Here is a 60,948-nt window from a genome sequence, read left to right as displayed (position 1 = left end):
AACTAGTTATTTATGTTTTACAATTTTATATGTGCATACAGCTTTCTACACTTGTTTACACAAGTTTATTGTGTAAAGTCTACTTTATTACAGTTTTTCATGTTTATGTATAATAAAAACAAGACAAGGAGATATGAGGCAAATGATTATCCAACCTGGAAATCAAGATTTTAATAAGTGAAGTAAAAATTGTCATGTTTAAAAACAAAACTTAAAACAAAGGGCTGAATCTCATTACCTTTATTAGCTTTCCAAGAAAACAATTTTTACAGAACACAATGTCCCTACAGCATGGGATCATGAATCAACAGTCTGGTATTAGTAAAAACCAAGTCAAAAAAAAGAAAAAAGAAATCCATGATCTAATCTTCAAGCTAAGAAGTTAATATCCATCAGACAAGTCAGGCTACAACTCTCGTTATTTTCGATTTTAGCATCTATCTAGGTAGTGTTCCAAAAAACTGTTTTTGTATTTATTTATGATACCAATACATTTCAAAACAAAAAAATAAACCCTATTTGGTCTTTCCATTAGCAGAAACAACGTATATTTTGTATGTATTTACTTGAATTTGAAAACAACATTTGCTCCACTTTTTAAGTTTATCCAAAAAACAAACAATGTATATTGTTGCTTGATTACTGTATCAGGATGGAAAGGATTACTTGAGCAGCTCTATAGGCAGACTGGAGGAGGGGTTTTACCGGTAACCAGGGCCTGGCTGGGTGTAGCCTTGCCCGAAAGTGGGGCGATTGCGTGCATAGGGGTTTGCGCTGCTTGGTGGGGGGGTCACTGTGCTACCTGGAGGTGGTGTGAAGCCTGGTCGGGGCTGGTAACCTCCGCCTGGCTGGTTGGGGGCTATGCCTGTCTGGGAGGCTGGGGGCATGTTGTAGTTAGCAGGCTGAGAGACTTGTGTGGTGTAGTTCTGTGGAGGGAAGGAGCCCGCTGGATACTGCTGTGGAGCTTGGGATGGCAGTTGCTGGGGCTGCCCTGCAAAACCAGGGGCAGGTGCAGCAGCCTGCGATGTTGGCGGGTTGTAGCCTTGGAATTGTTGCTGGGGCGTCTGTTGAGGGCCTGCCTGCTGAGTGTAACCTGCTGGAAAACATAATGAAAAAAAGAACCTGAATGAAATCTACAAGACTTCCAGTAACTATCACATTAAGAGAGATGATACTAAGAGCAGGAGTGGAACTCCCCAACCTAATTACACTGTCAGACAGACTGCCAATCCAAACAGTGAAACATTTCATTATTGGGATTTTTTTGTGTGTATACAAAAATATACATTTAATCAATACATTTATCAATCAGAACACAAGCATACAGTATGCTTTTGCCAAAAAACCATTCTGTACACACTATTTGGTTTTACTGACCAGAGTACTGCAATCCATACTGCTGCTGAGGCTGTGGCTGGGCCTGGGGCTGCTGGGGAGCATAGCCACCCTGCTGCTGGTACTGCTGGTACATCTGACCTGTTACACAGATAGACACCATCAGTTAGTTGTGTCATTGAAGATGTCTAGACAAGACTATTTGAGCTTACATGTTTTTTGTAATAATCCTAAAAATCCTAAAATTGAAAATGATTTATGAGAAGATGCATGCGATATTGGTATTTCTCTAATGCTATATCATCTTGGCCGTGAGTTTTAGTTTAGTCTGGATAAGGAAATTGGTAACACCAATACATAATAATAAAAAAAAAATCTATATGCACCAATAAATATAAATAATGCACAAATAAATGTGTTCTATCTTATACATGATACTGTACAAATATACTTAAGGAAACCTTGCAATTACTATGTAAAAGGATGCAGAGTTTGACACTAAAAATGTGATTAAAACTGTATTTCAAACACTTAAATCTTTTTACTAAATTGTAAAAAACTTTTGATAGCCAGAGCTAATCAACATCTGCATCCAGATTCTAAGTCCTTTAGTCCAATTGCTTGTGATTTTACTACATCTTAAAAACAGAACTTCATTTTCATCTTTTCCATTAAAAATGGCAGTAACCCAATAAAGGGGCCCTCCACTGCATCACAACCAGGATTATGCTGTACAGTAGGGGGCCAGCCACCCATGCCTCCAAAACATTTGGTAAGTCAGCATAAAAAATAATGCAATCATTATTTATAGTTCTTATGGTTTTAACTTTGTTGTGTTGTTATTATTAAATTAATGTGGTAAAAATGTAAATCTGCACTTACAAAACTCATGGAGATATAAGAAATAAATCAAAAAGTTTCACATATAAAAAAATTGGTATTTTATCTACTAAGGGGAGAGTATTACAGGGGAACATAATTCCAGGGTGACTTTTTTTTTATATCCAGAATACAATCAACTAATAAAACAGTTGAAGCCAAATCATCATCATCATCATCATCTAAATTCTACAAATAGATCCTGAAAGCTGAGACACTGGCATGTCCAGTCTGTCAAAATATTAAACACACTTAATCGTATCGTATTCAACATGCAATACAACCACGGTTACCAACATTCAAACTGAAATAACATTTGGTCACAGCGAAGCTATACCATGTAAAACTAAAGTTCCTTCCTATACAAATAAAAAAACTGTCAAATAAATCGTAGAAAACGCAGCATATAAAGTGTACTGCACAGACATTTATAGCATATATTTACAAGTAAAAAATAATATGCACAGAACAAAACATTAAATATATAGTTGAACAGAACTAACTTGCACTTATTATTCTCCTGCTTAAACACTGCTGGACTCACTGGAGGCAAGGCAGACTGGCCCGCTTCGTCCTGCTGCGGAGATCAGTGTATTAAGTGTTTTCCATTTGTATCCCATTTTCAAATCAAACTAGTACCTGTCACCGTATATACCTATAGTATCAAAAGCTTACCTACAACTTAACCCGCTAATTTCAAAGTAAGCACTTTGAATGACAGACGCTGTAGCTGGCAAATGAAAGTGCAGAGTCGGTCTTTGATTGACAGTCATTTCAACGAATTAAAGCATTCTAGCGCTGCTTCAGCCAATTAAATCTGTCAGAACAGGATGAAATGGCTGATGGTAAAACTACATTAGCCAATTAAGGAACCACTGAGTTGACTGACAGCGACCCCTAGCTGGAGACTGGACAGACCGTAAAAACTACACAGACTAGAAATGATTTCTTAAATTATTTTTGGTAAGAAAACAAGTAAAACAAGTTTTACTAATTAAAATCGAAAAGCATCAAGACTACTCATTTATCATGAGAGCAAGAGCAACATGACAAGCAAAGACAAAAAAACAGCATTGTTGGTGTCTGGGGTTTCCAAAACAAATGTACTAGAGTTACACAAATCCTAACCAAAACCAAGACATTTCAGACTGCCTTCTTTTTTTTCTTTGCTTTTAAACAATATATATGTTTTCAAAACCAATGTAAACAAATACATTGCTAGATGCTGTGCAGCGTGCAGAGGCGAATATATATATATATATATATTATATATATCTATATATATATATTATATTATATATATATATATATATATATATATATATATATATATATATAAAAAAAAAGATGAAACACCATTATATTCCGTTGACAGAATACTTATACCCAACTTGGGAAATCATAAAAACAGTATATAAAAACTGTATGAAAAGACGCTCGAACTTGACCTAGAGAACTAAAGGAGGACAGCTGCACAGAGTACACATTCAGAAACTTATGGCAGCCTTATTAGGTCACAAGTCAAAGTGAAGAGCGCTGTTAGATTCTGATTAAGGAACATATGAAATGGTTTATGAGGCATTAGTGGTTCAGGTGGTAGCGGGTCTACCATTAGCTCCCTGGATGGATAAATAATAAAAAAATAGAACATGCATTACTGCAAGCAGGTCCGCTCCCTAATATGAGTTAACGACAAAAAGCAACAGATTTTTATACAGAAAGACTCATTTGAGCTTATAGACCAATTTCAGCAGTTAACATTGTTCTATCAGATGACAAATGAGCTAGCGTACTTTCAAGAACCATATTAGGAAATAAAAAAAATATTTTGCTATTAAATTATCCTGCTGGCCCACATCTCCTCTGCTGCTCAGAAGGTTAAATATGGAACCGCATATCTGTAATGCTCACTTCATGGAAAACCACGTCTCCTTAACTGCTGAAGTACAAAATGGTAGGGGATCTGTCACCGATTAATTGCTCAGACCAATAATGGCAAGCCAGAGAAAAAATAACATGGCTTGTAATAATGGAGCAAACAAGACTGCAATAAAACAAATGGCGCTACTTCAGCTTTGGGGGGAGTAATATTTTATACGTGAAACTGAGAATCTTACCTGGTAGTACTAAATACTAGAATATCACTATTATCTAAACGCCAACAACTGTCCATAATAACATAACAGAAATGCAAACCAGCTGCAGTAAGTTTGATATAATTTAGCTGTTTATTAAAATAGTTTCTGGGAGGAAAATAAGTTTATACCATAAACTTATGTTAGTTGGGCTGCTTCAAAATGCTTGATTCTGATTAATTCTGAAGAATTCATTAAAAAAATAACTAGGAAAAAAAGCATGTGAAGAGAATAAAACAAGCAATAAGAGAGATCAGACAGCTGTTTTTCTTCCACTGTCTTGTTCCCTTCACAGGTATATACTGAAACAGACCCACCAGGTTCCTTTTTGTGCCAAACTGTTATTTTCTTGATGTCCCCTTAACCTCTTTCATTTTGTATATTAAATTATCTTGTTCTATTCTGTATTGTTCTGTATATTTAATACAGAATTAATGCCAAAAACTGCATCTCTCTTCTGTTGTGCAAATGCCAAGGACCTAAAATAATCAGCACCAACAATTATACTTGAGAGTATATTAATAATAGAGACAAAAATGAAAAAATGCAAAGAGAAAATGCATGTCACTAAAATACATATCCCCATCATATTAAAGCAAGTAGAAATACACACTTTGGTCAATATAAAGTGGATCTCTAGTCTCCAATAAAGCTCAGATGAACCTCAAATGTTATGTTTCCAACTGTTTAATCTCTGTTCTATATCAATCTGCTGGAAAATATGCAAATACAGCGCCAATGTTCTAGTATACAGCTTTTTTTTTTTTTTTTAATCTATAAAGTCTTAATTTGTGGACCAGCTTGTTAACCTCAATTGAAGGACTTTGTGCAAGTATCTCTTTCATCTGCAAACCAGATGCATGTCAGTGAGCTTTTCCTGAGGAAATATTTAGAAATAAAGAAAGATGTATTGATTTCCAAAAGACACATTACTAAAATCAGTGCTGGACCAAGATCATACAAAAAAAAAAAAAAAAAAAAGTTTTATTCCCTTTCCAAAAACATTTAAAGTTTTGATTGTTTAAACAGATAAATATCTAATTGTTTTAACAGCAAACTCACAGACAAAGTGCTTTTAATTTCTTGCTGTCAATTTATGTTTCATAGTAAGGGGACCAAAAAGGAGATACTAAAATTAAAAGAATTTAGAGGCAAATTACAGTCACAGTACCCATACAAAATTATATATATATATATATATAAACTGCAGAATATTCATGAAAGAGTACTCTTGCTGTATTCAATGATCACTTTGGAAAGACCCTTACAAATGTACTACTTACAATATAATGTGTCATATTAATGTCACGTTCTTTTACTATACAGTGCTATTTAGAATAGAACAGTGTAAAATTGTCATTTATATACCTCCCAAAATTCAAAACTATTCGAAGCTATACAACCCCCCCCCCCCCCCCCTTTTTTTTTTTTTTAAGACTGGACTCCAATTACATGTACTCTACATATTAATTGTTTCCAACAGTTGTCTCATTACCTGTGCTACATATACCACCATTAAGTATTTTCAGAATTTTACAATGTATTACATTTACTGTTTTCTTTTCCTGGCCACCTTTCAAAATAAACCCCTAGTGCTCACATGAGCCAAACTCATTAGCTTCAATTTATAAGTTGTTACTCAATTTTCCGGAAACCATAAAATCCTCAAGTGAAGGAAACATATAGGAGTAGTTGTTGTTTTACAACTGTACTGGAACGGATTGCACAGCATGAGCAAAGAAGATATACAGACTTTTTAGCACAAGGTGCATGCATGCCAAAACAGGAGTTGTAACAAGCATTTTAGACATCATGTTTTCTGTTCATCCTACACATATATTCTTCCTTATTCAACTTCAGCAGGTATACCAAAGACATTAGCTGAAGGACTAAGGTTTCGATTAAATTTTCCAATTGAAGCAGGTTAGTGATGATGACCTGTTTTTGTTCTGAGGAGCTGGTTGTTACCTCAGGTTTTCTCTCATATTCTGGTGTAATGGACCACTTTCAAACAGTTTACATTTAATCTAGAAATGCAGCAAGGTCGTACATACCATTGCCTTACCCAGCAATCCTTAAACTGCAGATTATGCCTAAATATGGTATTGAATTATAACAACTGTGTATTACATTCACTGTTTAAGATCATGTATGCTGGAGATAATAGCAACAAGATATTGAAATATGATGAATGTTTGGAATGAATTTTCCTGGCACTTGTCTCAATTTCTGGGCTAGAACTGTGGGCTCACCAGAATGAACCCTCTGCTAGTCACTGTTTTTTTTTTTTTTATTTGTATTCATAAACTTCTACAGAAGAGACTGACAAAATGAGACATGGATTATAAAACTGACTGAAATGCACTTATTGCAGTAGGGTATTTCTAATCTTGCAAAAAAAAAAAAAAACAACAGCAATCTGTTACTTATTGATTTAGTTAATTTACCAAGGCCCTGTCAGTATTAGCACAACCATTTTTGAGAACCAAACTCAAAACCATGTTACCTGAAATCTAGCCCAATCCGGTTACATCGTCCAGATTCGAGTTATGAAACTGGGATAATTGAACAGGTTGTTGTTTAAACATACTGTATTGTGGGTTAGTGGAAGATGGTATCCCAGCAACCCCTTGCAATTTGGAAGTAAAAAAAAAGATTTTCACTGTCAAGGATGCTGTTTTGTCCCTGTTGGCTAGGAATTTAAAGTTTAAATTCTGAAGCCAAGTGTTGCTGAATCAAGAATGCAGTATCTCCGATGGCTGCACAGTGGCTTTGTGGTGCATCTGTTTCACACACAGATGTTATACATGCAACATCACATAGCTGCTTCGATCAACCATTTTATACTCCATTTGTTGAGTTTGCCCACAACAAGCACTACTGAACGGAATACTAAAAGCGACAATTCAACAAGTAATGTTAATTAAAAGCTCACCTTCCTCTCACAAACGTGTCACTGTTTACTTCTGGATCTCTCAAATTACGTGGTCTCATACAACCTGAAGCAGTATGGAACAGCAACGTAAAGCAGTACGGCACTTTGGAGGATTAACTAACCCGATTTTTACCTGACTAAAATGTCACATAACCCAATATGGCTACAGTAAATGTAATTGTGCTGCATAATGTTTTAAATCCTGCCTCAAAATGGGTCTTAGAATCATGCCTAACCTCCAAGCACTGTACATCTGGTACATAAGAGTGTAACCACTGATCTGTCCCCCCTGCAACACTCTTCACCCAGTGAGGACAACATTTACATATTATATAACTCATGGCAGGCTTTGTTACCTTTCAGAGTGACCGACAGACCTTCAGAATTTCCAACAGCTGCCTTTTATGTCACAACATGCAATAAACAATCAAATGTCACTACACATTTGGCAATACTCTCGATAAGCAGTTTATAATAAATGTACAGTAGCAATGTGTAATATAAGAACAGTAAATGCTAATCTATAATTGTAATTACATTAAATATTTAACCAGGAACATACACTGAAGCAGATTATGATAATTTATTCAGGAATGTTGAAAGACCTACAAAATAATGTCAACTTCTGTTATGGAGAAAGCAATCATTTAGAAACCCTCCCTTTCAAAGTTCTAAATTAGATCGCATCAGGTAGTGTGGTTTATCAGAAATGATTTCCGATATGTTTTGGCGCATGGGCATTACAAATACAGTACTCAGAATAGGCACCTGAAGGAGTTGAAAAATGACTATCAATACTGCTGTACAATTTTTAGATTTATGTTGTAAAATGGTGGATAATGGAGTGGTGTGGCCATATTTATACAATGCACTGCTAGGAACTGTAACCAAACTGCTGTGATAGTTTTTGCATGCATTAAGCCCGACTAAACATGAAACTTTAATGTGGACACTTTGAGCAGGATTCATTAAAACATGTGAGTATGGTACGAGATGTGGACAGGGCCTTAGTTGAATAATGCCTTTTTAGATTGGGTTTTATATTTGCGGTCTTACTTTTAAAAGTTGTCTCACAATTACATTGGAAACATTTCTTGATGTAAATGTAAACCAAGAACATTTTAATACTTAACTGTAATGAACCACCTCAAAATTAAAACAAACACACTTTAAAAGGAATTCAATCCTGAGAGAATACTGCAAAGCCAAGAAAACTTGTAGCCTTTATACATTTTCCTTCCTTACTTTCCAGGGCTTATGATTTGCCAAATTGCTTTTACAACTCAGACCAAAGGAAAGGTATTCTAAAGAGGAGATGACAGTATTCCTGTGCTCAATATTGCAGTCTGCTAGTGATTTATACTAGACATTTTAAAATAAACTCAAAAATCCAAAGCAACTTTAGGGCCAAAATTAGTTACCATGTACTTGCTTGCCTTCATACCAACCTATGTATTTTTACTCATAAATCTGTGTTAAACTATGAAGCCATATTTCAGAGATTTATATGTGTTATATAACAATTTGAAATTGGATTAGCACAGCTCTAAAAAGTACAAACTTAGCAGGAACTACTTTTAAAAGCAATAAAAAACAGATGTTCATTAGAACAAATAGTAATATCATTAAAAAAAACAAACAAAAAAAAAAAAACGATGTACAGTGGCTCTCAAAAGTATTCACCCCCCTTGGACTTTTCCACATTTTATTGTGTTACAACATGGAATCAAAATAGATTAGGAGTTTTTGCCACTGATCAACAAAAAAAAAAAGTCCATAATGTCAAAGAGAAAAATAAAATCTACAAATTGTTCTAAAATTAACAAAAACAGAAAATAATTGATTGTGTAAGTATTCACCCCCTTGAGTCAATATTTGGTAGAGGCACCTTTGGCAGCAATTACAGCCATGAGTCTATTTGGATAAGTCTCTACGCAGCTTTGCACATCTGGGCACTGCAATTCTTCTTTGCAAAATTGCTCAAGCTCCGTCATGTTGGATGAGGACCTTTGGTGAACTGCAATTTTCAACTCTTTCCACATATTCTCAATTGGATTGAGGTTCCGGCTTTGACTGGGCCACTCACCATGACCTTTTTGTTTTTAAGCCACTCCAGTGTGGCTCTGGCTGTATGTTTGGGGTCATTGTCCTGCAGGAAGATGAATCTTCTCCCAAGTCCCAGGTCTCTTGCAGACTTCAGCAGGTTTTCCTCCAGGATTTCTCTGTACTTTGCTGCATCCATTTTGCCTTCTATCTTCAAAAGCTCTCCAGGCCCTGACGCAGAGAAGCATCCCCATAGCATGATGCTGCCACCACCATGCTTCACGGTAGGGATGGTGTTCTCAGTATGATGTGCGGTGTTAGGCTTGTACCAAACATAGCGCTTAGTGTTGAGGCCGAAAAGCTCTATTTTGATTTCATCAGACCATAGAATCTTCTTCCACTTTGTCACATGCCTTCTGGCAAACTCCAGCTGAGATTTGGTGTGAGTTTTTTCAACAACAGCTTTCTTTTTGCCAGTCTCCCATAAAGGCCAGTTTTGTGAAGCACCCGGGCTATTGTTGCTGTATGCACAGTGTCTCCCAGCTCAGCCGTGGAAGACTGTAACTCCTTTACAGAGTTGCCATAGGCCTCGTGGTGGCCTCCCTGACTAGTGCCCTTCTCGCCCGGATACTCAGTTTTTAAGGACGACCTGTTCTAGACAGATTTACAGTTGCGCCATATTCTCTCCATTTCTTAATAATGGACTTTACTGTGCTCCGGGGGATATTTAATGCCTTGGAAATGTTCTTATATCCTACCACTGACTGGTGCTTTTGAAGAACCTTATTCCGGATTTGCTTTGAATGTTCCTTCGTCTTCACAATGTAATTTTTGTTAGGAAATGTACTAACCAACTGTGTGACCACCCAGAGACAGGTGTATTTAACCTGAAATCATGTGAAACACCTTAATTGCACACAGGTGGACTCCATTCAATTATCTGACTTCTAAAGACAATTGGTTGCACCAGAGCTTATTTAGGTGTGTCACAGCAAAGGGGGGGGGGGGGGGGGGGGGGGTTGAAAGTAAACAGGATTAATGTGTTAATTCCTTTTAATCAGACATCACACATGTGTGATGCATTCTGCACACAGTAGCATTGATTCCCAGTTGTAAAAATGCATGTAAACTGAATTTAGATTCATATTAGCTAAACATAGTAATTTAACTAATTTTTCCATCAACAATTATAGGATGGGCAGTTCATGAAAGTTGCACCCTTATCTAAAATTCTTCAAACGTTCTTTTTTTAGACAACGTTTTATGTATTGTACCAGTTTGACAATTGCATGGATTCAGGCACATTTCTACAAGAAGGTTTCAACAGTAATTAGTGCCCCTTTGTGGTAATCTAAAAATGTTAAGCCTCAGATCTACAATACCACAATGCCACACTATGGCAGAACATCATTTAAATGTAACAATTAACATTGCCTGTAAACTGTTGTGCTAAATTAATAAGTTGTATTTTATGAGCTTTACTACAGTGACTCCAATGTGGAAATGTTGTGTTTGGTCCTTAAATACAACTTAACTCATTTTACTTTAAACTACTACTACTTAAATGTATATACGTTTTGTTTTTTTTCAATGAAAAATGTTCTCCATGACTTTCATTATTATTGAGATCTCAAAAATAAAGTTCTGAAAGAAAGAAATGTTATTGCAAATATGTATTTTCATTTTAAAACAGGGATATCAGATACTATATATACTAGATTAAAAGAAATCTCTTATTCTTATAGGCAGTCTTGCACTTCCTGGGTCAATTCCCCTGGAAAGTGAAATTGACTCCACCTCTTCACTGGCTACTTTTGCAGTCAATAATCAATGAGCTGCTTTCCCGGTTGACTGACATGTTTTCAGCAAGTAACATGACTTGCTGAGGGGAAATAACCCAGGAAATGCAAGTGAAAACTGTTAACCACAGAATAATGCATAGAAACTGACAGCTTCCTTTAACTCAGTAGTACCAGATATCATGTTTTAAAAATGAAATACAGGTGTGCTATAACATGCATATCCTTTACAACTGCAAATTTGTGACGTGGCTAATGTAAGTGCAAAATGGTACATTTATGGAATCATTTTTGTTACCTACAATTACTTAAAAAAAGTTAAATCACACTGACTTAATTATTATCTACTGCTGTGTAGACTGGAGGACATTAGTGGTTAAAATCTTGTCCAGGAATAAGAGTGAAAAATCAGGAAGTTAATGCAAAATTATTGCATATCAAAACAGATAAAAGGTAAGACAAAAAATTGCAGAACAATGAGTGCTTTTGGTTAGTCTGACAATGACAGGTTCAACATTAAAATAACATTGTAAGACTTGAATAGTACTCAATAATTGCTTGAGGGAAAGTTTGATTTTGTGTTAGGTAATAAACATGTGTAATTAATTAAACATTTGTATTCTGTTTTTAAAAAGTGTGGTCAATGAAGCAAATGGCAGAGAACGTCTGGTCATGAAAAAACACCTGGGACACAACTAAGACAGTGGAAAGATGACATAAGGAACTGGACTGGTCAATGCTCCAATTACATTGCCAAATGGCACAGAGAGACACTTTGGTTAACACAGGATGGCTTTTTAATTCTACCACACACAACCTGGGCAAGGGACCAATGTCACGGAAACCATTGCCTCATGGACAAAAAGGTTCAAATTCAGAATTACGCAGTATAATTCAGCTTGCCGTCATGTTACAGTACCAAAACACTTCTGTGAGCTCTACCACCAGACAAAATAAGGTAGCCTGATTCCTAGTATTGAACTGTAAATCTTGCATGAAGAATGAGTGTCTTTAGGCGGAAAGGCGCACAATATCCACAAAACATTTTCGTGTGAATCCTTAGTGGGTAGAAGTGCAGACATGCATACATATGGTTACAATACAGTACCAGATGAAGCCGTGGAACCACCACGAGAAAATATCAAGTAGCAAGCTGAACCTAAAATTAGAAGTACATGTTTAAAGGATCAGCAGGTAACCTAGGGAGTGACTTAATGGCTAAGTCAGTCACAGTATAAATATCTTATTAGAGACACTGTCCAAAAGTAAATACTTTTAAGAGTATTCCTGGTTATTCATTTCCATGCTGATAATATGGAAATACACACCCTTGTATGTTAAGAGGTCTCAACTTTCTTCTTTTGACTGATAACATTGCAGCTGGCCTGTTTACATTTATGACCGTAAATTGCAACATCCTCATACTCCAATGACTGTGCCGACTCCTATAATTAAGCAGCAATCATTTGTTCCATCCCCTTATCCTGTGCTCATTAAGTGTCATTTAACTTACATTCCCCTGCAGTGCCAAACAGAGCACATTGTGTGATTCTAGTAGGAACTCAGGTTTCCTGCACTATGCACATGGCTAGAAAGCAAGCACTGAAATAAAGAACTCATTGTTCTTATTCAGTCAGAAATCTTATAAACAGCCAGGGTTAGATTTCTCTTTTTTTATATATAAATAATGACACTCCCACCTGTTGCTACAGCAGGTGAATAACATCATTCTTGTCCAAAAAACCCACAGTGAAATCCAGACACCCGAGACACAGTACATGGTTTGATCCAGATATATTGCATCTAGTAAGTAATGACAGTTTGCTGTCTTAGAGAATAAAGATTCTCGAAAAAAGATAAATGTTTTTTTGTAAAACAAATACACTTAACAATAACAAATCAGCCTATACTTAGTTTTTAAACACAAAAGCAAAATGTGGTTTCATGACTTGGGTTGAAGATATTGACACCACGTCTGGGTCTAAACCGCATTTTTTCAGGTTCTTAATACTTAGACTCAACAATGTTTACCTGTATTATAAAGATGAACTCAGGTGGAATAGTACTCAGATTACTTGAATTAAATTACTAAGCAAGCCACACTGATAAAAAAAAAAAAAAAGTACAAGTTTTAAATCAAAATAAAATTAAATATAGCATAGTATAATACAACATGATGAATGCACTGTTAATTGCAATATGGAAATAAGGAAAAAAAGGGTTCACGTGTGTAACCGGAATTACACAGATCTGCAACAAACTAATCTCTGACTTCACAGGACTAATGTATTCCACTTAATGTGAACTTTTTTGTGACCACATGGTCTAGTTTTGTATGCTGCAATCAGCACTACTAGTTTAACTGATGAGTCCGCTAAGTTACTACATTTTTGGTATGCTGCAATTTTGATCATTAGTGGTACTAATGTTAATTCCAGCAAGTGGATCACACTCACTTAATCCTACAGTTGGGTGTAATCCTCAAGTGGACTCATTTAGGAATGTTCCAACTGACAATAGATTTTTTAAAAAACAAGAAATGCAAAATAGAATTGATGTACAGGGTCTCAATACTATCAAACTAAAACCAGCATTTTACAATTTGGTTTAAATTTGTGGAATAATCAGAATGATCTAATGTTTGTAAAAGAACAAAACTATGAACACTAGCAATATTATCTCCTTTGTGCTGGAATATATTTATATACGTTATTATCTCAAGGTCAAATCTCCCCTTGTGGAATACAAGACCTATTAAAATGTTTTTAAAGTACCAGAATGTATAGTACATCACTCAGTATGCTACTATAAATTGAAATACATTACTTTGCTGCTTTTTAAATAAATGTACCATTGTCCTGGAAAATAAGCCTTGTTAATTCCACTTCTGCTATTTATAAAAATAAAAACTTCATCCAAGGCCCACCACTTTACTCATAAAGGTCTTGTGATGAGCGCTTCATGGCCACAGTGACTGCCAGGGAACAGGTGCAATGGCAACATTAGCGTTTTTAAAATCCTACAGATAACACAAACCTCTGGAAACTATGAAATTGATGAAACCAACATTTCCTTCTGCAATAAATCAACAAGATGGATTTCAGAGCAATGTGTTGAAAACATAGGTATCTTGTTCCTTTGTTTTAACCAGGAATTATAAATGTGTTTTTATAACTATTGTTCCTCAAATAAAATCTACTGTTCAGTGCAAAATCCTAGAAGTGAGGAAAGAACTGCAAAAAAAACAATTAGATTTTGTTTGCCATCAACACATGCTGGTAGAGAAGAGTATGGTTATTTAACTATTGACTGGAAAGAGAATATACAATTATTAATAGTTTAGATTTTAAACATACAGTAGTTTCCTCAGTGGTTTCTGTTGCCGATTGCATGAAGGATTACATTTATGTAAAACAATTACAATACATTTTTCCTCATCTATGGTATTGCCCCTTAATGAGTTTATGCACATGCAAATTGTATATACGACCATTAAAACAATACATCTTCTGTTTGTACATACATATATTTTGCAAAAAAATGCTAAATCATAACCATCTTGGGAAAGCAAAGACATTCTTTTGGGTATCATAGTTTTCCCTGGCACTCCTATTAAAGAGTTCTGCACAGAGACATTCTTCCAGTGCTGGTTCTGTGACATTATTAAATAATCAGGAATGTATAGATCGATTAGAGCTTAGAAGTAGTATTCACAAGCAGTATTACTGGTATGTGATGCACTGTACCAAATCAAACTCAGGGATCTATTACTGTTTGTTAATGACAGTATGCCCATCTTGCTCAAGCCCACGTAGACCAATTTAGCAGCTGCAAGCAATTGCCTCAAGCAAATGTCTCTGCAGAATCAGACACAGGAACACAAAATTGAATCACACATATGCGTCAAATATTACAAAAACCAAGACAATTTCCAAAAAGACTTAGTCTCATCACAAGGGGGATTACTGAAATGCTAAAATACTATTCCAGATAACCAATGGCAACAGCTCTTGGTTTTGCTTATTTGCTGAAACAATTACATAAAAAGGGCAGCAATGAAGAGTGCTAAAATAAAGCGAAGACCTTTTTTTTTTTTTTTTTTTTTTAAACACATACTTAACTGAGCTGAGATTAAATATGTGATACATAGTGGTATCAATAACCAGGTAAAATACTGTCAAGTAATCTCCAGAATAAGAATATACACTATTCCTAATGGTACATAAATGATGTTAGCCTAAGTATCAATAACATGTAGCTTATCCATTAGCCCAAGCAACACTTCCAAAAGGAACACTTTAAAAGGAAAAACTGGAATGTGGTGTTTATGTGAAAAAAAATAGAGTGGTGGTTACAAAATGAAGAGTGGTGGTTGTCCTCAACCTACTGCTCCCAGGAATCGAGTCACATTTATTTGAAGGATTCAGGATTACACTTAGTAAAGGGCTCAAGAGTACCAACCTTCCATCTGTGCTGCTGGGGGCTGCACTCCAGCATAGGGTGGCTGCTGTGACTGGATCCCAGGGTGGTGGGGAGCGGAAGACGATGAAGCGATGCTGTCAGGTGTGCCTGACCGCTCCTCCGCTGGAGCACTAGGAGGGCCTGGGAAACAATGAAGGCAAGTGTGATTTACAAAGTGCAGACCCTAGTCTGGCATCATATAAACTTTAATAATGTTTAATAGTATGTCTGGAGCTGAACTGGCAAAGCCTTCCCCACCTTCAATGTATCATGAAATTGTTCCTACATTTGCAAAGTGTTGCACAGTTTGTACTCAATAATAACCAGGACTCCACATTACCTGATGGTACTACAAAAGGTATTCTGCGTTATAAATTGGGAAAGATCTCAACTAAGACGGCAGTGGTTTCTGCATCAAGGGGACTGGAAACTCCCTCTGGAAGTTCAGCGTAAATACTCTACATACACAGTATATACTTGCAATTTATTTCACTCATCATTAGAACATGAACAACTGACAACTGCTACTTGTTTCAATTTTCTCTCATCTGTCTGTATTCTTGCAAGGTCACATACAGTACAACTCAAGTTGGGCTCTAACAGGCAAAATGAGTTTTTACCTGCATGCTGCTTGAGTCTGTGCACATGCAGAGAAAGTGTTAACTTTCACTTGATTAGAATAAGGTTCAGAGATGGTCTGTAAATGTCAAAATTTAAATTAATAAGATGATGGTTTTACAGAGCAAATAAAGGTGTGGAATTGGATGATTACAGACCCCAGGCAGATCTGCTGCCAACAGTTTTAGCACCCAAGATAGGCTTTGTTTTATAGAAAAATGTTTCACAGCAATTTTCAATAAAGGAAACAAGAGCGGGAAAGTGGATCCACGTGGAATATTTTACCAGGGTTCAGTTCCTGACATATTGCAAGAACCTATTTAAAAAATGTATATCCCCAGATCCACCATACTAGTACTGACAATCTTTGACAATTTGAGCATAAATACGAGAGGGTGTCACATTTTCAAAATCATTCAGAAGGTAAAGAATGAAAACTAGACTTTTACCCGAGACTTGGTCCTCTGTCAGCCCAAACGAGGAAATTACATTCTTGCTAATTTCATCTTGATTTTTCAGGGGGTCAAAGGCAGACATGCTGGCAGCACTAACTGGGACTGGCTGTTTGACGGTGGAGTCAGGAGGCACAGACTTCCCTTCCCTTCCATTTACTGCCTCTGAAATAAAGAAAATTTGGAAATGTAATGAACATTCAGAGGTTGGAAAACAAAACAAAAAATGTGCCTTGAATATGTTATGAATGTAAACCCACTTCAAATCATTGTATAGGTCAAGAATATTTTGGGAGTAATAACCTGGGAAGGAAACTTCAAAGGTAAACACTAAAAAAAACATAAGTAAAAAGGAATGCACAATTTCCAAACTTGCAGCATAGGCTGATGTTATTAAACAAAACATATACCTGTAAAGCAGTGGGTGCTTTTATTATGTATATTATACAGCATGCTCCCAGGGGCAGGTTTAAGTAGGCATTTTTACTATTTAACAGAGATAATTATCCACCTAGACCAAGATGTCTGTTTTCTAGTGGTGTTGCAGGTGCAAGTTGCACATATGGGGCACTATTTAGCCATATAAAATTAAGAAGAAATACAAACAAAAGGGAACATGAATTCTTGAACCCTTTGTTACTGTTGCATAAAAAATAGATACAATGTCTGTTTTTGCCAACTTAAAAAACAGACATTGTATCTATTGGTACAAATACATACACTGGGGCAGTCACTGCAAATGATGTTAAAAAAATCTGCTTAACATGAGCCTTTGCTTTCAAGCTTTAAAAACAAGAAGATGCTTCCATATTTTAACAAATCTAGAGGTGCTATTGAATTGATCATACACCAGTTTATACATTCCACATAAATGACCATCTGTGAGTTTTAAGGTTCGTTGTCAAGAGTAATATACAGTAAATTATACAGGGCAAACAAACAGAAGTAAAAGACACATTTTAACTTTTTTAATCTGCAGGTCTGAAAAGAGAACTCCACTCAATACACTTTACTGTCGCTGACAGGGTAAAATCTGTTCAATAAGGACTTTATTGAACATTACTTGTAACTTCTGGAGGATGTCGATCTTCCAGTCATGGTGTACTTTTAGCAGGCTCACCAGGTGAAACATTTGAAGAGAATGATATCATGCTCCACCATTACTGAACTATGTATCAAAACTGCAGTTTGGTTAAGGCTGCTCAAACCATGCAAAATAATTTAATTATAACAGAAAACCTACAGGCATATTAACTTACATAGATCAGAAAAACAAGATTGTACTCATATACTGTATGTATGTACACACACACTTAGGGCATTAGGGCTGTTCCGATTAACAGATTTAATCAATCCGATTTATCAACTAAAGAGTTGATCGCAGATTTTATTTTTACAATTTAAATCGTGCAGAATTAAATTCTTTTTATATAAAATAAAACCAACCAATAGAAGATCTGCATTTTCTTCGCAGCAGTCCAATCATAAGTGAATGGAGGTGGGACAAACAGTTGAAGGTATTCTCTGCCTTGGCTGAAGGTCTTGAGTAAGTTTAACCATTGGGAGAATCAAAGGTATGCCCCTTTATGCAGGTGTCCAATCATGAGACAACAGAGGCAAGACATAAACCTAAAGGTAGTCTCAGTTTCTTTTGAAGATCTTGGGAGTTTAACCAATGGGAATGTCAAAGATATGCCCTGCTTTTGCAGCTGTCCAATTATTAGTGAGCAGAGGTGGGTTATAAATATGCTAGGGTAAGCAGTGTAAGAATAGCTGAATTTCGTGCAATATTGGCTATTGTAGAGACCGTTATTGAGAATTATATTGAGAACTTCGAAGTAACATTTAAAATTACTTTTTACTAATTAAATGTCATCAGACAGCGGAGACATCGTCGTCGATTTGGTTATGAATCAATTTTCAAGAACTGTCTTAGAAAAAAATTATTAAAAAGGTATCCGTGGCAGGGCTCGCAAAATTTTGGTAATGGTATTTGCCCTGCGGGCAGTCCTTTGTACACATTTGGTTGTCCAAAAAAAATGTCAAGTTGCTCATCACTGATCTACGGACTGTGATTTGTACAAAGTACACTGTAGTCAATATAGGTACAGTATCACAGGTTTCATATACTTTTCCAACATCAAAATTCCACACTTTTTCCAGACTTCCATTTGTTTTTCCCAGACTTGTGTTTGTTAGTTTCTACTAGTTTTTTACATTGTGTAACAATTTTTTTTTTTTTGTTCCTGGGTAGTAAGTGTTATTTCCTAATTGCTTATGCCTCAAAAGTATAGAAAATGGCTATTATTCCCCACAAACTTTGCTTTTGTGACCAGGACAGTGATATTTCAAAATATCACTATTTCCAATGGGAAAACAGGCAAATGTGTGTCTTTTCACTCACATAAAGTCAGAAAAAAACAACATATGAATCCAAATTAACATGTATTTATACTAAAGTAATACAAAGATGACTACAAAAGATTTAGAAGCGAGTAGTTTTTTGAGATTTACAATTATACTGTAAATACTGCAAATACTTTTAAAGTAACTTTTTTGTAAGGGGTGATATTGGATTCTGATCCAAATTTCTTTATACCCTCTATTAAATGCTGAACACTATGGGAGGTGAAAAATAACAAAAATGAAATAACAAATGTGCACGCATTATATATTAAAAAAATGTGCAAGTGTCGTGTATTAAGCCTATAAATCAAATACTAGATACAGTACACCCTCGCTATAACAACCCTGTTTGGGTCCAAAGCCTTTTGTTCGCTATAGTAAAAGGACAATCCAAAACAAACAATATAAGCTACTGGAGTAAGTTAAGAAAGCCACCAGGGATAAAGACATTAGCTAAACTATTAATATTAGTACTGTTTTACTCTTTGATTTTCTTAATTATTATAGTATTTGTCACTACTAGCACTAATAATAATAATAATAATAATAATAATAATAATAATAATAATAATAATAATAATAATAATAATAATAATAATAATAATAGCAAAGAGATTGTAAATAAAAGTAGAATTCCAAGTACAGTACCCAATTTGTGGCATGCTGCACCCAGTATTCTGGCTATATCCTGTTCATTGAACAACACAGTACAATCCCCTCTCCCCAAAAAAAACATGTTGTCCGACAGATTTTTTGGTTGTCCCAGAACGTCGGGCTAGCGATTTTGCGAGGCCCGCGTGCCTAACTGGTGGCAGTCAATTACAAAAAAAAAAAAAAAAAAAAAAAAAAAAAAAATCTGCTGGAATTGTCTTTTTTTCACTACAGAAAAGGTAACAGAACTGGCTACAGCAATCTGGGATATCTAACGAAGTCTGCACAAAAACAAACATTCCCAAAGTCACTTGCAAGCCACTGTAACACTCAATGAGCAGAAGCATAGGGAAACAATACATCACAATGAAGTAAGAAAAAAATCGTGAGGCTCTTAAATGCTTGATTGATTCTGTTGTTTGCCTTGGCAAGCAAGAACTGGCTTTTAGATGGTATGATGAAGGCACCAATTCCTCAAATAGAGGTAATTACATTGAATTACTTTCTCCGATTACTATATCTCTTCTAGATCCGGTTGACCACATCGGATTGGGGTTAATACATGCATAGATTCCCAAATCTTTTTATATTCGGGGTGGGGTTGTCTTGCGAATGACCCCACCGCAATTCAAAAAATTCACTTAATCTGAACACGATCTGAAGGTCATCCGAAAACGCAACCTTACTCAATGAATAAATAGCTGAAGTGGAATTTTGACAATCATTTAACAGCGATTGGTTGACTTCTCAAATGAATTATTGTTGAACTAAAGCTTTGGACTAGGTAACATTAATTATCTGATGTTTTATTTTTTGCAATAAAATCACAAAAATAGTCAGTTCAGAAACGTCATATATAGTGTATTTGCCTTGTTTTGTTCAGTCCCTATAGGACTGCAGCTCCCAGACAAATGCAGGCATGCTTCTTTCTTCTTTATTTATTACACCGTTGAGGCACAGACTACTTTATTTTAAATCGATATGACTTCCACAAGCGGCAACATGAAGCACAATACATTAAGAATCACTCTCATGTACCTGGGAGCTGCACAAAGGATGACAAAGCAACTATTACAATGCTTAGAGTATATTCTTTTAATCGGCAAGAGAGCATTTAAAAACAACAAGGGGACTGAATCAGAATTTCTTACAGGATTTGCCTGCATGTGTTTTCGATCCGAGACTGGTTAAAATATTAGCTGGTTCCACTATGTAAGTGCATTCCCTTCAGTGCTGTTAAAACCGTTCACTTTGGGGGTGCATAAAAATCACAGCTGTGTAAATGTTCTATTCCTTTTTTTATTTTTTGAAAAAAAAAATTCTAAAAAAAGTACAAATAAGGTATCTTTGTCTAATGCAGTGGTTCTCAAACTTTGTCATAGTGAGCTTCCCTGAACTATAAAAAACTGCACCTCCCCAGTTTACTAAAACAATATAACAAAACTGAAAATCCTATATGTTGCAAACAAAATTGATAGATAGAAGGGATTTGTTCAATATAGAGCAGTATGAGTTTCAGAAGTATTAATTAGTACACATGAAAGCAACTAAAATATGTTTTTTTGTCCTGTTAACGTTCTTATCTTAGTGGGATTTAACGTTACTTTAAAATTGCTGCTTTTGTATTGTGTACACTTATTTCAATCTGTTATTTAAATGGTCTGATTATAGCAGTTGTATGTGTGACATGCTATACAAATGTATTGTGGTTTGTTCTTTTTTTCTGCAATGTACTGTACAGTGTTTTGCGATACTTGTATAAAAATCGCTATATAAATGCAATAAATAAATAAACTCATTGAGCTTCTTCTGAAAATACTTTACGGGTTTAGATACTAAGGTAGGGTGCCTTGTTTTAAGATGCCAGGCGTAGCTTGCAGGGCTGCGTACTATGGTTTGCCTTTTGCCAAACCTACTTTTTACTGTGGTTTGGCTTTCACCGCATAAAACACATTGAGGCTCGGTGCACCGCTGGACCAGCTCCATGTAAAGCCTAGTTTTAAATATGCTTCGTTATATTTTATGCTTTGCTTCGTTATATTTTAGGCTGCGTTTTGCTGTAACTACTGCTGCTGCCCTCACTTCGGCGTGTACGTTTTTCTCCCTGTGTCACAAAACTATCCATTTCTCATTAAAGCAGTTTCTCACTGTAAGTGTGCTGCTGATACTGTTTTTAAGTTTACTTGGGGGTGGGGAGTGGGAACCACGCAATGTATGTGTGACGTTTCACAGTTGCTAAGGAACATTAACACGTTAAACAAAAGCTTTTTGTGTTTTATTTTAGCTATTTTTAAATATAATACATTTAAAATATAATAATTTGTTACTTTTTTCAAATCATCCAACCTCCAAAAAAAAAAAAAAAAAAAACACATAAAAGGTCACACAGCTCACGCCTCCCTTGGGAGGCGCGCCCCTTAGTTTGAGAACCCCTGGTCTAATGTATTTATTCTGAAATCTAGAAACTCCTACCAGAGATCTGTAGCTAAGGAACCGATATTTTCTGCAAATGTCATCAATGGCTATTGTTTAACCAAATGAAATACCAACCTAAACTTAAAATTGGCTTAAAACACCTTTTAACCTGCCATGTGCAGGGCAGCACAAGATACTTAAATCAAACAGGTGATCAAGGGAAATTGGTTTCAGTTCTGAAATCTCACTAGGCAGGAGACTTACAGGGAAAATACAGATGTATGATGACTAGGTTGCAATAAAAAGTTCAAACCACATTTAACCACTATGTTTTGAAGACTTTAATCTTAGGTTAACCATAATGAGAGTCAGCTGTATTGCAGATGTGGAACAAAATACCCACTTTGATGTATGTGCACCACCACAGCAGTATGATACACTGGTTTTTAAACAGGCCACTAAACCCAGTACTAAATCACCTTGAATAAATCTTGAACTGTCCCTGTTCTAGCTTAGAGAGATTGAGTTTTTTGTGTTCTCTCTTCTGAGATTTCTTTTGGCTTGCATAGGTCTGCAATGACACTGACAAAAACAGCATGATGTAACATTACACTCCAGGAAAAAGTGTGTAATCTAAGCCTGAGGACTAAAGGTACCGACCTTTACCATTAGGACTTCTATGTCCATTAAAATATACTTTCATAAAACAATAGTTTTGTATGTAATAACTGTGCTTGTACGTGATACTAACACAGCAGTGAATGGATTCCCTTTAAAGTTTTTAGCAATTAATAGCATAAAGCATAAATGGATATAGCAGGTAGCATTAACTATAATTAGCCTATTCATCCTTACTTGAAAAAAATCCTGTGCATCTCCAGACCTTCTGTAAAATGCAATTCTTTCAAGAAAATAACCTTAAATTAAAAAGTTACTGTACTACTGGAAATTATTAAAAGCTTAGCAAATGCAGTCCTTTCCGAATTCTTCACTTACCGTTTTCTGCAATGCTGGCAAAGAGTCCTGGCTCTACAGGCGGCTCCAAGCTGTCAAGCAGACGGTTCACTTTGTTTCGAAGTTCGATTAGCTCTCGTCGAAGGTACTTCACCTGATTAGACTCCAGAGGCCTTGGTTGTCCATTTACTATTAGAACAGAAGGAAAAGTCAAAATATTAACAGCTTGTAAACATATCAGAGAAAGAAAAGACCTTAACACCTTCAAATGCAGTATTTCTGATGATGATGCTAAACACTGTTGTAAAGTTAATTTATACGGTGGGGAAGTTTTTACTGCAGCTGCAATATACCCATACCATACCTTTTTGTAGGAAAATAGCTTCCAGTGTTGTTATGCTCTAAATGATTTGAACAACTGGATCAAGGTACCAGGATAACCTCTTGCGATAAAGATACAGAAAGACAAACATCAGTTTTCAATTAATTACAGGCAATTGTTGGGATTAATAGGGTGGTGCTAAACCTGGCCAGTAATGACAGAACACGATCCCAAAGCAAACCTGAAACACTGTAGTTTTGACATGCCTATCAATCTTGTCTGACTACACTAATTGGTCAAGTGAATAATAAATGTACTGTATAAAATGTAATTCTTTCATTGATTTTGAAAAAATTATGACCCCCTCCCACAATTCTATAAGTAGTAACATGACCTACATTCAAATCGATACCATGAAGATGTTTAATACACTTTTGTTTTAAAAATCTAAAATAAATGTTAGTTTAGAACAATTAAGGCTTACAGTAATTACCTGTGGTCTTTCTGCCGCTGTAGGACCGCTTTTCATACAAAAAGACTTGGCAATCACAAATTACTATAGGCATATTTTACATCATCATAATCATATGTATTATTTTATGAATACTATAATGATGCTAATTATGATGATTGTTATTTGACATCATTACTGCTTAAACATGAATTATATTATCAAATTAACTGTTCCTATCCAGCTGACAAACCTCTTATAAGAACTTCCGCTCTCAATAAGCATGTTATTAGCGCATGCATCAATCCTACTATTACCGTATTTATTTGAATTTAAGATGCACTTTTTAAACCAGATTTTTCTCCTCCTCAATGTAAACAAAGCAAGCTTTCGCTCAGTGCCTGCCTGTGCCGCTACGGCTGTACAGTAGCCTCAACTGGCACTGCTGTGTTCTTAAACAAACGTAGGCTCCTCAGGCACACCCATCAGCCAATCAGGACCTCCCAATCAGCTCAGCTCCAGGCAAGCCTTCCTGTTTATCACAGCAGAGGTGCAGTTGAACCAGCAACAGGGTCCTCCCTGTGACAGAGTCATTAGCTTCCTTAGGAATTCGGCGAAAAGCTTTTACAACTTCAGATCTCTTGATCTACTCCTCCTACTCTATACTGGACTTGCCTGACCTAAGCACCATGTTACTGGGCACTCAGTTGATGCACTCCTTGCAACACTATCATGTCATTGTATATACACATTGTTTTAATCCTAAATCTCGTATTGTATTCTAGTAGTATTTTCACTTACTGTAAACTATACTGTATTTAAATATTGTTTTTGCACTGTAACCTTTGGCGTCAGCCAAATTATTATTATTAATAATAATAATAATAATAATAATAATAATAATAATAATAATAAGGACGCAGGCTCTGTCACATGGCACTGTAGATAAATGGAGCTTGACCACTTAAGTCATTTTGTAAGCAATGCCACACAAAGTAATTCGATATCAGGAAGTAGTAGCTACTGTTTATCTACAGCAATGTGTTCGAAATATCTGCATGTTCCAAATTAAACAATAAAATTCAAGAACCAAGAGAGCAACCAGTGAAAATATTGATGCTAAAAAGGCAAGAAAACTTTTTTGGGGGGTCACCGCTCCTTTAAAAATGATGTCTAGCAGCAAGCCTGACTCCAAGCATAATGACTCATACTAACCAGCTACAGACCATGAACACCAAATACAAAGGCTTTATTACACCAGCATTATGCTAATGTATAGTTTAGAACAGTCAAGGGCAGTTCACAGCAGAAGCAACACCTACAGGGGGTAGAACAGCAGCATTTCAAGTTCCATTATGTAATAAAATGTATCGATTTATCCACTTTTTATCTTCTCATTTTGATTGTCAGGGGCAGGACTTGAGCAACATGAACTTTAAACTGATGTGGGATAACTTCATTCAGCCAACAGCTTCCCCAATTGCAGCTGTAAGATTAGTCAAACTTCCCAAAATAGAATACATTTACTCCGTAACAAGCACAGTCCCCACTAGGTCTGGCATGCGTACGAGGCACTGAATGTCAAACTGCCAGTTTTTTGTTTAATGTTTATCTTTAATTTATACATAGGTGATTGTACGCATTTAGCTCAGAAACAATCATATTTTGTATTATTTTCATTAAAAAAATATATAGCATATTATTTTTCTGTTGAGCTCAAGACTATTTAAAATTATTTTATTGGTAGTGTGATGGACTCTGGTAGCTAAGTGGGCTTGGTAGCAAGTACCTTAGCTTTTCCTCAGGGATACAAGCTGTGTCTCTTGGTAGTGGTACAGTCACTTCTGTAAATTGTGCCTTATGAGGAATAAGAAATACAATAAAAAAAACATAAGGAAACCTGTCAAATTGTGACAATTGCAAAATACTTAATATTGCATCACCCTTCATTGGAAATCTAAAGATTATCAGGTCAGTGATAATTGAGGTAAGCTCTATGGGGATACAGAGTTTGCTTGACTCCGTTTTATAAAAAGAAAAATCTTCCCAATGTTAAAAACTATACAAAGGTTTTTTAATGTTGCATATAACGTAAATCAACAATTTTGACTATTAACCCAAACAGAAGAGACTGCTGTTGGAATGCAGAGATTGGTAAAGCTGCAGGTTTCAGTGCCAGAAACACAGCTCACTCACCGGAGGAGATTAAGAATTGTGGCAAGCCTCAATCTCATAACATTTTTATTTACATTTTACAATTAGCAGATATATTCAGGGATGCTCAGGGAGAGTATGATATTACAAATTTGGCTGCGATGCCCATTGTTTTTTTTTCAATCTGGAGACGTGCGCAAGTTCATAAATTCCCAACCATGCGAAAGCTGAGCAGACACGCTGCACACATTCACACAAGCCTTCAGCACAGAGGCACACGTGAAAGACAGCACGTGCTGCTCCCTCTGTGTGAAGTCCTTGGGACTATATTTATTTTAAAACTTTCACTACCTTTTTCTAATATAAGGAGAAACACTAACTTGATCATAATTGATAGCAGAGCATATATACTTGACAGTGCAGGAAATTATATCACCTGCCTTATGGAAAAGGGAGAGATTATTGTAACAAAGTGAATGTAAAATGGACTGAACTAATCCACAGCAGATTCTTTTCAACCAATACACATTACAATGATGCAATATATCATTTAGGGAGTATCAATACGATACCATGCAGATTATCATGATATTCAATACTATCATGATACTTTGAATCTTATGTCCATTACATGTTGAATGGCTGCCAAATTCCTTTTTTTGCAAGTGCATAGTACTTAAGAGGCTAACACAGTTAATAATGCTACAGGCATTGTGGAATGCTTGCTGTTTAAATTATATACAGTGCCTTGCAAAAGTATTCAGACCCCTGGCCAATTCTCTCCTATTACTGAATTACAAATAGTACATTGACATTTCGTTCTGTTTGATATTTTATTTTTAAACACTGAAACTCAGAATCAATTATTGTAAGGTGACATTGGTTTTATGTTGGGAAATATTTTTAAGAAAAATAAAAAACTGAAATATCTTGCTTGCATAAGTATTCAACCCCCACACATTAATATTTGGTAGAGCCACCTTTCGCTGCAATAATAGCGTCTGTCTTTAAAGTCTTTTGGGGTAAGTATGTACCAGCTTTGCACACAGTGTCGGAGTGATTTTGTCCCATTCTTCTTGGCAGATTTGCTCCAGGTTGTTCAGGTTGGTTGGATGATGCTTGTGGACCGTAATTTTCAAATAGTGCCACAGATTCTCAATGGGATTGAGATCAGGACTTTGACTGGGCCACTGTAGGACATTCACCTTTTTGTTCTTGAGCCACTCCAATGTTGCTTTGGCCTTGTGCTTAGGATCATTGTCCTGCTGAAAGGTGAATTTCCTCCCAAGCGTCAGTTTTTTAGCGGACTGAAGCAGATTCTCTTGCAGTATTTTCCTGTATTTTGCTCCATCCATTCTTCCTTCAATTGTAACAAGATGCCCAGTCCCTGCTGATGAGAAGCATCCCCACAGCATGATGCTGCCACCACCATACTTCACTGTAAGAATGGTGTGTCTTGAGGCATGGGCAGTGTTAGGTTTGCGCCACACATAGCGCTTTGAGTTTTGGCCAAAAAGCTCCATCTTGGTCTCATCTGACCACAAAACCTTTTCCCACATCACATCTGGGTCACTCTCATGCTTTCTGCCAAACTCCAGACGTGCTTTCAGATGGGACTTTTTGAGTAACAGCTTCTTTCTTGCCACCCTCCTATACAGGCCAGTGTTATGCAGAGCTCTTGATATGGTTGACTGGTGCACCATTACTCCACTCCCAGCCACTAAACTCTGTAGCTCCTTCAAAGTGATAGTTGGCCTCTCTGTGGCTTCCCTCACAAGTATCCTTCTTGTTTGTGCGCTGAGTTTTGAGGGACGGCCTTTTCTTGGCAGTGCCTGGGTGGTGTGATGCAGCTTCCACTTCCTGATTATTGATGCTGTGCTCACTGGGATATCCAAACACTTGGATATTATTTTGTACCCTTTCCCTAATCTATGCATTTGTATTACTTTATCACTAACTTCTGTAGAATGCTCTTTGGTCTTCATTTGCCTTCAGATTCACAGCCTTACCAATGATCCTTCAACAGTGGGGTTTTTATCCATAAAATGTGACAGCAACTTCAATGGTTCACACGTGGAGGCCAATGGTAAGGCAATTTCTTTCATCGGTGCAAACTGGGAACTTCCACAGCACAGGGGTTGAATACTTATGCAAGCAAGATATTTCAGTTTTTTATTTTTCTTAAAAATATTTCCCAACATACAACCAATGTCACCTTACAATAATTGATTCTGAGTTTCAGTGTTTGAAAATAAAATATCAAACAGAACAAAATTTCAATGTACCATTTGTAATTCGGTAATATGAGAGAATTGGTCAGGGGTCTGAATACTTTTACAAGGCACTGATATATATATATATATATATATATATATATATATATATATATATATATATATATATATATATATATTATATATGAGGCTTGGCTAGAGATACAGTACTGAGTGTCCTTTTGCAATTCAGTGACTTAAATCTGTTTTACTCTGAAAAAAAAAAAAAATTCAAAACAGAGCTTGTAAAATAAACAGTGCTTGTGAAAATAAATTGTTCCCGATGCGCCTGACAAGCGCTCAATAAATGGACGGAAAAGGGTTAAAAAAACATTCGATATTCTGACTGTCCACGTTCGGCCAGACTGCCGTTGTCCTCTAGCTGAAATCAAAAATAGTTCCACACCAAGCTTCTCGCCAGCATCTGCCATGTCTGCTGCAGTAATTTAATTTTCCCAGAGCACATAGGGTAGCTGCTCACTTCCGTTAAGCAGAAACAAGTACGTTTAGTTTGCATTGTTTTTAAAGCACACAATTAGTTTTATTTTAAAAGCTCAAAAAAAATACAAAACAAATAAAATAAAAACATGGTATCAAAAAAACGTGATGTTTCAATATTTTTTATTTTACCCCGATACTAAGTATCGTAGGATTTTGGTATCATGAGATACCGTAGGTGTCGATATACCGCAGAACACAAATAAACATTGCAAATTATAGTCAGGTGGCTTTTGGTTTTACATTTTGATACAAAATATTTTCTAAAAGTAGTTTAACTTCCTTATTTAAAAATTATTCCATGACATGGACAAAGAAGTCCCCAGAATCTTTGTAATATGACCACGTCTACCTTGTGACCTTAGCAGGGTCTGAAGGATAGACCAACGCAAGCAAGCCTAATAACAGCTTTTTGCTGAACTATCCTGTAAACACACAGGATAGTAAAATTTACAAAATACCATTTGGTCCTGGATCAGCCATTTACTACAAAGAAACATTTTGTTAATCAACTATTTAGGCTATTCCAATTTTAAAACAACTTTTTCAAATTATTACTTTGTCATTATTTTTTCTAAGATCGTGCAGATGAGAAACAAAATTCTAAAATAGTTGATTGATCAGGTGAAAGACTTTTCTATTTTCAGTCAAGCAGTGTGTGTGAAGACAAAAAGAAAAATAGAATAAACACACGGGCAGTTTGTTCTTCCATAGAAACATCTGGCTATTGTAACTATATGAATGTGATGTGGTCCAAAGCCAAAATCTAATGATTGTGACACTAAGCAGAATCCACCTCATCTGGAATAAATTACTTTGTCCTACAGGCTTCAAATTGCCACAGCAACTGTGCTTAAAATGTTTTGTTCTAATTTCTACCACAAAAATAAATGGCTTCACATGTTTATAGGAATAACATGCACTATTTAACAAGAGTGTCAATTCTAAATGAAAAAAGATTAAGGTTAAATATGAACATATATATATATAAAAGCTGAAAATTGGACTCATCAGAGAAGATGACCTTACTCCAGTCCTCTACGGTCCAATCCTTATGGTCTTTTGCAAACATCAGCCTGGCTCTTTGCTTCTCATTGATGAAGGGCTTTTTTCTAGCTTTGCACGATTTCAGCCCTGCCCCTAGGAGCCCGTTTCGAACCGTCCTGGCCGTGCACTTCACCCCAGCTGCCGTTTGCCATTCTTTTTGTAGGTCACTTAATGTCATCCTACGGTTGCTGGCTGACATTTGAATGAGTTGGTGGTCATCCCGGTCAGTGGAGAGTCGTTTTCGCCCTCTGCCGGTCTGTAGCTTTGTTGTCCCCAATGTGTGCTGCTTGACCCTGTTCTTATGAACCGCCGTCTTTGAAATTTTAAGGATGGAAGCAATCTGACGCTCTCTGTATCCCTCTGCCAGTAAAGCCAGAATTGAACCCTTCTTTTCCTCACTCAAAACTTTCCTTTTCAACTCTTTGGGCATGGTCAATAGTTATTATTTGATTCCAATTACTTTTGAGGTACTACTAGCACTGTTTTGCCATCCAGCTGGTCCTATTGCAAGAAGACAGTGATTACCACAGGAGTGGTTTTTATACTTTTCCTCGTTAAATAAGATTTGGTTCAGGTGATCCCTTAATCAGTACCTCATTCAGTAGAATGAGGTGTGCCTGTGTTGGAATTCAACAGACACTGGAATGGAATGGCTGCCATACATGTAGAGATGCTGATTTAAGAAAAATTTGCAGTGGTCTCAATTTTTTCCAGAGCTGTGTGTATGTATGTATGTATGTATGTATGTATGTGTGTGTATATATATATATATATATATATATATATATATATATATATATATATATATATATATATATATATATATATATATATATATATATATATATATATATATATATATATATACACACACACGCACACACACACAAACACACCTCTTAAAAAAAATAAAAAACTATATAACAATTATTGTATTCATTTTCCAATTCTCTCCCATTTGGAATATCCAATTATTATTCAACCTGGCTCACCACTGCAACCCCGAAACTAACTCGGGAGAGATGAAGACGAGTACTTGCGTTCTCCGAAACTAGTGCTGTCAGCCATCCACTATGCAGCCATATCCAGAACTTACAGGCGCCCAGCCAACCACAGGGGCTGCTGGTGTGCAGTAAGCCAAGGAATCCCTAGCTGACCAAACCCGTATCCTGCACAGGTAGCATGCTCAGCCAATTGTGCGCCGCCCCTTGGGAACTCCTGTTCCACGGTCGGCAGTGGCATAGCTTGCATTTGAACCAGCCATCTCCAAGCTATAGGGCAATTTCAAAATATCTCTCTCTCAGAGAGAGAGTATAATATATATATTATATATAAATATATATATATATATATATATATATATATATATATATATATATATATATAGATTATAATTAAAAGTACAGATTCAGCTTTATAGTAAAATACTAAAGTATTATATAACATGCATAAAATGAAAAACAACATGCAAAAACTAATTTCGTACTTTGAAAAAGGTATTTGGGCACCCTTACATTAGTATTTTCTGTGCCCACCATTTGCTTCCTTTACAGCTTATAGTCTTTTTTTTTGTATTTTGAAACCAGGTCCTGGCATCTTTCTGGTGATTTTTGATCCTTCTTCAACACATACAGCTTTTAGTTCTGCAATTGACTTTAGTTTCCTTTTTACAACAGCAGCCTTCAAGTCAATCCACAACATCTCGATGGGATTAAAGTCTGAGGACTGAGATGGCTAATCCATAACAGAATGCTTAGGGTCATTATCCTGCTGGAATACAAACTTCCGTCCATAAGCCTTCTAGCGCTGAGTAACAAAACGAGAGTGCAAAATGTCTTGATATTTTGCAGCACTCATTGATTCTTCTACAATAAAAAGATCGCCAGTGCCAGAGGAAGAAAAACAAGCCCATACGATCACACAACCTCCACCACGTGAGATGTTATAGTAATAAAATAATGACTTGGATTGCATTATTAAGGAGTTTAGTGATAAAATGAGTGATCAGGAGAGGATTCAGTACCTCTATTAAGAAGTATGAGAAAAATACAGTGAACAAGGGGTGGGTCTTGGCTGGAGATGCAGTACTGAGTGTCCTTTAGCGATTCAGTGCCTTTTAAACCTGTTTTACTTTGAAAAAAAACATTTTAAACAGAGCGTGTGAAAATAAATCGGACCTGACATGCCTGACAAGCGCTGAATAAATGGACCACTAAGCGTTAATAATTTCAGTGTTGTTTTTGTTTTTAGTTAAACTGCTAGAAACTTTTCAGTTTTTCAAAATTTTAAAAGTAATAATTAACATCCCACATCACATCTGTATAAACCTACCGAGTGAACTTGTCGAACAAAACAGTTTTCCATACACTTGTTTGGGTAAATTTTCATGTGTGCAAAAGTTTTAGCATATTAAAAAGTTGGATGGAAAAAGGGCTACTGATAAGCAGTAGGTTTAAAATACATTTCTAAAAATCACTTTAAAAAGTCTGCAACAGTCAACATCTGCTTGAATATGTATTTTTAAATCACATCGCCAATACGTCTCCTTGTGTTCAAACCCAATCAATTAAAACCAAAATAATAGAATGGGGATAAGTTATTCACATTTCCTAGATCTGTTTTTAAACTAAGAAGCGTGCAGTTAATTAAGCTATCAGAGTTCTACCTTCTGTCCTGGAGTCATTAAATATCCCTTAATAGCAAGTAACAGAAAGTTAAGTCAAGTAGTAACAGAAAGTTAAGTGACCTTCCATAATGCAAAATGGCTTTATACTACAATATAATACCAGGGCTCAAAATTCACGCGACCATGCGGCAATTGCCGTGGGTGCCCTTATAAATTGCAGCAATGTCCCTCAAAACGTATGTCTATTCACGGCCATTATGGCCGCAGTGCCCTTTTAGCTACAGCAACTAGAGGGAAGCCTGTATTAGGAATTGTTTGGATCCACTTGTGTCAACATTTATGATTATGCGATGTCGGTCTGTAAAGGGAAAAAAAAAGCTGGTACATCACGTTTTAAACTGAAGCGCGAGAGGGAAGATACAATCTGATCGAACAGCCTGGAAGTCCAGAGGTGCTGTATTAACATTAGGGATGGGACGGTATAAAATTTGCACGGTATGATAACCGTTAAAAAAAATATCGTGGTAACCTTAATATCACGGTATAAACTCCATCATGCAAGTTACCAAATAATACATAATAAATAAAAAAAAAAAACCATAACACATAATGTAAATCCATAAGTGATGTATAATTTTACAATAGTTAATGTTAATCTATTACATTAAACTGACTGTTGATAATCCAGACAACTGTAAATATAGCGCATTCAAAATGTGTGCTACGCTGCAAGGTTTGGAGATGTCGTTTCTCTAAAAGCTGCGTGCGACGTCAGAAAGACAGCAGCTAACAGCAGCCAGCTCTGGGTAACAGAATGCAGCAACTGATACATGTATTCTGTGTCGTTGACCATTTCCTTCAAAAGACATTATCAGTTCACAAAAAGATCTTCCTCAGACACTTTGCTAAGGCTGCAGGTACCATCGCATGATTTAGAAGAAGCGTGTTAACCGGTGTATAACCGAATTACGATAATTGCGGTTTAGAATAAAAGCAATGGTATTAAATACCGTTATGTACCTAAACCGCGGTAAACCGAAAAACCGGTATACCGAGCCATCCCTAATTCACACCAGCAGAATATGGTAACCACTGGTTCATGCAGCAGTTGTGATGGTGACCAAATGTGTGTGAGTAGGCTAGATTAGCTTAAAAAGAAACATTGCATTCCAAACAATTACAACAAGAACAAAAAACAAAGGCATCAACAGGATGCCCTGAAAACTTAGGAAAATTGTTATAATGAGGGGCTGAAACGAAGCAAAAGGCCAATTAAGCAAAAGAAAAATAAGCTAGTGAAAAGGCCACGGTATCAAGCTGAAAAAAGCGCTTTGTGAACTCCATTAAACCAATGTTGTCTTTCGCACTCAAATCACAGGGTGTCTAAATAGGATTTTGAGTTAACATGAACAGATTATCATTTGTTGTTGCATCTTCAGCAGCACATCTATCATCGTTATATATTAAGCAGGCACAGTAAGATGTTGCTGTAATGACACTCAGCAAATGTAGCGCTAGTGTTGTACTAAAGCAGGGTCAGCTCCTGCAGGGAAAACTGAGTTTACTTCTCAAACAGACCACTAACAGTGACAGCAGAACCCAAATACTTGGGACTGTAATTAAAGTGTACTGAAAGAGAGAAGAAAAAAAAAAACATTTAACGAATTAATGAAATTTACTGTGGTATATTTAATATCGTAAATAACAGAATCAAATCGCTTAAATGGTTACATGTACAGTAAAATACATAATAGTCTGTTTACATACTGTCAGGCCGACTACTGCACTGAGCATGCGAGTTGCAGCATACCATTTCCCATACAACTGTACACAATGAAGCTGCTGTCACCAATTCTCTACACAACACTTGCAAAATATCTCAAATATAAAATACAGAGTTCATTGCAGTTATCAACTGCACAGATTATCTATTCAACAGAATCAGCAACAAATAACTGAGTACTAACATAAGTTATTGTTTTAGTATAACTTTAGTGTCTTAACAAATTGTTATATTTTAAGCAGCTGAACATGGTAGCAACCAACTTGCACCCAACAGTTGGACTTTTCAACCAATTTGTTTTGGCATTTTCTGAATATATATAAATAGTTACTATTAAAGTACTATTTCTGTAGCCAATAATTAGCTTTATATACAACTCAAATAAAATTACACAACAAACTACACTTTGACCTTGACTTAAGTTTAGTGGCCTTGGTACCCTCTACAGATTTATTGAACATTTTGGCCTTGCCCTTTTTGTTGCCAATTTAGAGCCCTGTAATACTGTACATATAGATCCATGCAAGTCCACATGACCCCAAGTTGAAGTTGAACTCAGTAAAGGCATCAAACCCTTATGAGCAGCATTTCATTAAAGTAACTGGTGAGCATTACTTTTCAACGGGCTCATCCAGTTGATATTCCCCGTAATTACCAGGCAGTTATTACGGGAAACACACGTTTATTAACACCAGCAACAGTGAGTGACCCAAGCACGAGCTGTCAAACAAAGGAATTCCAACCGTACCTCACATTGCAATTGCAGTTTTCTCTCCACTATCTCACATAATGGAAAACTTGTTTTAAATGTTGTTCAGGCTATCAAAGATGTTACTATTTTAAATACAATTCTTTATGCAGTTCACTCTTGGTCTAATAATTCACTGACACAGACTCAGCAGAGTAAACCGCGCCAACACCAAGCAGCACAGTGGCAAATACTGCATGTGGCAGCAAAATACTGCATGTGGCAGTGTGTGATGAATGAGAATTTAATGCACACCCTCGAGTCAGCATTACATTCACCACACACTGCCACATGCAGTATTTTCTGTATATAGTCAGACCAAGGACCTGTCAATTCCTATTAAATCAGTTTGTGATAAATTTAATAAGCACTTAAGATTTCAAAGCTGTGACTTATTAATTACTTTCACCAATGGTAACAATTTGTTGACAAATAATGTGCAGCTACATTACTGGTCTGTAAAATGCATTCATATTCACACAATACAGTGGATTCTATTTAATCAAGTTATCTAAGATGACTCAAATAAATCATTTTTAAAAAGCACCTAAATGTGAGTATGCTATTTTTAAAAATATTTTATTGTCAACTCCACAAAAAAACACTACAGCAAATATCAACGATACGCAAGTAGTAATTATACAACTTAAAGTTTAAAAAGAATTCATTGACATCTAGTTGATAGCGGGATTAATGACTGGTGTTTCAGTGAAGTTGGAGCTCCCTCTTGTGGCAGATCTGCAGATAAATGTGTGAACACATCTTTCTCGTGCATTCAATAACTTACCAAAGAGAGTTAGCTTCAGTATCCTGCTGCACTGAATAGCAAAGGAAAGGTCTGAGCTATCAAAAATTGTAATCAGGTCATCGTCTGAAAAACAAAACAGAACAAAAATACATTTGTTGAATATTATTTTTATATTCATTTTAGTCACCTTTAACTGAATAAATAAGCAGCTCCTGGTTTTGTTGGAAATACATACATTCATTATAAATTAATTTCGATTTGCTATGGCTGGTTTCGCAGACACAGATTAGTGCTAATCTTGGACTAAGTAAATTTAGGAAGGTCTAGATTTAGATTGTCTTTTGTCTTACAAAATGGAATACCTTTGGGACACCTCCACCTATCAGAACTTCTGTTTTGTAAATTCAACTGCCATTTATTGTACACATCTAATTGCAAGAGAGACGTGTTCACACAAAAAGCACAACAATAAAGACACAGGAAGTAACTGTAGTAAACATATGTGCTGAGGACGATGATTCCCCAAATTAGTATTAAGAACATTAGTTACTCTGTTTTGTGCCAATTGCAGTAAATATAGCTTACAGATAAACATCAATAAAGGGAGTAACTTCACTTTTTAGGATGCATTAGACAAAGTCTGCTCATTAGACTTTTGCTATGGTTAACAGCAAAAGTACCTGGATTAGCTTGCAGAAAAGACCATTTATGTAAAGCACAAAACCTATATTCCTGATTGTATCACTTATTTCATATCTTTAGTAAAAATAACTATCAACTCTGAAAGCAACGGTCTAAATAATATTGAATGACTTTTTGTTGTCACAAACAAATGTATTTCTCATATATATTGTAGCTATTAAAACATTTGGTGCATTAATCCTGGACAGTGTTTCTTGCTACTAGTGCACATTCAATGTAGTACGTGTTAATTCTATTAAAAAAAGTTATTAACTATTTTGTTGTAAATAAACAGCCTGACTAAAGTGTGATTTAGGACAAATGATTTCCATTACATGAGAGTTGAACTTCATGCCGATTTGAACTCTGCTCTCACCATGATAAGTACCAACTAAGACGTAGCTTTGCAGTAAACTAATGTGATCCATCTGCATCTCCATCCATTTGCGTTGTTTTCCATCTGATGATGTAGATATCCTTCTGTCTGGTATTGATTGCTGAAGTGTAATGCTGGCTCGAGGGATCAGCTCATTTTGCCTCCCCAGCACATCAACACACACAACGGCTGTGATGCTGTCTCCGGGGATCAACCCAGTGCGGTTTCCCCAGCACACCAGCATGACAACCGTCTGGATTGATCTAAGTAGGGTACATCTCTGGGGTCTTCAAGTGGGCACATTCCATCCTCTGTGTTTCGTTGACTAGCCCACGACACCTCAAGAGAGCTCAACAGTGATTCTGGCGTCCCAGCATCACCCCCCCTCCATCCCCCACTCAGCTCAGCCCATCTTACTTACCTGTACATCAGCATTGCTTTCTTTCTATTGTGCTTGAGAACCCCATCCAGAATCTTTCTGTCTCAACCACAGCCAGTTGCTGCTCCTTTCTGCTGCTTCAGATAAGTTCTTCATTGTGTGACGCACTCTTGGCCACTGAACCCGACGTCTCTGAGAAACCGGGTTGTAGAGTGTGCCACAAATCCTCAACATCCCACCTCCACTGGGTAAACTCGGACTCTCCTGGACAAAGGAATATTGTCTTTTGTGTGTAATGCTTTGATAGAACTGGTGGCTACTTATTGGTCAGGTTACGTTTGTCTTCCAATGCTAAAGCCAAACATCGCAGCACCTGGTCATGGCGCCAAGTAAATCGTCCTTGGCTAAGACCCACCTTACATCCTGTCAAAATGTGCCTTAATGTTGCAGGTGATGAACACAAAGGATATGAGGGATACCCACCCACCCAGAGGTTTAGGTTCTGTGGTGATGGGCGAACATCATATGCTGATCTGATGAGGAAACTGATCCTGCTCAGTTCCATTGTCCGCAGGTCTTGCCAGCCGATATTGCGTTGTTTCCACACTCTCCCATCTCATCCACTCTCCCTGCTTGGCCTGGGAAATGGTGTCGTACCATCTCCCTAGACTTTTCACTGGCTTCTCGGACACTGTTGGTATTGCCTCACCATTAATGTAGAACCTTTATCTACTACTTTGCCTTTAATTATATAGATGCTCCTTGATTTAGTGGGCTTAAATTGCATTTGTGCCCATTCAATGTTATTGGTTAATTTGCCCAATAACAGATTAGTGCAGGCTATGGTTGTAGTCATTGTTGTCATGTCATCCATGTATGCTCGAATTGGTGGTAGTCGCATTCCAGAAGCCAAGCACACTCCTCCCACTACCCATTTTGATGCCGTAATAATTACTTCCATTGTCATGGTAAAAGCCAGTGGAGAAATGGTACATCCTGCCATTATTCCAACTTCTACGCATTGCCATGTAGTGCTGAATTCTGAAGTTGAAAAACTAAAAATTGCAAATCTCCAAAGTAGGCTTTCACTAAATGTGTTATTGTCATCGGTACGCTGAAAAAATCAAATGCTGCCCAAAGACGTTCATGTGGCACTGAAGAATATGCATTAGCCAAATCCAGGAATGTCACATGGAACTCCCTCCTCTCCTTTTTTGCTGATTGAATTTGTTGCCAGATTACGCTGATGTGTTCTAAGCTTCCTGGGAAACCTGGAATACCTGCTTTTTCTACTGAAGTGTCAATGAAGCAGTTCTTTAATAGGTAGGTTGAGAATCTCCGAGCAATAATGCTGAAGAAAATCTAGCCTTCTAAGTTTAAAACTGACCGATGCTTGTAGAATCCTTTTCTTTTGGTATAAAGACTCCACCTGCTCGGCGCCATGCTCTTGGTACAACCTGTTTTTCCCATGCCACTTTCATCAATTTCCACAGGATTCGTAGAACTTTCACTCTCCCTTGATGAATCTTCAAATACCTGACCATAGTTGCCTTGCTCCAGCCGCAGACACAAACCTGGAGTTCCAAGTCTTTGCTAACTGCAGATCTTGAACTAGTCTTTTGTGAAGTACTCTCCATTCTCACACCTGTTTCCGTTCCTAAATCGTTAACCGTGTTATCCAACGTTGAGTCATCTTCTGCCCCCCTCTCGCAGACTCGAGGGGTATTTTTCTCTTTAATTTCTTAGAAGCCTTGGGCGGTTGTCTCCAGCATCCTGTTTACCTTTGAAAACAAAGAGCTGGATACTGCCGACCAGGGTAGCTAACCCTTGCCAGCTCCAATGGGGTCTCTTTCCTCCTGTCAGCTGTCTCTCCATGCTGTCACAAGGTATTTCCCTTGTTGCCAGCTACACTATTCACAGCAGTCTATGGATGTATCCAGATCTTCATGCAGTCACTAATGATTATTTTACCTTACATATCATTCATGATTATGTACCACACATTATTTTTTACAATTACCCTAAATGCCATAATCACTTACCTCTTTTGGCCAACTCACATTGTGACACCTGTTAATTGTGCAACAAGTTTGATGCTTAATGTAAAAACTCATATCTGACAAGTGGCATTAAACTATGCCTGACTACCTAGGTTGATGGTAAGAGCATTCTCCAATAAGAGTCTCATGCTAAATGGCGACTCCAGACAGTACTCGATCATTAAAGGTGTTTCCGATTGGCTATAAGCAAGTTAGACATATGAGCCCCTTACTGTAGGTCCTTAGTGAATGAATGATTGATTGAATGAATGAATGATCTGGATGATGTGGATGCGTCTTCGCTGCTTGATTGACAGGAGATGGAGGCAGAAAGTTGGGATTGACACGCTCTGCAGACTTATTTACATAGTACAGGAACCTCATGTGAATAGCAATGGTAGTACACGGGGGACAAACTGCCATGCATACAAAATGCAAAATAAACACTGTACAAAAACTATCAAATAAAAGGAGATGATGATTAGGAGCTTGTAGCTGGTAAACACACACAAGCTGTTCGTTCCAGCAACAATTAACACAGCAGGCAGGCAGAACGTCGGGTTCCCTATTAAAACCAATCCTGTTATTTATACCACAACACTCGTACTTACAATAAATAAATAAAATAATCACAGATGTCCACCTCCTTATGTCCACAGACCCAGCCCTGCTACACATAGGTTATAAGCTATAATTGATATCTAACTTGCGTGTTATCAACATCCGGTGTACACGCAAAGTTTAATGGATCTTATCAACCACAAATAGGAATAGTAAGTTATAAGTAATCCCACTGACAAACATTTGAAACTTGAAGCATAATTAACAGGTTTCACTCTGTATACATTTATTTATTGTGTATTGCGATCAAAAAAAATACCTTCATCTTTGTATTTGATGGTGACCTCGTCATTGCTCTGCAGCTTTCCTCTGAAAACCCTCTGCATCATCAGCACCAGCTCATCGTATGTAATGTCCTCATTGTGGATGGGGATGCGGCGAATGTCATCCCCTAACTGAGCCTTAATAATCAGTTTCCCACTCAGGTCCAGCTGCCCGTTCATTGTGCTCACACTTCAGGTTGCCTGCACACTTAAACACAAAAACACACTGGATTGAGAAGAGTTGCACTGAGGATCCTGTACTCTGCCTGTGTCTAGGCCTTTGTTTATTTTATGATACAAACACTATGACTTACTAAATCCTATACTGCCTTTAATACAGGAATCCACAAGTCACAGTCCAAAGCGGGGGGTTGGGGGTGGTGTCCTGAATGGAGGAAAGCTCTCCAGAATTTAATCCATTTGAGATGGAATGACCCTACATACCTCCATTTAAAGACTGGTGTAAAAAACATACTGTATTACTTACTGGACGTTTGTTCAGAATGGTTAAATCTTTAACAAACTGGCAGCACTTGAATGGCACTGTACTTGACAACTACACACTGTATCCCAGATAAAAATAGGGCTCTTAATCATGTTCAACAACGTCAACTTGTTGACATGTAAAGATGTTGCATATGAGCAAACAGAGACATGGTAATACTTTGACATCTGTAGATCTAAATACAGGAATACACTTTATTAAACGGTATTTAGATGTCCTACTTTTAGATCAATAAAATATACCCCTTCTCTCAATGTTTTATATGGTGACACAGGAAAGCTTTAGGTGGAGACGTCTTTTTTATTTTTCTATTCAAGACGCATTATTATATTTATTGGACACTGGAAACAATGCTTTATTTACATCAACATCATGTACGGTAAAAAATACTTTAATGGTCGCCTTGATGGCATTGTATCATTATCTAACAATATGATTGTTATTCAACAAGGCTCTCCCAAACTTAGGCAGAGACGCGCATTTTTAACACAAAAAACACACCATCGACTCACTAAAAACATTTAATATATATTTAAGTCCAGATGAAAGCGAAGCCCGAAGCAACAGGCCCTGCTCGACATTATGTCATCACAGGATATATGTATCTGCCAAATAGTCAACCCCATAGTAAACGTAGAGAGAAAATGAAAAGGAGAAAATAACTTCCTGCCAAATAGTGTCCTACGTGTTTATTTTGCTGACCGGCAGCACCAAAACCTTAACATTTTATTGTGAATGACAGGTATATAGGATAAATATGTATTATATCAAATTAAACACACAACAACCAAAGCCAAAATGTACCTACAATAAATATTATGTACACGTGCATATCGTTAAACAACAACCAAAATGATAGAACAGCAGCTGCACTTTCAATGAAAGAATTACCGGCCTTTGTTTATGTTTTTTTTTTTATTTATTTATTTTTTTTAGTTTTCCTTATGTTTCTTTTGAATTGTTTACCTTTCTTTAAAATAAATAAATAAGTCAATACAAGTTCCCACCTGTGTCTGCGTTCCTGGGATGTTGCTTTCCTGGACTGGATGATGATGTTTAGGGCCCCAATTCCTCAGAGTTCTGACAAGGAAATCTCTCCCAGTCAAACTGGACGTGGCAAATACAGCGCCGCGCAGCCGCGCTAGACACAAGCTATTTTCGGGCAGTGGGAGAACAGAGTCGCTTAAACTGTGTCAAGCCTTGATAGCAGACACGAGTAAACGAGTTACTCAGCAATTGTTACCGAGCACACTTTGCACTGATTCAATGGATGCTGTGTTTTATGGGCAGTTAAAGAGTACGGTCTGTCTGTTTTATTCGATGTAACGTAATGCAAAGCTGACTGAAGATAGTGATATAAACTATCTTTGGACTTAAATTCCAGTTTTCAAAGGTGTTCAAGCAGAGACATGTCTACAAAATCTAGTAATTTTGGTTTGGAACACACACGCCTATTATGTCGCAATGGCTACTTGTATGACATCCTGCAACTATCCAAGTAGTATACAATTAAATCAAAGGGAGCACTTACAGTAGCTAAGAAGGCAGCATAAACCTATAAACAACAGCAATAATAATTATAACAATGACATACATGCATTGCAAGATGTTTGCCCTGTGTTTACTTGTTAATTTATTTGTTCAATTTAAAATATATCCATATTTTTAAATGGACATGTTCACATATATTCTTATATTTTAAATTTAAAACGCAATGATTACATACAGTAGAACAGATTCTGCCCTCCTTACAGACAACATGTAAAGCTTTATCAATCAGTAATAAATATGACTGTAGCAGGTTTTTTCAGTTTGTATTATGACCAATGCATGGAGGGTGTACAATTTGAAGAGAGAGAAAGGAAATACTGTAAGAACATGATGAAAAGCAAGAAGACAAAAATATTATAAATATTTAAGGGAGCTCGACAAACCTGAGTGGTGTTTATAATGCAAAATATGTGACTGAAGACGAGTCGTGTCTCATCAGTATTAGATAGCCTCCGACCAAGGTTATAACCAATAATTATTTTGTTGAATTACAAATAATGTGTGCACAGTTTTTCAAACAAACCCTTTTTTTTCTTCAAAACTGTAGTGGTTAAACTGAACACTGTTATATGAGGAGGAGGTTAAATGCCAGCAAAACTTGCAAAGATCTATCCTGACAAGCTTCCCAATCTCTGCTGAAGAGAAGCATCCCCACAACATGATGCTGCCACCTCCATGCTTGACAGTTGGGATGGTGTTGACTGGGTGATGTACAGTGTTGGGCTTGCGCCAGACATAACACTTGGAATTTAGAAAGAAAAGTAAAATTTTTGTTTCGTCTGACCACAAAACCTTTATTCACATGTCTGCAGTATCATCTGCATGCTTTTTCGCAAACTCCATACGTCCTTTAAGTTGAGGCTTTTTGAGTAATGGCTTCTTTCTTGCCACCTGTCCATACAGGCAAGCTTTGTGTAGGGACCGGCTTATTAGTGATGTGTGAACACTGACTCCCACCTCAGACACAGAACTTTGCAGATCTGGCTTCAGAATGACATCCCTAACTAGTTTTCTGTTTGCCCGGCTGCTCAATTTTTAAGGGCGACCTGATCTGGGTAGTGTCTAGGTGGTATGATGCATCTTCCACTTCTTAATGGTGGTTTTCTCTGTTTTGAGAGGGATAATCAGCACCTGTTTTCTTGTACCCTTCTGCTCTGTGCCTCTCTACCAATTTATCCCTGACTTATTTCGAAAGATCTTGGTCTTTGTGGTTGCTTTGTTGGATTGTTATGTGAGTTGCAGCTTGAAAGTCTTTATATACCTGAGGGAAATTATCTACAAGTTGAACCCCTTTGAGTACACACAGGCTGAAACAATTTCTCTAATTTCGTGACCTTTCAAACAAATAATTTGTACCTAAGCTGATTTAGGACTGCAGTAGCAAAGGGGGTGAATATTTATGCAACTGAGATTAATCGTTTTTCTCTGTAAATCTTACTTATTTATATTCTATATGCATTTTTTATTTTATTTTATCAATGTGTAGTAGTTTGTGTAAATTCTACATGTTAAGTCTAATTTGAAAGTGTCGTTGAGTACGCTCAGATGCCAACAAAATGTAAAAACTTTACAGGGGGTGACTACTCATGCAAACCATTGTGTGTGTATGAAAGTTTTAGGCAGGTGTGAAAAAATGCTGTAAAGTAAGAATGTTTTCAAAAATAGACATGTTAATAGATTATATTTATCAATTAACAAAATGCAAAGTGAGTGAACAGAAGAAAAATCTACATCAAATCTATATTTGGTGTGCTCACCCTTTGCCATCAAAACAGCATCAATTCTTCTAGGTACACTTGCACAAAGTCAGGGATTTTGTAGGCATATAGTCAGGTGTATGGTTAAACAATTATACTAAACAGGTGCTAATGATCATCAATTCAATATGTAGGTTGAAACACAATCATTAACTGGAACAAAAACAGCTGTGTAGGAGGAATAAAACTGGGTGAGGAACAGCCAAACTCAGCTAGGTGAGGTTGCTGAAGACAGTTTACTGTCAAAAGTCATACACCATGGCAAGACTGAGCACAGCAACAAGACACAAGGTAGTTATATTGCATCAGCAAGGTCTCTTCCAGGCAGAAATTTCAAGGCAGACAGTGGTTTCCAGATGTGCTGTCCAAGCTATTTTGAAGAAGCACAAAGAAACAGGCAACGTTGAGGACCGTAGACGCAGTGGTCGGCCAAGGAAACTTACTGCAGCAGATGAAAGACACATCATGCTTACTTCCCATCGCAATCGGAAGATGTCCAGCAATGCCATCAGCTCAGAATTGGCAGAAAACAGTGGGACCCTGCTACACCCATCTACCGTCCGAAGAAGTCTGGTCAAAAGTAGCCTTCATGGAAGACTTGCGGCCAAAAAGCCATACCTCCGACGTGGAAAGCGACTCAACTATGCACGAAAACACAGAAACTGGGGTGCAGAAAAATGGCAGCAGGTGCTCTGGACTGATCTGTCAAAATTTGAACTATTTGGCTGTAGCAGAAGGCAATTTGTTCACCAAAGGGCTTGAGAGCAGTACACGAATAAGTGTCTGCAGGCAACTGTGAAGCATGGTGGAGGTTCCTTGAAAGTTTGGGGCTGCATTTCTGCAAATGGAGTTGGGGATTTGGTCAGAATTAATGGTCTCCTCAATGCTGAAAAGTACAGGCAGATGCTTATCCATCATGCAATACCATCAGGGAGGCATCTGATTGGCCCCAAATTTATTCTGCAGCATGACAACGACCCCAAACATACAGCGAAAGTCATTAAGAACTATCTTCAGCGTAAAGAAGAACAAGGAGTCCTGGAAGTGATGGTAAGGCCCCCACAGAGCCCTGATCTCAACATCATCGAGTCTGTCTGGGATTACATGAAGAGAGAAAAGCAGCTGAGGCTGCCTAAATCCACAAAAGAACTGTGGTTAGTTTTCCAAGATGTTTGGGCCAACCTACCTGCCGATTTCTTTCAAAGACTGTGTGCAAGTGTACCTAGAAGAATTGATGCTGTTTTGAAGGCAAAGGGAGGTCACACCAAATATTGATTTGATGTAGATTTTTCTTCTGTTCACTCACTTTGCATTTTGTTAATTGATAAATATAAACTATTAACATGTCTATTTTTGAAAGCATTCTTACTTTACAGCATTTTTCACACCTGCCTAAAACTTTTGCACAGTACTGTGTGTGTGTGTGTGTGTATATATATATATATATATATATATATATATATATATATATATATATATATATATATATATATATATATATATATAATTTAGATATTTTATTTAACATCATGTAATCAAAAAAAAATTCGACAATGATTTTTTTTAAGCTTTACCGGAAGCCCTTTCAGATGGCCTTCGGGATTATTTCATTTTAATATGTAAATGTACAAGTTTTTTTTCAAAAAAAAATAAAAAACAATCATTGAGTAACTCATTGTAATAAGTCGTACTTCGTGAAATAACTTTTTGAAACAAAATTTTTAAAATTTTAATATATATCTATATCTATATGCCCCTATATATATCATATATATATAATATATATAGTGTCCTGGCCATACCTCATATATATACTGGCCCCTCCAGGAGCAGGATGATGTAGTGTCCCTGGCCATCTCCTGTTTAGAGGGCTCCCTGACTGGGACCTACAGCATATGGCTCCTAGTGGTCTGCTAGCAGTCCTTGTGAGCTGAGCTGCTACCGGGGTCCAGAACCCTTGGACTGAGGAGACTCAGGTCTGATGATCAGTTTTTGAAACCTCGGTTTCAACTACACAGTGCTGTAAGCCCCTCTCAGTTCTCCTGGATTTTGTGGAGGCGTTGCAGTCTTTGTGGGGCAGCCCCGCATCAGCGCCCACTTGCTCCAGGCAGGTGGAAGCATAGTATGCCCTCCACGGCGTGGAGAAGCTGGGGCTCCAGCATTTCTCTTGCCAGCCGAACACAGCCCAACAGGCTCGGCAACAGCAGCAGCAACCCTGACGGGCTCCGGCCTCAGGCCTTGCACCCGTTCAGCCAGCACCACCTTCTGGCTTGGAGGCAATGCACCACCAACCTCAGTTGTGGGGTGGTTTGGAATGGCAAGGGGACCTCTGGGGTCTGGACTGGCAGGTGGCAGTCAGCCCACATCAATGTTCTGGAACTGAGGGCCTTGCACCTGGCCCTGCACCATTTTCAGTGGACCCTAAATAATTGTCCTGTAAGACAGCCTTTCTCTTTGCTCTCACATCAGCAAAATGTGTCAGTGAGTTACAGGCCCTTCCCATAGAGGGTTCCTGTTTGCGCTTTGCTAGCAGCGGTGATAATGTTACTTCACAGACTAACCCAGCTTTTCCGCCTAAGGTTGTTTCGCAGTTTCACTATAACCAGTCGATGGAAACGGAGGCATTCCATCCGACTCCCTTTCTTCTGTAGCAGATCAGAGACTTAAGACTCTAACCTGTCAGGGCGCTGAGGTGTTACATTGATAGGTCTTAATCATGACGACAGACAACCCAGCTATTTGTGTGCTATGGGTTGCATACTCAAGGTCAGGTACTTTTTAAGCACCGATTGTCACATTGGATAGTCACATTTGTAATGCTGCAGCATGGACCACACCACACGTTTATAAGGTTTTACCGACAATGTGGCTACTTCAGTGGTGCCTTCTGAGGAGTCCAGAGTCCTTGATGCAGCTTGCACTCTTGTGCAGCAGCTTTCCAGTTAGGCTCAAGCCAGGACAAGGCTTGTGGCTGCTTTGGCTCACTGCAACAGCTTGGGTGTACATTTCCTACCTCGTAATGGTTGACATTTTGTGATTGAAAGGGAACATTAGGATACTTACCGTAACCCTGGTTCCCTGAAAGAAATATCTACCGTTAAATTTGCGAGGTCGCTAGCTTGCCTTCGTTGCCATATAGAATCAAATGGCGAAGGTTGCTGTGTGATGTAACGTCTTGTTCCAGAATGCAACAGAAACATGGTCACACCGGGCCTATTAGGCAGCTTTTTAAATATGTGCTCAGGTCATGTGACACAGGGGTCAATTCCCAACTTGTAATGGTTGACATTTCTTTTTCAGGGAACCAGGGTTACGGTAAGTAACCTAATGTTGCTACCTCCAAAAACAAAACAAACTAGACAAAGTACAGTAATGTAAGTTAGTCATTAAACAGTTTTAGATACTGTGATGCATTTTTTAAAATCTGTGATCTTCAGCTGTTTTTGTGCATTTTCACTTGCACGTGAACTGTGACGTTAGGGCCTTACCGAGCTCTATAGTCTGCAAATTTGAAGATTGACTTTGGATGATGATTTAATTCTGGAAACTAGTTGTTATTTTTAAACCTTTCGCTAAATTGCATTGCTTTTTACGTTTTAAGCAGTTCTGTGCATGGATAACATTTGAATTTCATTTTGCTGTTAAGTCATTAATGAGGAATTTTACATACTGCTACAATACGTACTGGATTTAAAAGTATGTACTGCACTATAGTTCACGTGTCCAGTCATCTCTTTTGGCAAGTGATATTTTCAGACTCATTCTGAATTAAAATACTACTTTTGTTGAAAATATAGTAATGTACCAACAAAACCAACTACAGTACATCTAAATTGAAGCCTACTTATTTTAATAGCCCTTTCAGCTATGCATTTTTGACATTGCAGCTTTTTTGTGTTCCCTGCAAAACAGAAGTGTTTGCCTTTTACTGCTGTTATTCCCCCCCTCCTCCCAACTCTTGCACCAACAAATTTCAATGAAAGAATTAACGTCTCCCTGGTACAGTTCCTCAAACCCAAGTCATATTTCTTCTTTCCGTATGTAGTGTGTGTGTGCGCAGGGCAGGACGTTGTTTGGGTAGTAGGGGGTAGGTTATAATGTGCTCATCTACATACACATCAAATCTGATGATGGGTCACACATTTAAACGTCAGTGAAGTCAAAATTTTATAGGGTTGGATATGCGAGTGCTGGCTGTATTTATGTTTTTATAAGTTTCAAACATGCTTAGCAAAGTACAACACAATTCTTTAATAATTCTACAAAACTTCTGATACTGCTATGTGGAAGATGAAGAAACATTTCTTCACTATTAAGTGAAAAAGTAGATATTCTTGGTAAAATATTTGTACATGACTTAATGAGAGGCAAGAGTTTACAGCAAAGCAACTGAAAACAATTATCAGGTTTGTACTTATGAAATAAAAATGCATTTGGAAAATTAAGTGAAGTGTAGAATATGCCCTATATCAGGTAATTCAATAGACACCAATCATTATTATGCTTTTTATTTAATTATTTTTTCCCCAGAACGATTACAGATGTGGTTCAAACAGCCTTCTTTCTGGTGTCAAGACCATTACATTGTGGATCTACAGTACTGAGGCACAGGGTATTTAAATTAAACTAAAAGGTTTGTCCAAAGTGATTTTTACTTTTAAATATGATGACAGTACTCAATAAGATTTCACAAAATGAACTGGTCACAAAACACTGTCCCAGTCTGCAAATCTGTCAACCTTGAGTGGCAAGACAACAACTACATTAAAATACACACCAAAATTCCTCCTGCTCTGTAAAGCAGGAGTCTGAAAAAGGTGGATGGTTGTAGTCCAAGCTAGAATTCATTTTTTATGGTCCAGCTACATGCTTCCATAAGGACATCCCCACCAAACAGTTCCACTTTCAGAATACACATCAATCCCAGAAAAACTGGAGTGTGTGTGTGCTGCCTTTGTGACTGTCTTGCAAAAAGATAAATACATGCTGTTTAGTGGAGGAAGGGGAGCCAACTGATCTGCTGTATACAATAGTTAAAAAAAAAAAAAAAAAACACAAAACATCTGTTAATTCAGCTCAAGCAATAATAATTAAAAAAGTAATGCGAGTAGATCCTGATTTCTTTATTTCTTCTTTTTCTCTTGGGTGGAGGTAAACCAGGAGTCCAGTAGCTGCTTGTTGTAGTAGAGTGTCCAAGCATGGATCTGCACTGCAACCACCATCACCAGATACATAACAGAGACGGCCGAGAACCCGAAGATGAAGCGGTAGGCCTTGCCGTGCCGGTAGAGCTGCTGGGCCACAGGGAACATCTCCATGCCGCCGTAGATCAGCGGGGCGATGCTGAAGAGCCCCGCACTGATCATCGAGATTACCAGGTAGCTGATGTTGTTTCGGGGAAGGGACATAAAGCTGAACACAGTGGGAATGGCACTCAAGAGGTAGGGGTACTCCCACTGGTAAGGCGAGGCCACCACATCGTGAGAAACCAGCTTCAAGTAGCTCACGGTCACCTGAGTTGCAACCAGGAGCCAGAGGAGCACGTGGGCATAGTTCAGCTTACGGATCTCGGACTTCAGAGTCACACTGCATGAGGAAACACAACAGGGTAACTTTTAGTACAAAATGGCTGGAAAGGTTCTGAAGTTGGGGGTGAAAAATCTGCAGAACAAATATGTTCTATGCAATATAAATGTCACTTTTGAGACTGTTCCTTTGACATCATAATTTGTTCTGTCCTTTCTGAGCATTTGGGAACAAAGTAGGCTTTTTTATTTTATTAAGAAAGTCCTGTTGCACATGAAGTTAAATGAAAAAAAAAAAATAAAAAGGTAATAGAGAGAGAGAGAGAGAGAGAGAGAGAGAGAGAGAGAGAGAGAGAGACACACATTTTAAGTGTTTCAATTTGTTTAAAAGACCATAAGAAGCTGTGCTGTACCTCATTTGGTAGTGGGAGGCTACCCTCTCACGGTGCTGGAAGTCACTGCCATCTGTTCCTGCTGCCCGGGGACCAGCACGTGAAGCCATGATCAGAAACTACTCGCTTTAAAACCTTTAACACATAGACACACTTATAAGCTCATGCTGACAACCCACACGGTAACTGTAAAATGGAATCAGTGAAACAAACACAGTATTAATATAACAATTGGCTTTTTTTTTTGTATTGCATTGTAAGTTACCGGTGACCGATGGTGTAATTAAACAGAACAACTCTGCACTAGCTGTGTACACCAACATTTGTTTTTTTTTGTTGAGTTAGAGATGTGACATTTTACATCTTATATTTGTCATTGCAGCTGTTCTAAATTTTGTACAATTATGTATATGTGTAATAACACTGTGTAACAATTTTTTTTTTTTTGTTCCTGGGTAGTAAGTGTTATTTCCTAATTGCTTATGCCTCAAAAGTATAGAAAATGGCTATTATTCCCCACAAACTTTGCTTTTGTGACCAGGACAGTGATATTTCAAAATATCACTATTTCCAATGGGAAAATGGGCAAATGTGTGTCTTTTCATTCACATAAAGTCAGAAAAAACAACATATGAATCCAAATTAACATGTATTTATACTAAAGTAATACAAAGATGACTAGAAAAGATTTAGGAGTGAGTAGTTTTTCGAGATTTACAATTATACTGTAAATACAGTATAATTAGTAGTTTTTCGAGATTTACAATTATACTGTATTTACAGTATAATTAGTAGTTTTTTGAGATTTACAATTATACTGTATTTACAGTATAATTGTAAATCTCAAAAAACTTCACTTCTAAATCTTTTGTAGTCATCTTTGTATTACTTTAGTATAAATACATGTTAATTTGGATTCATATGTTGTTTTTTCTGACTTTATGTGAATGAAAAGACACACATTTGCCCATTTTCCTATTGGAAATAGTGATATTTTGAAATATCACTGTCCTGGTCACAAAAGCAAAGTTTGTGGGGAATAATAGCCATTTTCTATACTTTTGAGGCATAAGCAATTAGGAAATAACACTTACTACCCAGGAACAAAAATTGTGTTACATAGTTTAATCACTTCCATGCCTGTCTTACCAGCAATCGGCTGAATCTGTTCACTATGAAACATGATTGTCCCATGCTCTAATTTCCTCATTGCAGAAAGGCATGCTACTGTAGGTTGTGATCTTTGACTGCTGGTTCCACCTGCTCTATACCACTGTATAATAGTACTGCGATGTGCAAGTGCCTGCTGATCTACAACACCCCCTGTGGTCGGAATAAAGTCCTTATTGATGTAAGCATTCCGAGGTCAAAAGGCACTTTCAAAAATTAGAACCTAAAAATTTGAAATAATTTATCCTCATTATAATTATGATGGTTTGCTATGAAATAAACATAACCATAGTAGTTTCCAGCACCATGGTACCCATTCTGACACTAGCTTAAACCGTACTGCATGATCATCTGGAAAATGGCTGGGTTATCAAATTTCACGTTATAGTAACTAATCTCGGTAATACTTGCTATTTCATATCAAAGCCTTGCAATGCAGTCTGTCAAAAACAATTACATTGGCAAAAAACACCGTCCCCGTCATGTTTGTGTAAAGTCGTACATTTAAAAGGTGTGGTTATTTATTTATTTATTTATTTTAAAACTCACAGGTCAGTCCTCAAAAATGAGCACTGCCTAATCATCTCTATATAACGGTCTGTATTAAGTTGATGGCTGTATTGTATAGACATATGCTACTGGTGTTAAGTGAATGCGCATTAACGTACTTCAGATATATGGACAACGTTGTCTGAATTACTAGTATATTTCGCTCACTTAATAAAATAATGACCAGTCTATCTTTATACATGGCTTGTCATTCCTGCAATACACATATAACGTGTATTATAATGCCACTTTATATAACACTGTACAAAATACTACTACTAACCTTATGCTTTTTAAATGATATACACTCCTCCCCCATTCTCCAAGAATACTTAAAACATGAATCGTTTCCCGTTAGAATTTGCAAGCATTATTTCGACATTTATTCGTTATAATGATGAATTGTACGTATGCTTACCTTAATTTAGGTAATGTAATTTTGAAAAACAACAGTTGTGCGAGCAAGGAAAAAGAAAAACCAAGCTTAACAAAACCTCAAATCTGAAGCGCAACCATCCAAGCAGTTTTTTTTTTTTTTACTAAGCATGCGCAGCTCATAAAACGCAAGCGTTTCGATACGGCAAGCGCTGATTGGATAAAACTCCTGACGAACCTCTGGAAGCACATTAGGGACTGTCTACAAAATATCTACTTTGAAATTGAGACCAAAGATGTTAGGGACCTACTGACTTTTTTTTTTTTTAAAGCATTTGTATGGTACCTTGTAAATGTAAAGGGCTACCTTTTCATAACATGACTCTCCAAATACAGTTTAGTTTAGTGATTATTTTGACACAGATTTCGCTTTTTTAATTGTCAGTAATATTAAAAGAGCCAACAGTGTTAAAAGTTTGGGTTACCATAACTCCATGTACACTGGGACAGGAAGTTCAGTTCAGGCTTTTTAACTCGCACCCCAATGCATTTTCTGGTAAGTGTAGTCCTGTTGTGAAAGGTACCCGAGACAGGTAAAACATACCAGTATGCATTGCAAATTGAAAAGCCTCAACTAACATTCCTAGTGTACACAAAAGTAGCGGATCACATTGCTGATTCTTTAGGCAAGGTGTTTATATTATGAAACATTCACAACAACAAAACTCAAGTATGGTACATCAATTTCAAGGGTTAACAATGATTTTTTTTTTAAGCACATGCCTCAAATCAGTAGACTATTCCAACCTGCAGTAGAATGGATATTTCTGAAACCCTACTTGCTTGATTTTGATAAAGAAATCGGCACAGCAATAATTCTGTATTTGTTGATATGCAGCCTCCAGGGTAACTACAACCAATCAATGTTTATTTGTGTGGCGTTGTGTTTTTTTTTTTTTTTTTTTTTTAAACTTTGAATCAGCCTCTTTCTATTACCGCGTTTGGGATGTAGCAATGTGTGTTTTTTTTTTTCCTTATCTGTATTCCCTATAGTGTGCTTTGTGTTGCGCCTTGCCCTTCCCCATGAGAAAATGACAGCTGCTACCAGTTTACGCTGATGAGGAGAAAGCCACTGAACGATGCACCTGTGAACTGCCATGAGTTTAAAAGAGACAGAGGGGTGAGCGAGAAAAAGACTGGAGAGCGAAAAAGAGAGGGGGAAAGAAGTAAATACTGGAGAGCATAAAGCAAGGGAAAGACTGAAAAGCAAGGTGGCGAAAAAAGAAAGGAAGAGACTGAAAGCAAGAGCAGAAAAAGACTGAAGGAGAGGCCTTATTAATATAGATATATATATATAATATATATAATATATATATATATATTATATATATATCTATATATACACATTATATATATATATATATATATATATATATATATATATATATAATATACACACACACATATATATATGCTGTGTATATATATATATATATATATATATATATATATATATATATATATATATATATATATATATATATATATATATATATATACACACACACATATGTGTGTGTGTGTGTGTGTGTGTGTGTATATATATATATATATATATATATATATATATATATATATATATATACACACACACACACACACACACACACACACACACACACACACACACACACACACTACAGGTCAAAAGTTTTAGAACACCTCAATTTTTCCAGTTTTTAGTGAAATTCACATCGTTTAATGTCTCAATGTACTCTAAAATTAAAGCATAGAACAAATAAACAATTGGAGATAAAAAAGAAATCATGGAATCATTGTGCTGGAAAATGCTGTGGTAGCCGTTTTGGTTCAAGGTGCCACTCACTCTGTGCAAATCGCCGACTCTGGAACCAGCAAAAGAGCCCCAGACCATCACGCTTCCTCCTCCATGTTTGACAGTTGGTGTCACACACCGAGGAACCATCCTTTCGCCTACTCGACGGCATACAAAAACCCTGCGTGATGAACCGAAGATTTCAAATTTTGATTCATCGGTCCATAAGACCTTCTCCCAGTCTTCAGTAGCCCACTGGCGGTGCTTCATGGCCCAGGCAAGCCTCTTTTTCTTATTTTGCCATCTTAGCAATGGCTTTCTTCCTGCCACTCGGCCTGTCAAACCTGCAGCTCGAAGTCTTCTCTTCACAGTTGATACTGAGACTTGCTTACTTCGACCGGTGTTAAGTGTGCCCTGTCCTGTGAGCCGCCTATCACGCAAGCATGTGACTCTCAGAAACTTGACTTCTGATTCTGTTGTGTTGTTGGGTCTGCCAGACCTCTTCCTGTCAGAGTTTCCTCCGGTTTCCAAGTGCCTTTTGATGGTGTAGGAAACTGTACTCACTGACACCTTGGCTTTCTTTGCAATTTCTCTAAAAGAAAGACCTACACTTTTAAGGGTTATAATGGTCTGTCGGTCTTCCTTTGTTAATTTCCTTTTTCTCACCATTATGAGAGCAACATACTACTTCCTGCAGTACAATACTGTCCAAATAATGCTTAAGAGGGTGTAGTAACACAGTCTGTTCCAACACTGCTTTTATACAGACAGAGGGTTTGTAAGTAATCAACAAAAGTTGGGACACCTGTAGGAATTGTTAGCATCATCTTTCAAGGCTAATTTACTTCCATTGCTGCAGAACAGCTGTAAGTTGTTAACCCATTACTTGTTCCATGAAAAAGGCCTTTTTGTATAACTCTGAAATGTACATTGTTTTTTAGTTTTTGGTAACCTAAACATTTTATTTTTTAACCTCTGGCAGTTTATCGCTTTCCTTTGTACCATTTCAGGTTATTCACTGGACTTGAACTGCTTAAATTTCAATAAAAACTGGAAAAATGGCGGTGTTCCAAAACTTTTGACCAGTACTGTATGTGTGTGTGTGTGTATATGTATGTATGTATGTATGTGTGTGTGTGTGTGTGTGTATATATATATATATATATATATATATATATATATATAATATATATATATATATATATATAGATAGATATATATATATATATATATATATATATAGATAGATATATATATATATATAGATATATAGAATGCTCTGTTTTGTACATATTTAAAAACATACACAACCACTGTATTTGGAATCAAACTGTAGTCAGGGTTGGGCAAAATACTCAGGAAATGTATTTTCAAAACAAAATACAAAATACTCAGAAAACAATGTATCAAAATACAAATTACTTTGGAATCACTGTATTTTCAATACAAAATAAAATTGCATTTGGAAAATACAATTTGAAATTACAAAATACATTTAATAAACAAAATAGATTATTGTTTTGTATATATGGTTCACCCCCCAAAAAAATCGATATTTTAGATAAGGCCTGAACCTGAACATTTTGGAATGCTTTTGGATGGCTGTTATAAGTGTAACCCTTCAAAGTTGCTCTTTAAGAAATATGTGGGGGGTTTTATCATTTTGATAATTCTATAGCAAGCAAAAACCTTTGAATATGAAAACAGTATTTATTTAATGTCTAACATTAGTGTAGCTTTCAGTACACATTGATGTATTAGACTGATATGTAGCTCTGTATAGTTCTCTATCAGTTCTCCTTCAGTAAAACAAGTTTCTGGAAGAGGTCACCCAACAGCCCTGATTTCTTTGGTGGCTGAAAATCAAGCCAGCAAAAGAGAACAGACGCTCAACAGGAACAGAGGAAGGAAGAATGACATTAAAGCATATAAACAGCTTCTTTATGAAAGGGTATTGCTCTAAAGATGCCACATCCTTCCTTGTATCTTCAAGAAAATGATCTCCAGCTAAGCTTTGTTGCTTGTTGTTGAGAGAGTACTTATCTGGGAAACATCTTTGCTATCCATAAAAACAAAGAAGTCATCTTCTTCCTCTTCAAGGGGTCTCCAACTAGAAGATTCTGATACAAGACCCAGCTCTTCAGCAGCCTGAAGCATTAGTTGATGGAATCTTCTGGTGTCTCCAGAAAGACAATGTGGTAGCGAGTGCATCATTGTTGATTTGAAGTTACTCTCAAGACGAACTGGCACATGTGTGTGCGTTTATTTTTTTCAAATATGCGATCACTATAATTAAATTTTATACAGCTGCAGGTTAATATTTAAACTATTACTGACAATGTATTCTGGAGTATTTTGAAATTACAAAATACTCAGGAAATTTATTTTCAATACAAAATACTTCTTAATTGGCATTTGCATTACAAAATACAAATGTAATGAAAATACGTATTTTAATTATATGTATTTTTTATACTACCAACTATGACTGTAGTAACAGCAATTATCACTAGATGGGGGAAAAGCAACAGAATTTATGTGACTTTTTTGAGAATCTTTGCTCAAATGGTGGATTTGATTTTGTTTGTTCAATCAGCAAACAGAAGCAGATGCCCTTGCTGCCGTGTAGCTTTGGCAGGTGGATGTAATAATAACACTTGTGTTGTGAATTGCTGGCTCTTTACTAAAACAGTTATTGTGTGCAACCATTACCACTAGACTACCCCTATCATTCATTATGTCATTTTTACTTTAATTCAGGGTATAAACATTTCTCAAGTACAGCACAATCGATAAACAAAAGCTAAACTTTACAAAAACATTTTCAATTTTAGCCTAAATTACATAAAATCAAGAATCTTATCTATCTGAATGTAGTGTTACTGCTGTACTTAATTAAATGCATTAACTCAATGACAAAGAAAATGACGTTTTACCATCAGTCTCAAATAATAAATATATAGATACACGTGAAGTAAAAAATATCTTTATCGGAAGTATTAATACCCATTCAGTGTAACATTTTGCTTGTATTATCTTCAAATTTAATCGGATTACACCGTGTAACAAAGTTTTTATTTTTTTTGGTTCCTGGGTAGTAAGTGTTATTTCCTAATTGCTATGCCTCAAAAGTATAGAAAATGGCTATTATTCCCCACAAACTTTGCTTTTGTGACCAGGACAGTGATATATTGAAATTTATCTATTTTCCAGAACATTCCAGATAGATTCAATGCTGAGTAAACTTGAAGTAACTTCTAGAACTTTCCAGAAATATAAATAGTAGTATAAATACAGGGGCCTTAAGCCCACCAGTTCAGTTTAGTTCCAGCAGAGTACGGCTGGGAGGTCATAGGAGACTTCAAAATGGTGGCATTCCTGATGGGTCTCCAAGATGGTTTTACCAAGTTTCCCTGCTAGCTTTGCCTTAGGGACAGCAGGGACACCAAGGCGCACTACCACAAGCGGGACTGGCCACAGCGGACCGAGTTCTCTGTGGGGAGGAACAACGTCAAATGGGAGCCACTGGTGGACCCCCGGAAGGTGCTGATGCCACCACTGCACATCAAATTGGGCCTTATGAAACAATTTGTCAGAGCTCTAGATAAGGAGTCGGCAGCCTTCAAGTACCTTCAAGACTTCTTCCCTAAGCTGTCTGCGGCAAAAGTCAAAGCCGGTGGCTTCGTCGGACTACAGATAAAGAAGATCCTGGAGTGCAATGAATTCCCCAAGAAGCTCACTAGTAAGGAGAAAGTGGCTTAGAACATCTTTGTCACATTGGTACGGGGCTTCCTGGGCAATCACAAGGCCAAAAACTATGTGGAGCTGGTTGAGACTCTGGTGAAGAACTATGGCACAATGGGCTGTAGGATGTCCCTCAAAGTCCAAATCCTTGATGCTCATCTTGATAAATTCAAGGAGAACATGGGAGCGTACTCGGAGGTGCAAGGCGAGCGCTTCCACCAGGATATACTGGACTTTGAACGCCGCTACCAAGGATAGTATAACGAGAACATGATGGGAGACTACATTTGGGGGCTGATTCGTGAAAGTGATTTACAGTATAATCGTAAATCTCGAAAAACTATTCACTTCTAAATCTTTTGTAGTCATTTTTGTATTACTTTAGTATAAATACATGTTAATTTGGATTCATAGTTGTTGTTTTTTTCTGACTTTATGTGAACGAAAAGACACAAATGCACCTGTTTTCTCATTGGAAATAGGTAAATTTCAAAATATCACTGTCCTGGTCACAAGAGCAAAGTTTGTGGGGAATAATAGCCATTTTCTATACTTTTGAGGCATAAGCAATTAGGAAATAACACTTACTACCCAGGAACAAAAATTGTGTTACATAGCGTTATCTCGGTAACTTGTCATGGTATGTACAAACTTTTTGCCAGTGTTAGAGTGGTAAAGGAAGTAAATCATTAATACTCCACTCAACAGATCCAAAGTTTCAACACCAAATACTAGAAGACCACCGTCTTTTCACTTGACTCTCCAAACTGAATCTGCAATGCTTAAAACTGCACTTTAATTCAATAACATTGATGTTTCCAGGACAGTGTTTAAATACAACATTGAGGGTAACGTAAGTGTCAATACTTATGGTAATACAATCGTATTGTGCTCTGATCATAATCAACCATTTCAAAATACTACAGCATAGTATTCAAACATTTGTGGCTCCAGAAGTATCTACAGGCAAACTGAACACATCAAACACTTCTATGCCTAAATTGATTAATCTTTCTTCAGGATGCTCCTGGAATTTTCTCCCTTTTCCATTTTTCTGTAACATAGGCGCCAACTTCGTAAGTGCTCAGGTGCTCAAGCACTCCTGGGGAAAAATAAATGGGAGCTTAGCACCCTTCTCACGACAGTTTTTGTTTTCTGCAATAAAGATGATTACCAATCTGTCATGTTAAAAACATTGCCCTGAAATCAAACTTTAAAAAATTACTAAATTGAAAAGATCCAGCATAGTGTAAATACATTTTTCAGTCCATACCAGTACAGTTACATCAAGCTGTAGTGTGGAGGCTTCACAATCAGAATTATAGTACCTGTTAAAAAGTAAAACGTTAAAGTCCAGCAACTAATGGAGTTTTATACAAATGACAGCTTAAAACTCAGCAGAAAAATATCCCAATATCCAGTTGTGACATAGTGTCCTGGGCAAGGCTGGTCTGCAACCTTGAAATATAAGACCCAGACTCGGAAACTCGTCTAACTAGCAGATTAAGGAGGTTTAGTCCACTTGATGTGTCTAACTAACAGATTAAGGAGGTTTAGTCCACTTGATGTGTCAAAATAACAGATTAAGGAGGTTTAGTCCACTTGATGTGTCTAACTAACAGATTAAGGAAGTTTAGTCCTTTTGCTTAGACTGAAGTTCGTACACTTGTTAATCCTGATTACAGCGTACCAGAAGATAATCACCACAGGTGGATCATTTGCTAAATCAGACTAAACAAGATCCTGATTGCAGCGTACCAAATTGGATATGAGATGACCCTGTTCAGGAGGACTAACTTAATACTATGAATTATAAGACTAACTTAGTCAGCTTGCTTGTCCTACTTTGTACAGCACATTTTAACACAAAAACAGCACCATTATTCTCTGAAATGACATCTAAAAACTAGAGAAGTGAAAAGTGAACCCTTTGAAGTATTTGGATCAATAAGATTAGCTCCCTGAGTCACAGAACTATCCTTAAAAAAACTATTGCACTATTTAATGATAGTGTACCTTAATATATTGTTGATACACTATATTAAGCAATTGTTCATTTTCTTAGGTAGACAGCGAATGAATACAGTAGTTTAAATAAACTACTATAGAGATGTGGCACTGTGGCATAGTGGCTGGTAAAACAGGTGTAGGTGTAGGAGTGACAGGCAGACAAGGATATCCAGTGAAAAAGTGCTTTTATTTGTAATCCAGGTCTGGTGACCGTAAAATAATAAATCCCTGGCTATACACAACAATGTGTAAAGCACGGGGATAGCAATAACAGGGCACAGTCCCGAACAAAAACAAACACACGGTCACCAGTCCTGGGTGAGTGCAGACGTACGTGTGCGGTGGTGAAGACACAGGTAATTCAAGACGGTTGGTGCAGTGGTGATCTGGTTCATGCTGACCCTCACCGACAGCCCCGGATTTGTGCGTTTAGCTGTCTAGTGGTGAAAACACAGACAGTTATAAAGACAAACACAACACATACTCTTTTTCACAATGAGAGCTCCTCTCTCGGTCCTTCTCTCTCCAAATGTTCACCCAAACAAAGGAAAAGATCAGCGTCTGGCCCCTATATGTAATCCCGCATGACATCTAGGTAAACGGTTGCAGCTGCCCCTCGTTTACCTTTCAAGTCAATAGGTCTTACAACAGAGTCTCGCTTCTTTCCAGGCTGACCCACTTCCCGCTCCCGGAAACTAACTGTCAGGCCAGCCCTTCCAGATACTTCTCCTCTCGTTCTTTAGCGCCCTCACAGGTCGGGAGGAAGATTTATCACCAGAACTCATTGTATTTCTGTCACAGGCACCCTTTTCCTTTTTTTCTAATTTATTATGGTTGAGGAACAAAGTGTTCTGAAGAGATTGGTTTCGTTTTTACATTAAAATATTGTAACATGCATGGGGAAAGGCAGCAGCAGGGCCTTTTAGGTGACGTACAGTAAGCGCGATATACGCTCCTTGCAAAGAAGTTAGCTCTTTTGTTCAGCGGTATCGGTGCTATACTTCAGTGCGAGAGGTCCCGGGTTCACGCCCGCCCTCCGCCTGTATGCTGATTGCCTCGCCCTGTGTGATGTGTTGTAAAAACTTTAATAAAGTGCTGCACAATAAGATACCGTGTATTTAAATAATAAAAAAGCATGCACATTTGATATATTCAATTTAACCTGAAATGTCTTAAGTAGAAACAACAAAGCAAAGTAAAAATGCAAGTATGATCCGTGTGCGGAATGGGCATAAAAAGACAATTATATTATGTACTTTTACAGAAATGTGTTTGCCCAAATCACACCTAATGTAATAAAAATGCTTTTATCATTTTATCATTAGCCTAATAAATTTATTATTTGCTTTTTTCATATCTTTCCATATTTCTGACTTTTTTGCAAGTTCAATATCTTCAATACAGTTTCTTAAAATTTTATTTTTGTCAAATGCTAGTAACCACA

General features: G+C 37.0%; 2 protein-coding genes across 3 annotated transcripts; both read right to left on the bottom strand.

Moving 5' to 3' along the window:
- Positions 1 to 225: 225 nt before the first annotated feature.
- Positions 226 to 41,904, bottom strand: LOC121327975 (protein TFG-like). 2 transcript variants are annotated; one of them, XM_041272371.1, is made up of 8 exons: positions 41,605 to 41,904; positions 40,089 to 40,300; positions 35,773 to 35,856; positions 23,126 to 23,272; positions 16,655 to 16,822; positions 15,588 to 15,728; positions 1,378 to 1,476; positions 226 to 1,093 (listed from the first exon to the last, which is right to left on the bottom strand). In XM_041272371.1, exons 2-8 carry the CDS (start codon positions 40,270 to 40,272, stop codon positions 702 to 704), a joined length of 1,215 nt encoding a protein of 404 aa, XP_041128305.1. In that variant the 5' UTR covers positions 40,273 to 40,300; positions 41,605 to 41,904; the 3' UTR covers positions 226 to 701. The 2 variants fall into 2 exon arrangements, with proteins under 2 accessions (XP_041128305.1, XP_041128304.1); XM_041272370.1 differs by having other exon boundaries at positions 226 to 1,096; positions 41,605 to 41,894.
- Positions 41,905 to 48,970: 7,066 nt separating this feature from the next.
- On the bottom strand, positions 48,971 to 52,075 carry LOC121327585 (protein jagunal homolog 1-B-like). Its single transcript, XM_041271688.1, has 3 exons — positions 51,960 to 52,075; positions 49,844 to 49,957; positions 48,971 to 49,491 (listed from the first exon to the last, which is right to left on the bottom strand). Exons 2-3 carry the CDS (start codon positions 49,930 to 49,932, stop codon positions 49,029 to 49,031), a joined length of 552 nt encoding a protein of 183 aa, XP_041127622.1. The 5' UTR covers positions 49,933 to 49,957; positions 51,960 to 52,075; the 3' UTR covers positions 48,971 to 49,028.
- Between the last annotated feature and the right edge of the window lie 8,873 nt (positions 52,076 to 60,948).

This window comes from Polyodon spathula, chromosome 15 (genome assembly GCF_017654505.1).
Source record: "Polyodon spathula isolate WHYD16114869_AA chromosome 15, ASM1765450v1, whole genome shotgun sequence".
Taxonomy (NCBI): domain Eukaryota; kingdom Metazoa; phylum Chordata; class Actinopteri; order Acipenseriformes; family Polyodontidae; genus Polyodon; species Polyodon spathula.
The sequence above is the reverse complement of the archived record's forward strand: the minus strand, read 5'-3'. Positions and strand labels throughout refer to the sequence as shown.

What these genes read in the sequence shown, in the direction of transcription:
- LOC121327975 (XM_041272370.1), bottom strand. Translation starts at nt 40,272, where the DNA reads ATGAACGGGCAGCTGGACCTGAGTGGGAAACTGATTATTAAGGCTCAG. An exon ending in GACAGAGGACCAAGTCTCGG is followed by an intron (nt 15,729 to 16,654) that starts GTAAAAGTCTAG and finishes ATTGTTTCCCAG; the next exon opens with GCCCTCCTAGTGCTCCAGCG. An exon ending in GTATGGATTGCAGTACTCTG is followed by an intron (nt 1,097 to 1,377) that starts GTCAGTAAAACC and finishes TATGTTTTCCAG; the next exon opens with CAGGTTACACTCAGCAGGCA.
- LOC121327585 (XM_041271688.1), bottom strand. Translation starts at nt 49,932, where the DNA reads ATGGCTTCACGTGCTGGTCCCCGGGCAGCAGGAACAGATGGCAGTGAC. An exon ending in GCCTCCCACTACCAAATGAG is followed by an intron (nt 49,492 to 49,843) that starts GTACAGCACAGC and finishes TTCCTCATGCAG; the next exon opens with TGTGACTCTGAAGTCCGAGA.